This window comes from Aulostomus chinensis, chromosome 4 (assembly GCF_037954235.1).
Source record: "Aulostomus chinensis isolate RoL2024-O1b breed Wild chromosome 4, RoL_Achi_v1.0, whole genome shotgun sequence".
Lineage (NCBI taxonomy): Eukaryota > Metazoa > Chordata > Actinopteri > Syngnathiformes > Aulostomidae > Aulostomus > Aulostomus chinensis.
This window is the reverse complement of record NC_141323.1, coordinates 18941705-19013793: the sequence shown is the minus strand read 5'-3', so window position 1 is coordinate 19013793 and position 72089 is coordinate 18941705. Positions and strand designations below refer to the sequence as shown.

Sequence of the window (72089 nt, the reverse complement as noted above, 5' to 3'; positions counted from 1 at the left end):
CGTTTCATTCCAGTTTTAATTCATACACTTCCTTTCCAAAGTACAACAAAAGAATAAGCTGTTAAATTCAGGGATTCTCAAAAGCCCAGTTTTAACTGGAACCTTATTAAGAATATCAAGAATTTTAAACGATGTCAATCTAGAAATTTTCTCCAACAAATATGAAGTAGTCATACTTTACTTATTGCAATGTTATGCTACTTTACACTTCTACAGCTCAACATTTCAGAAGGAAACGTCACACTTTAATTATACTTTAATTCACAACTTTATGTAATTGCACTGAAGATAAAAAAAAATTACACAATTATTATTAAATTAGCTCATAAAATTAAAAAAACATTGTCAAATATCAAACCAGTTTTCAAACCTTGGATTCTGATCTTACAAAAAGTGTCAAAAATGTTGACACTTTTCAGATGTGTAGGAATTATTGACAGCGTTAGCAGCACACCCCTTTACCTAAATATGGTAAAAATGTGACTCACGTCAGTGGTAACGATGTTTGACTACGCCAGTCAGAGGTCACTAAAATAAATATTGAGTCGGTGTGTACATTTGCGAAGACAATGTTGGACTTCGTAGTGTTCTCTGGACCCCTGCCCAATCGCAAACAAAGTTGGCTTCACTGATAAATGGAACGCTTTCCGGGGGGAGTTTGATTAGGAGAGATGGCATTCATCCCACGTTGGATGGAGCTCCTCTCAATTCTAGAAATATGGCCCGGTTTATTAAAGAACCAAAACCCTGACAACCAAGAGTTCAGACCAGGAAACAGAGCAGCTGTCTTACACATTTCTCTGCGCATCCACTTAGGCAGTAACTCACCCAGACCCCCATAGAGACTGTGTCTGTCCCCTGACCACATCAGTTTATTCACCCAAATACTATTAGAAGAGGAATAGATCAGAAAAAAAAAACAATCAAAATGAACACAACCACCAAATTATTTCAAGAGAGTTTAAAAATTAGATTGATTAAAAACAAGGTGGCATGGCTCAACGGTAGAAATGGCGTCCAGCAACCAAAAGGTCACTGGTTCGATCCTCGCTTCAACCGGTGACCATGTGGAAGTGTCCTTGAGCAAGATCCTGAGCTCCTAATTGCTTCTGATAGACCTTCAATCCATCCGCCTCTCACCCAATGTCAGCTGGGATAGGCTCCAGCCACAGTCTGCATTTATCTCTCTTCTAGAGTCAATTGGTTTCCATCAGTCTGTACATGAACCCACTCACTGTCACAACACCACCTTCAACCTCATCCTGACATATGGAATTGCCAAACATCTCGTTATATTTCCACCAAACTCTCTTTTATCTGACATTCAGTTAATCACTTTTGAATTTGTACTAATCGACTACACACACTGAAGAAAACTATGGTTTCCATATGTTTGTCCGATCACGCTGTAGCTAGATTTATGGAAGCGATTCAGTTGGCAATGAATTCAGTGTCATGTCTCATTATAACAGAGGACGCTGTCGTCAACCACAGTCCCTCCCAAATTGGTCATTTTATCAATAGTGCATCCTTAGGAACAACTCTTGACTCTAGTGCCCCGTTACAAAAGAAAACCATGAAACAAAGCAAACAAGCACCGGGGTACAATTCTGAAAACCAGACAGTTTAAACAAAAAACTCAAAACTGGAGAGAATATGGCACCCCACCAAACAGGAATAGTCACGTGCAATTTTGCATAGGAAAGCCCTTCGTAAGATTAGAGCAACCTATTACTCAGCATTAATTGAGGAACACAAGAACAACCCCAGGTTCCTCTTCAGTACTGTAGCCAGACTGACAGAGAGCCACAGCTCTATTGAGCCAAGTATTCCTGTTTCCCTGACCAGCAATGACTTCTTGAACTTTTTAAGCTTCATCACCCTGTGGTACGGCAAGTGCACCGTGTCCTGCCACAAGACTCTGCAGCGCATCATGAGGGCAGCTGAGAGGTTCATTGGTGTCTTGCTCACTCCTCTCCTGGACATCTGCAACACCTGCCTCACCAGCAAGCAAAGCCATCAGGATTGCAGGTGACCCCACGCACCCATCCCACAGCCTCTTCAGCCTCCTGCCATCAGGGAGAAGACTGCGAAGTCCATGGGCCAAAACCAGCCAGGAGGTTCAAGGACAGCTTTTTCCACCAGGTGGTCCAGAGGCTCAAATTCCTCCCTGCTCTGCCCCCCCCCCCCACACACACACACACACAAACTCTGCCCTCACAGACTCTGCCACCCCCCACTCCCACCCTCTTACACGGACACTCAGCGAATTCATAGAACCCAAGGTCTCTGCACATTCCACTTTCCCATTGCACAATTTGCACTACACCGCACTACCTCAGAAAATACAATCAGTGCCTTGAACACTTGAAGATTGTACGTCAAAGGTTGAATGTTTATTTCAAATGTTGTTTATTTTTTTAGACTATTCAATGCCTGTTTTTGCACCGTGAGTCTGAGAGGACTGAAATTTCATCTATGCTGTATGTCATGCACGTTTAGTATACTTGACAATAAAGTTGACTTTGATTTCGATCCTATTACAGAGACTGGAACACATCATTGGCATGAAAGGAACCGCACTAAACTGGTATAGGTCATACTGTATTTACCAGGGTGACCTCGGTTTGTTCTTCCAAATGATTATTCCTTTGAAACCACTACAGTCAGTTATGGTGTTCCACAAGGGTCTGTACTTGGACCAGTCCTCCTCACTCTGTGTCTGCTCCTACAAGGTCACATAATAAGAAACACTCAATTAATTTTCACTCTTACGCAGACGACACACAGCTGTACTTACCAATGAATCACTTGAAACCAGCCAGCTGACTAAACAGGAGGCCTGTTTAGTCAGGAAACACAAAAATGGATGACCCACGATTTTTTTTTGTTACTGTAGGTGTAAGAGGCTGTGATCACCTATTAATTTGCTTGACCCAATGATATTAATGCCCAGTAGGGTTGTTTTGGAGTTTGTGTTTCCCATTCCTAATTCTAAGCCTTAGGGGTTAGGATTAGGGTTTAGGTTAGGATTAGGGGTTAGGGTTAGACTTAGAATTAGGAATAGGAAACACAAGCTCCATAACAACCCTACTAGGCCTACTGGGCATTAATAACATTGGGTCAAGCAAATTAATAGGTGATCACATCCCTGTCTGTCAATCATTCTTTTCCCCTCTCTGTCCCTCTCTTTCCTTCTGTATATCTGTCTTTCTCCATCATCCGTCTTTGTCTCTTCCCTGGTCTCCCGCTCTCTTTCCCCCCTAACCGGTCAAAGCAGATGGCCACTCCCATTGAGCCTGGATCTGCTTGACGTTCCTGCTTGTTAAAAGGAAGGTTTTCGTTGCCTCTGTTGCAGGATGTGTTTGCTCATGGAGAATTGTTGTTTGTCGATACACTGAAGGAGTGCGGTACCAGACCTGCTCTACTTTTGAAGTGTCATGAGATAACTTTTGTTGGGATTTGGCGCTATAAAAATAAAACTGACATGACTTGACTTTCCCACAGCAAAAAAGATGTGTATAAATCAAGTTCATTTATATGGCACATTTCATGTGAGTGCAAACTCAATGCACTGTAATAGTTTATGTCAAACATGACTAAATCATCCATCCATCCATTTTCTTCCTCTTAAGGGTCGCGGGGGGGGGGGGGGGGGCTGGAGCCTATCCCAGCAGCTACGGGTGAGAGGCGGGGTTCACCCTGGACGGGTCACCAGTCCATCACAGGGCCAACACATAGAGACAGACAACCATTCACACTCACAGTCACTTTAGAGTATCAATCAGCCTCGTCCCCTTTTGATGTCTTTGGACGGTGGGAAGAAGCTGGAGTACCAGAGAGAACCCACACAGGAACAGGGAGAACATGGAGACTCACACAGAAAGATCCTGAGCCGGGACTCGAACCCAGAACCTTCCTTCTGTGAGGCAGCAGTGCTGACCATTGCACCACCGTGCAGCCATATGACTAAATCATTTACAATAAAACATATAAGATACTACATAAAACAAAAACTAAAACTAAAAACGTATAAATAGACCTCTATTTTTCCTCCTTGCCGTCTTTTATAAAACCATGTAAACAGGTACATTATGTCAAAGTACAGATAGACCAAGACAATTTTGCTGTTTTATGTAATTTCACTGTGGACTTTTAATGTAGGACTTATAATACCTATAATGGATTTTTTTCACATTGCCTTGTGTTTTTCCATTTTCTGTGGAGGTAAAAGTGTTTTAAAGAGTTAATGTGTTATGACTTTAATTGAGACGGATGCATTTTTAATGACCAGTCTTAACTCAAAGCGAGAGACATTAAATTATGCTAAGTAAGTGAAAAATGCTAATGGCCTGGCCAGGTTCTGGGTTGCTATTGAAAGACAAACTTTGCAGTTTTTTTTATATCCTCTCCCTATGGAGAAATCCTTAAACCCTCACTTGTTTTATTCCTGAAAAGCTGGAACGAGTCATATGTAATTTAGTGGATCTTGGCACAGTGTTAGTACAGCTGTAAAGCTAAGATGATGTTTTTTGCGCTTCTAATTAATCAGTCTGCTCCCTGTTACAGTTTGCTCCTTAAAAGAAATGATTCGGGAAATACAATTCACAGCTGTCTGTTTTCCTCCATTTTAAAAAATAATTATATATTTTTAACCTCTAGCTAAAGTTCTGACAACGCTCCCGAGGAGACATTTTGAACTCTGTTGTGACACCGGGAGGGAATCAGTCAAATATCAAAGAGAAACTACCATATGCAAACAACAATGCTCATATTTATTTGCACATTTATGGAAGCAGCGAAAATAAATAAACTGACACAACTGATTTCCTCCGCTGTCATGTTTGGTTGAAGAAGCCTCGGGGGATTTCGGATAGGCTGCAGAGTCTAGCTGCTGAAACGAACAGCAGCAGATGTTTGGGTTTCTTTGTCGATACCATGTGCACAAGAAGACTGTCACATAAGGACACATCATGTCACTATTTCAATAACACCCACACAAAATGGCTGAGGAAACATCTGCGTGCAGTTTACACCGTCTTGGTGAGGGAAGAAAGTCAAAAGCTGCAGAGACAAAGGGGGAAAAAAAATTCCACACTGCTACGTATGCACGAGTAAACATTGCGCCGTTCAATAAAGTTGTATATATCTCTTGGTTAAAATCATATCATTTTGTGTGTCATTGCAGAAATGACAACATGTCTACAAATGTGGGTTTCCGTTAAGGACGTAATGTAATCATCCACATTTGTTCATCTCAGAGCAGAAGAAGTCAAAAACACTGCAGTTGGAAATGGAACTGATTTGTCAAAATCACATCGCTTTGCTTAGCATCCAACATAGACTTTTTCCTATGTTGTTAAAACATCAAGCAACAAATTTTGCCGTATTTGTCCCTGAATTTTTTTTGGACTCTGGATTTTGGCAGAAATTAATATCTGTTGCAAGCGAAAGCTCAGAACACCCACGTGATCATTTTCACAACAAAAATGACACTTTCATTATATTCCTGCAATCATTTTAAGTCAAAAGTTAATGCTATATTATAAATTAACTTCAACTTTCCCACTTCACAGTCCTCAGCAGGCCCTGCATTCTCCTATCAGCACTTTAGGAACTGCATTTTGAGGAGAAAATGATGTAAGACAGTAATTATTTGATATTTTTACTGATGTATTTTACGCCGTAGAAGAAAATGTTCAAGGTAGACTGAACCACAGACCTTACCTCGGCCATCAAACCAAACGCGTGACGACGGAACCGGATGTTCATTTCCTGGTTTTAGTTCTCACCCCTACACCACTCTGTATGTCCCAAAAAATGTACCCTTTAACTCTTATTCATGTAATTTCGGACATTTTGGGCGGTTCTCAATAAAACCCATCAAGCTTCTTGAGGAAAGATGCTACAGTTTTGATGTTTTGTTTTGTTTATCACAGCAAAAGCTTTTGAATGGGCTTGCCCCCTCTCTATTGACGACAATACAAAAATGTGAATATTAAATACCAGAGCGTAAACAAGGTGTAACTGTCCATTTGTAGTGTACTGAAATATTTTGTTTTACGTTCCATGGTCCTTTCCTATGAGATGTCCTGTGTGTACTTGTTTTTATTGTACCTGCTGTAGGACTATTTTAACAATGGTGCCAATCCCGTTAAACTTATTGAACATTGATCCAACTGCACTGCATCATAATTTCCCATCCATCCACCCATTTTCTATACCACTCATCCATTAAGGATCACCGGGGGGCAGAGCCTGTCCCAGCTGACATCAGGCGAGAGGCGGGGTTCACCCTGGACGGGTCGCCAGTCTGTCGCAGGGCCATCAGGAGTAGTTCGGGGCTCAGTATCTTGCTCAAGGATACTTTGACATGGTCACCGAGGGCAGTGAGGATCAAAACCTGCAACCCTTTGGTTGCTAGACGGCCACGCTACCTCCAAGCCATGCCGCCCCTCTGTCGTAGTTAAATAAGCTCAATAAATGAAAATAAGATATCCTTACCTCAACAAAACCAACACCAACAGCAGATATTTAATGGCATTGCCATGTATTTGTTTTCCTGACCATCTGAGAAATCTTCATTCAAATTTCCCTCATGTGTTTGCTTCCCTTTGCCTCCAGAGACACCTGAGAGATGTTGCTGTTTAGCAGTTTTAATGCTCCATTATGTTGATCGGATACTCGCCGTGTTGTTTGATAAATGTTTTAATTTAACTAAATGAAACACTCTGTTGGTTTGACTGGATCTTTAACAAATGGTTTATGCTTTGAGTTCAAAATTGCACGACTCTGCCGGTGGCCAATCACTAAGGGGGATGGTGGACAATGGTGTAGGAGAGGTTCTGGCATTCTAAAGAATTCCTCTTGGACTTCCCACAAGAAGTGATTCCGCAGTATTAGTCACTGATGGATGACATAGTGAAGCTCCTCTCCTTATTGTTCCTGAACATTACACAAATTAGCCCAGTCTCTAAGCTGGCTCCCTGCTGATGTCACCACAGCTTTTATGTGAGAGCAGATTAGTTGTTAATAACATCTGTTTGATGAAATAAGCCTCTGGTAAGCCTTTTCTTCGGGGAGTGATACACAAATCTACTTCTGAATCATACTGTTTGGATAAATTATTGCCTGACGCTTGAATTCATCAAAGAGATCTGGAATTTACTTCACTCTGCCACTAAGGCTAGTAGGGATTCAACGACTCTCTCAAGGACACTTTTAAAAGGACACAGTGTTGGTTTTAGGTGAAAATTCGATTGGCTATCAAGTGGTAAAGCATCGTAAACCCAAACTTACGTGTGTTATTTTTTTTTCCTCGAAAATATTTCCTGTACAAATTGATGTCCATGTGGTGTTTTGGAACACACATCTTCAGCAATATCAACTGTTTATGGACCGTCTATCAATATCACGTGAAAGTAAGGTTGTGCGATACGGACAAAATGTCCTTTCACGATCGAGGTAATTCTGTATCCCGATAATGATACGTATCCCCATCTGGTATTTTTCCTTCTAAGTAAATGAAATAACTGGCAATTTTCTTATCTTTTCTTCATTTATTTATAAAACGCGTTTTATATATAAAACAAAATCAAATGTATATCAAAATGAAATAAAAATATTCAAATACTATTTAAAATATCTGAGAGTACCACCCGTTTTAAAGGATTGCATTCGAGAGTTATGTATTAAAATAACAATAACAATAACAAAGTGCTTCAAATAACAATCAAGAACGCCCTTCTTTTAAAAAGCAAAATCGCTAATTTCCGGTTCCCTCTTTTTGGCACCAGCTCCTCTTTTGGTTCCGTTTCCACTCTATTCTACGCTGAGCTCTCCGTGTCAGCCATGTTGAATCCACGCTCCACTTGCAGTGCCGTAAACTGGTACTCGCAGGTGGCGTCAAATTTTGCCGCAAAGCAGTAGCGTTGCTGCAATTACATTCGTTGTTTGTACAGCGTGAGTGTGGCCTCAGAGCTCGACCAATACCCCGCATGTCAAAATAACGATATAAATGACAGTTATTTCATACAGTTGACGTTTTTATATCTGTATATATCGTAATATCGCACTGCACTACATGAAAGAATCCACGAAGCAAAGTCTTTCTGAAGAGGTTCACGTGACACCGTGTCCTCTTGTCCCCCTTTTCATCTCGAACTGATCTGTCTACCTCCAAAAAAAACAAATCCTCAAAAAGCAGAGATCCCCAATCTCTACAAACCATTAACCCCTTACAGAGTGAGGCCTTGCCCATCGATTCCAGGCTTTGTCAGGTTTGATTTCTGAAGCCATTTGTCACTTTCTTGAAAATACTCAGAGGACACCGTGTGGATCAACAGACGACAAATGAGTGGCGCCGTTTCAAAGTGATGGGTGAGTAGGGAGGAACAATAAAGATATACAAAATCAAATAAGGATTTGAAAGAAATAACTTTTCAAGCATAACAAAACAAGTTAAACAAATGTAGGTTAACTATCAGGGCTTAACCAGTACGTGGCTACCTTTTAATCAAGGGTTAGAGTAGTGACAAATGTGGACAGGGGGCGTGACGCTTGTATGTAGGGGAACGTCAGGATAACGTCAAAGGTCGGAGGTGAGAGGCTTCGGGTTCAAGAGGTCAGGCAGTGTGATACATTACTGGAGCCTCCCCCTTCTTATTGTTGGTCTCCAATCAGATTTTGAATGAAATATACCAAAATGTTGTCATTTGTTTCATTAATTGGGTAAATAGTATGACATAATGCTCAAAACAAATGTTCCTCCTCCACTGAAAGCATGGTGTTTGCCTTGTGTCTTAGCCAAAGTGTATATCTATGTTCATTAGCGCCGGCGTTAATCAGTTAATGAGTCCGTCAACTTATGTTTGGTGCACTCCCCTATCGTTTTTTTTTTCTCACATTAATAATATCCTAGCCAACCTCACTACAAACTATATTAGGTGATGATAAAACATCGAAAAGCTGGCTTGTCAACTGCCAATAAACCCAAAAGAAGAAGAGAATGAGAATATTTCAAGTGCTAATCGATCAGATGTACCCGCAGTGGGAAAAACAATGGTAAATAGAAGGTCCTGCCTTTGTTACCGCTTCACCTGGGGTCTCATTTGTCAAACTATGTGTAAGAAATCGGACTGTAGATGACGTCATGGCTGAATGAATGACGCGAGCAGGCTGTTCAAGAGGGCCTTCACAGTGAATCACACGGAGAACGGACCATGCACCATTACCTTCGAATGGCACTGCGGTATTTACATGTTTACAACAATCAGGCCGCGTAACACGATGATCACGCCATAACTGCCACACATCAGTCAGTAGAGGCGATTCATTTTGACATTTAAGCTTCAATGGGATGAACTTGGCTGTATCGAATAATGAGGGTGTGGAGTGTCAATCGAAGGTGATATTACCAGCGATCACTACTATACTGACACAATCCATGCACAGCTGTGCAGGTGAGTTGCCAGTGTATCTGACAGTTTGCTGCAGGGAATTTCTGCCCTAAAATTAGCAATATTAGAGCTTCTGTGGGTGACTGAATACTTTCCAGACGGGTTGTAGTTTTTTATGAACCTAAATTTGCCAGGAAAGTGGTATACAGTATGCCCTCTTTAGTGTGAATGCAGTATTTATAAATGAAGCCTCATGATGACACAGCAGCGGCACCCATTTCTCAAACTCGCAGTGCACTCGCAGTTGGGTTGGACCAAACTCAGATCACGTTCTGCCCAGAAGTGAATTAATCCAGAGTTCATTTGGAAACGTAACAAGACTCTCCAGCAAGGTCTCATCTGCTTGTTTGATGCCCATCAGCGTTTAAGTGCTGTATTCACATCTGCCTAAGCTAATCACACCAAGAAAAGGCTCGGCCACAGTGTGAAATAAACGAGATAAGCGAGAGAATGTTTCTGGTGAGGACACGTTTTTGGATCACTCACAATCTGTAAAAATTGTATTTGAATACATTTTTTAAAAAAAACACACATGCCAATGAGAAAAGAAGCTGCTGAAAGGTTTCTGTCATGCGGTCATGCGGTCATGCAATCATATCTCAAATTACATCTTTTCATTTTCATCTGTCAAGGCTTTCTTCTCCGCCAGAAAAGATTGCGGCTGAAAAGGATGCAACAAGACCAGCAGAGCGTGGAGATTATGTAGTGACTTTTAGAATGTAAGTATGACCCCAATCACAGCTCAGTCTAAGATACACCAAACAATAATGGGTAATTATGGTTATTAGCGTTCGTTAGAGATGGTTAGGAGAGCGAAAGACACCTGGCTGCTGCTCCATCGCTCATCAACAGCGGCGAGGTGGAAAGGTGAAGATGCTTCAGCATGGTAAAACACACAAAGACAGAGATTTCAGCTTGAGCAAACACAATGTATCACACTTCACAATCTGCTTTCTCTTGCATTTTTATGCCCAACACAATGTCACATGTAATTTAGTGATTTTTCTTTGCAGTTAATGAAGCAATCTGCCATATTCAGCTTGCGGAGACTGGCGGTAAAAATCTGACACGGCACGAAGCTGATGGATCATTGGCGTGAAGCTGCTGTCGTGCGTCTGGATCTCTTTTTTTTTTTGAAAAAAATGTCCTAATTAGAAGTAGCATCTGGTCTGACCAGCACAGTAAAAATTAGCTGCCAGGAAGCTACTTTATGACATCTTTTAAAAAGCCTTACATGACTTTTTTTTTGGTGGTGGGGGGGGGGGGGGTACAGCAATGTACAATAACATATTGTTAGAACCACAGTCCCATCTTTCTTTCTGCTTGGGTGAAATTTTGCCTTTAAAGATGTGTTTTGCTGAGAATATTTGCATGTTTATTGAAGACTAAAACAACCCGAGGACCCATTTTAGACTGAACTGAGTTCTGGTGCAGGCAGCCAGACTAACAAACCTGCTCATGAGTACCAGCTCCTCAGAATAAGACTGGTAATTATCTCCACCTCCAGCCAATCAAATTCACCGCAGTGAAGCAAGAACTCGCAATCTCTGATGCTTGTAATGAGAATGATATTTTTGTCTTGCAGTGAAAAGACAATCAGCGCTCGAACGGAAGGGTCAACAGACTCTCTGCACAAGGATGTGGTGAAACAAAATAACACATAGCTCTGTTAGCCACCACGGTCGCACTGCTGAATCATGGAACAAGGTTACCTTCAAACCTGGAGACCTTTAACACAGCCGCAGGCAGCGGTATCGATCTCATTGTGAGTGGATGTGTGTGTGTGTGTGTGTGTGTGTGTGTGTGTGTGTGTGTGTGTGTGTGTGAGTGTGTGTTAGTGTTGGTGTGGTGCAGGGTTTTTTTGAATTAAACCACATTCAAGGACACAAGCCAGGTTTATTATTTGCAAAATGTGCTTCCCGAATAAAATTTCGGGGTCAGTGGGTATGACCAGGGTTAGGTGAGCAGGACATTCGAGAGATTGTTCACAAATGAAATTTCAGTCGTTATCAACTCATCCTCATGTGAGTGGAAGGTCAGGTGAAGTTTTCTCAGTCGAATTCGAAAAATCAAAATGAATGGAAACCAACTTTCTATATACAGGAAACTGATCTAAGAAAAACCTAAAATGTTTCCATCCTGCTCGGCCAAAGCCTCTTGGAGCCTAAACGCGCCAAGTTGGGTTCAAAAAATGTCATTGCTGCCAGGTTGTTAGCCTCACTGCTAGGAGCTACGATTCTAGAGTAAATAAAGAGAATAAAACATGGCGTCAGAGAGGTCTTTCAAAACAACTTGGCACGTCAATGCTTCAGGACACTTGGATTACTTTGGAGGAGCAGTTCGGAGACTTTGGGTAGTTTTATTACTATGTCTTTTTACATTTAAAAAAAAACAAACACGGTCACCAATCGCTTTAACTGGCTGGGGAATTACTGGGAAACCCGTGTTTTTCTGCTGTGTCGAGTGGACTGAAAAACAATACTTTTCAGTCGGCATGAGGATAAATAATGAATGAATCTTCCTTTTTGGGTGCGCTACCCCTTTAAGATAAGACTACGTAGATAATTGTGTTGATTTTAATTGTCAGTACAAGATGAGCATCTTTAGAAATGCATGCTGGTGTTACTCAGGAAAAGGCGGAGGGGGGGGGTCTGAGGGGAGCTGCACATTTTTGTGTTGTGGTAGACTCATTATTTATTTCAGTGCACTTTTAAGTACATTTGCTGTTCTGCTACTTTTACACTTGAGGTCACTATGCTTGCACCCTCAAATACGTAAAGCACATTGTAAGGCTGCTTGAAAGTTTTTGAACCTCTTCAGACCTTTTCAAGGACTTTTTTTTTTGGGAATAAATGTGAACTAAAATGGGATGAGGGTTTCATCAGAGCGCTAACGACAAACGGAGGCAAAGGTTTATTGTAGCGCATTTTCAGGACGGGGAAATCGGCGATTCAAGAATTGCGTACTGAAACAGCAAGACAAACAAATAGAAATTAAAGAAAGATCAAACAGACAACATGTTTCAAAAAAGATTAACTGTTGAAAGAATATTCAGTAAAATGATCAGAAAACTGAATCATTCTGCTTGCAAAAAGAAGGGAAAATGACTTCAAATTAAAAGTGCGTGAGACCCTGCCTTATTCAATAAAAAAAAAAAAGAAAATCAAATTTTGTGTCTCAATATCACTTTCACACTTTCCCTTGATCTGACACAACTCTCCAAAGTGCATTAGGGAGGACAAACTGGGACAAGTCAAAACTCCGTTAAAAAAACAACTTAATTGTTTGACCAGTAGCATGTGACCTTCATAAACGTCTTGCCGACCCAATTATTTGGGGAGGGGGAATTGTGTCGGAGGCTGCACGGTGGTGCAGTGGTCAGCACAGCAAGATGGTTCCGGGTTCGAGTCCCGGCTCGGGCACGGGATCTTTCTGTGTGGAGTCTGCATGTTCTCCCCGTGTCTGCGTGGGTTCTCTCTGGTACTCCGGCTTCCTCCCACAGTCCAAAGACATGCAATTGGGGACGAGGCTGATTGATACTCTAAATTGACCGTAGGTATGAATGTGAGTGTGAATGGTTGTTCGTCTCTCTATGTTGGCCCTGCGATGGACTGGCGACCTGTCCAGGGTGAACCCCGCCTCTCGCCCGTTGACGCTGGGATAGGCTCCAGCCCCCCCGCGACCCTTAATGTGTAGGAATAAGCGGAAGATGACGATGGATGGATGGAATTGTGTCGGTGTCGTCGATGCTCCTGACGTTTCTGCTTCCCCGGCAGAAAGAGTCACAAATCAGTTTTATATTAAAAAGAGCAAGGCATATAGCAGCCTTTGAGGTCACATGACCCCTGACCAATGATCAGTCGAAATAAACTCTCTAGCATAGGTTAATAGAATTCATAAGAATGTCATAATCCAGCATCAGGAGAACTATGTGAATCCTATGGTCTTTCCTATTCCCAATGTTGGCTGGCCCGAATTAAATGATTTAATATAAATGAATGCTGTAATCCATGATTTAACCATTGTGGTTTGGGATGGATTTGCTGCCGCTAGAAGACAATTTGCCGAATATTTATGGAACTGTGAACTCTTGAGTTGTATCAGGAACCATCGGTGAAGTCCACCATAAAGAAGAAAAGCAATTGATCTCGAACTTATTCCAATATAAGAGAAACTCAGGGAAAAGAGTTGAATCGGGCATTAATTCCAGAAAGTCAACCCACATCATAAAGTCATTTCAGGGCGTATAAAACTGGAGAAGAGTGCCAATCCTTACAACCTTTGCCACCTACAAAGATTTAAGATTGAATCATTTTCCTCAAAGCAGGAATTATTTCAACGATTATACACCTCTGCAACCTTACTTCCCTTTTTCAAGATTTAAAAGTGGGTCATGTTAATGCAAAAATGGGAAATTCTAAAGGAGTCACAAACTTTCAGGTACCACCGCGTCTCAGCGGGACCGTGATGAGATTTTATATTCAAAATGGTCTTTCCTCTACCCACAACACAAAGATATTGCAGGTTAACGTGTTAAATCTTGCTTCCATTACCGCTCCTGCTGTGCTTCTTAATAAGCATGCCCTTACTCTGCGCGTTTACATTAGAATTAATTATCCAATTCCTGTGGTTTATCTCTGCACATACTGTATATGTAGGTGGATAGTGTTGTTATGGTTGTTAACGAAGTTTTGTTTTTGTTTTTTTTCCCTTTTAGGCATTGTTTGCAGCCGGAGGTGAAACCAACGTCAGGTGATCGGAATCAGTAATCTGAATTTATGTCGCTACTAAAATTTCTTTCTCCAACTTTTATTTTTGCACTCAAACTGATAAATGGCTGCTCTAATTCTGACAGTAAAAACACTAAATCCTACGCAGAAAAACATGTTAAATAATAGAACAAATCCATTCATTACACACTTGTTTTTTTTTTTATTGGGTGAAAATTCAATATCTCACTCCCTGCTGTGTGGCTTTTGAAGCTTATATGTTTTAATTGTAATTGCGAGGTACTTTAACTGGGTTTTAATGAGTCCTCGGTATGACCGTAGAAGACGTAGGGAGCAATTTCTTTTAATCTACCGACTGTTTGTTTGGTCATTAAAGAAAATTCCCCTCATTTGATGTGGTGAATGGCAGTAACATCTCACTTTTGTGGTACATGCTTGTGGTAGTTACACACAGGCACATATTGGAGCAAACTTAAACTGAGTGTTCCAGGTGACCTCCACGTCCATTTGACCTCTTCCGATTCCCAGTTTATGACCTGTGACACCACCACAAAGGCTTCTGACTGGAGACATAAATCCGTATTAGACGCCGTGTAGAGGATAATTGGACCGAACCTATTATTTATTATTGAACTATTCAGAGATGATACATTTTACATGTGACAGTTACAAAATGGGAGGAACAAATGCCCTTTGTATATTTTTGCATTAGCAGTGGCTGGGGGTTCAGAATCTCAGAAAACAATCTGACCTTCCTTTTGGTATAAACAATGATCACATGATTGCAATTTGGGCAAATATTATTTGTTGCTCTACATGAACAAGTTGAGCGTGAAAAAAAAAATCAGTTTTTTCTCGTATATCTCTGCTGTGTGTGAAGTTGAGGTGGTATACTTGGGGGGGGGGGGGGGGAATTGAGATGATAATCAGAATGTGACATTTGTGGGATCGTCTGCTTCCTTTACAGACTCTCTTCAGAGACTTCCATGTATAAAACACATCCCATAAGTAAACTGGCAGCTACTGGATGGGGTAGATTTTGAACCAGGTTAAACATGTCATTCTTTCCATATCGCAATGAATACATCGCTTTCTTCAGCTTTTATATTTGTAAGCAAAACATGCTTCACATTTTAGTCAATGCATATGTGTGACGATGAATAGATTATTATATTTTCTTTTTACTACACTTGACAAAATCTCGTGTTATTTATCATGATTCTAAAGTCCTGGTTGGATAACACACTTGACACTCTTCCAATGGAGCTGCAAACCTCCAAAGTCAGTTACCTAAGAGACAGAGAGAGACATGAGCTTGTTGAGCTCACGGAGAAAGGCATTGAGTTGCTAAGAGAGGAGAAGAAGAGGAACAGGCTCAATGGGCCGTACTGCTACTCCTCCTGCAAATATGAATCATCAGCTTACTAAGATGAACAAGGTTCAATCTGGAATCTGTTTTTTTTTTTTCCATAAACCAAATTATTATTGAAACAATCTATTAGCTTGGAGTTCATTGATTTTTAATGACAACACCACAGTCATCAAAGTTTGTGCAGCAATACTGGGACAGTGTCATCTTCTGGACCCTTGTTTTTTATTGTTCACACAGTCTGCAGCAGGATAATTGTCATGCATTGGAAGCAGGGGACCATGACAGGCACAGATAGACAAGGAGACAGATCACACACACACACACACACACACACACACACACACACACACACACACACACACACACACATATATATATATATATATATATATATATATATACACTGTTGGGATACAAACCAAGCTGTTGTCATTTGTCTCACTCAGGTCAGGACAAGCCAACCCTTTCCGTTGATCAATGCTTTTTGCATTACACTGTCTCTCACACTTCACTTTCTCTCTGTCCTTCTTTATCAATTTATTTTCCTTTTTTTATAATCTTGCTCCGGCTGGAGCACGGGATCTTTCTGTGTGGAGTCTGCATGTTCTCCCCGTGACTGCGTCGGTTCTCTCTGGTACTCCATCTTCCTCCCACAGTCTAAAGACATGCAAATAGGGACTAAGCTAATTAGACACCCTTAATTGACGTACAGTAGGTGTGACTGTGAGTGTGAATGGTTGTCTGTCTCTATGTGTTGGCCCTGCAATGGACTGGCAACCTGTCCAGGGTGAACACCGCTTCTAACCCGAAAACCACTGGGATAGGCTCCAGCCCCCCCCCCCCCCCCCCCACCCTTAACAGGATAAGCTGAAGAAGATGGATGGATGGATTTTAGATGAGAGATTAAACTTGGACAACGCTGAGTTTGACCTGCTGAAAGAATCAGACCCAGCAAAAGTCTGCGTGCTTTTTGCCATCTGTTTGATTTTATGCGCAGATAATGTGTGTCTTTCTAAAGTTTATTAATCATCTGGGTTTTTGTTTGTTTGTTTTTTGTATATTTACAACCAGTTTGGCTATGTTGATCTATGAAGGTCAAGTGTTGTATTAATCATGGCTTCAGAAGGACTGTTAGATTCAAATACTAAAAAGATTACCATAAAAACAAACAGCTTGTACGATAAGCTGATGCTCATTTGTTTCACGTACTCGTGTGATGCTTTCAAAAAATTCTTGGCAGATGATTGGATGAACCATCTGCCCATCGCTGTCTATCACAAACTAACTTTAACCAAAAAGATACACATATTAATATCGAAGTCAAATCCAGTCAGTAAAGTGAAAAAGAAAAAAAAAACATTAGATGGAGAAAAGCCTTCCTTAGCATATTTACTCTTCTTTTAAAGACGCAAGACTCTGCAGTTGTGACGATGCCTTAGCAGCATCTACACTCGCCTTTTAGTTTAGGTTACATCTAGGGACGCTGAATGAGATATGACAGGCCAGAACAGCTAGAGGACCATCGTGATGTTGTGTGAGTCAAATATGATGAAAGAGAGACCTTTGATTTTGTTTTGCTCTCAAAGTGTACAGTGTGGGAAATGCACAACAGTAGAGATGGACAATTCCTCTCTTGTGCCATTAATAGCTAGCTAGCTCCCCAAAAGCATGGTGACCTAACCAAGATGAGTGGGTGGAGCCCAGTATGTAGGCTGTAAGTGCAGCTGGGTATAACACACAGGTTGTGGTGAATTATATCTGAAAAAGCCACTTCAAGGTTGGTTTTAGAGATTGTTTGATAAGAATTTATAGCACATGCTAATAAAAAAAAAATGACAGGTTTTAGAACCAAAACCATATAAGGCCCTTAACAAAGAGGAAGGTTGGTTGTTTTTTTTTCTTTGCATCTTGTCTTTTTCACTTTTAAAAGTGATCATTCTGACTTCAAGTTCACTTTTTTTCTGGCAACATTCTCAGCCAATAACTTTAACAATCCATTTACACCCACAACCTTCTTAAATCATCCTGCTTCTGAGTTTGTCTTGGCAGGATTAAGATACAACACATCCAAACAAAAATTTGTAAAAAATTATTGGATGAATAACATATATAGAATAAAAGCGTTCTCTTATTTGTACTCCTATCAATCGTGTTTATATTTGGGTCAGTTATTCTTTCTCTCTTTGTATGGTGCCGTACCATTTCCCTGGAAATGGTAAGAGAACGAAAGGGACGGAGGGGTGGGCAGACTGATGGTGACTGAAAAAGGAAAGTAGTGATGAAATTGTTGCAGGGATGCAGGGAGACCTGTCCATAAAAGTGCCTGGTTAATGCACCTAATACATGCTATTACACTGAGCCATGACTATGTTTGGCATGATTGGAAGCTAGGACCTCTAACAGGGCTCTTCATATTTTTATCCTATGTGCTCTAAAAGCTTTGAGTGGTCTTGCTTGGCTCTGCGACACTTGAAGACACTGATGGATGGTGCAAGATTTCCGTTGGATTCATCATAAAGCCCCAACAGGTAATGAGATTGGAATTTAAAGTGCTCTGAATCTTGTGATTCGCTTTCTTAATTGCCTGCAGCTATGTTTCCCCCACCTTCATAAGAGTTCAACTTACAATATGTAGCACCGGAAACCAAATCAGTCAAAAAGCAATTTGTCATGACAGTAAAATATGGTAAGTGAAAAAAAGTTGAGATGATTCCCATTCTCATTCTGTGTGACACATGCATCGTATAAAGTAAACTATGTCTGGAGAGTTCTGGACTCAACTGTGTGCAAAGCATGATAGGGAAAGAAATTGACTGCATTGCACCACTGTTGCTACAACTCAGTAGACTTGTATGAAATAAATATTTAAAAAAAAAAAAACAACAAAAAATCCTGGGGTGAGGTTTGAGTCTGTGCTGCGGAATCAGACCTGTGACTATAAGTTCTTTCACATTCGAGCTTTACCCTTCAGGGCTTCATCACTCTTTCTATTTTCTCTCCTGGTGAGCTTTCTGTCACAGAACTTCACACAAGAAAAAGGAAAACTAAAAAGGAAAGAAATGGTCAAGTGGTTCTGTTTGAACTATGACACTTGGCTGACCTTGTGCCATGGCAGATCGACTGAACAAGCCCTCCTCTCAAGAGATTAAGCCTCTTAAACATTTTGATCTTTTTGACCAAAGAAGACCCCCCCCCCCCCAAAAGGGACACAGGGTGACCCTAAATTGCCCTTATGCACTGCTCTGATGAATTGACCGCTGAAGGTCTTCAAAGAAAGAGAGTAGGTCTCTTTGACAGAAGGGGTGCAGACTTAACCAAAATCTGTGAAAAGCATTTATTCAAACACAACAGATGGGTCAGAAACCCCTCTTAGGTGTTGGATCTAACCTAAAATGCTTCTTTGCATTAGAGCGGCTCGCTATTTAACATGATGTAACCAGGCAAGTCAATATGTGCTATCATACCCCATCTGTGAGGTTTCCAGGATTTCCTTCTTGTGTCTCAAATATGAGATAGCTTTCCCTCATTGGTGTAAGTTCTTTTGTTGTTCCCTTGTTTGCGTTTCTGTCGCAGTTAAGGTTTTTTTTAGGGGGGGGGGCATTGTGGTACTGGGCAGCACGGTGGTGCAGTGGTAAGCACTGTCACCTCACAGCAGGAAGGTTCCGGGTTCGAGTCCTGGCTCAGGATCTCTCTGTGTGGAGTCTCCATGTTCTCCCTGTGTCTGTGTGGGTTCTCTCTGGTACTCCAGCTTCCTCCCACAGTCCAAAGACATCAAGAGGGGACGAGGCTGATTGATACTCTAAATTGACCGTAGGTATGACTGTGAGTGTGAATGGTTGTCTGTCTCTATTTGTTGGCCCTGCGATGGACTGGTGACTTGTCCAAGGTGTACTCTGTGGGATGGATGGATGGATGGATGGATGGATGGGGTGTGGCACTATACCCAACCCCCATATTTCTATTCCAGGGTTCGGACCAGATGGTATCATGGGCTGGTGGAGGTCAAGATCCTACTACTACTATGCTACTATCCATTTAGGGGTGTTTTGCAGACTGGCATCACAGTCTTGTCAAAAAAAAGTTCTCTACAGTCTTAAACACCTGTTTCCCATTTCAAAGTGTGTTCTTTCTTAAAATCCTACACTCCTCCTTGTGCTGACTTTCTCTCTAAATACTGTAATCATCTGCTTTGCTCGGATCATAATTAAAAAAAGAGGAAAAAACATCATGGGACACTGTACAAAAACTTGCAATAACATTTATCAGATTTAGGCAACATGTCCATCTTTAGGTCCTTAAGATCACAACAATACCTTATACATTTTAGGGAAGTATGCATGATTTTTTTTTTCCCCCTTTCAATGTGTCTGAGAGATTTTGGAGAAACTGTGGTCATAATTGCAATGGCCACGCAGGGTCGCTTGTTTAGAAGGCCCCAATGACCCAATATATTTGTAACAGCTTAATAATAATGCCTATTTAATGGCCTGGTAAAAGTAAAATCACTGGGCTATTTTTGTTCCTTTCTCATTTACAACAAAGGGCAACAGTAACCGTGATCAAGAGATCAACAGGGCCAGATATATATTAAGAATGTGCAGCGCAAACGGTGAGTTCGTTCGAGTTTGCAGAAAGTGCGTGCTGTGCCTTTTTCATTAAACTAAACCTTTTGCTAATTATTGCAGTGCCCTCTTACAGTAATTATGGAGCCACCAACTGGCAGTATTATACATGCCAATAACTATTTCTGTCATCAGCACAGTAGCACAAAAGGTACATTTTGCAAACTACCAGAGAAGGCACGTAGAGTGGATACCTGTGACAATCCCAATGGGACCAGTACAGACCTGTCTGTGTGAGGCAGATTAAAGTAAGAAAATGGTTGCCCCAAATTTGCAGAATTCTGGCTCAAAATTGCTTCTATTGTGGAAATGTCTCCTGTTCAAATGAGGCAGAGAAATTTTTATCACATGCAGACATTCCCATTCCTCTAAAGATGTCAGGTAAGTACAACCCCTGGATAGCACGAGGGCAAGAACATCCATAACTTCAGCTCATTCAGCAGATCCAATAGGAGTATGAATTTTCCATCCATTTTCTTCCTCTTATTCCTCTTAAGGGTCGTGGGGGGGCTGGAGCCTATCCCAGCGGCTACGGGCGAGAGGCGGGGTTCACCCTGGACGGGTCGCCAGTCCATCGCAGGGCCAACATAGAGACAGACAACCATTCACACTCACAGTCACACCTACAGTCAATTTAGAGTATCAATCAGCCTCGTCCCCTCTTGATGTCTTTGGACTGTGGGAGGAAGCTGGAGTACCAGAGAGAACCCACACAGGAACAGGGAGAACATGGAGACTCCACACAGAAAGACTGCACCACTGTGCCACCTGCAGTATGAATTACTTTAAAAATAAATACTAAGCTTTATTATATTTTTAAAGCAAAATCTGCACATTACTGTTCTTCTTAATCCTGTCTTTTAAGTACACTCAAACAAAAAAACCTTGTCCTTTTTTGGTCAAACATCAATATGTGACACACATTCCAAACACACCTTTTGTCATTTGAACAGAGAGAGAAGAAGTCCCAGGTCAAATCAAAAAGGATTTCCTGTCAGACGCTGTACCACAGGAAAATACTATGCTACATCCGTGTATCTTGATTCATTTCACACACCACACACACACACACGCACATCAGTATAGCATGGCCCAACGATATGAGGCTATTTCAGTGACAGATCTCCGCTCAGCACGCCTCTGTCATCAGCTCTGTCATATTGGATGGTTGCTATGACAACAATATTGAATGGAGAGGGAGGTAAAAAAAATAAAAATAAATAAATAAAATAAAGTCTTACAGCAGCGCTCTTCCAGGACTGATTTGATTAAAAGCTATGGTGTGCACTTTACATGGGAGTGAGCTGTTTGAAGTCATGAATATGTGACAAGGCCGATCATGTCTGACGGACTCATATGTCCTTAACAAGCAGTTAAGTGCAGTAAAATGCTCTGACAGCATTATGACTTTCACCATTGGTATATACCAATAAAAACCTGCACTGTGACCTTCTGTTCTTTTCCCTGTCTGGGGTAGCTGTAAAAAAAAAAAAAAAAAAGGCTTGATATTGGATCATAAAAACTGACAGGCTGTTGTTGCTGCTGCTGGAATAGAAAAACTGGAGATTTTATAATTCACAAAGAGTTTTGTAAACATCCTGTTGAGATTTTTTTTTTTTTTGTAGTGTAGGCTTGAGAGAATGGATACTTTTGATGACCCTTTTAAGAGTTTAAGCTCATGTTTGCTTAGATTAGGTTTAAAGTAGAGTGGTTAGGGGGTCAAGGAACAGATGAAGTCAACAGAAGATCCTCAAAATTACAAAAACATGTGAAGTGCAATTGGTGGTCTTTTTGAAACGATCCTCATTAGCACTGTAAAGACTGAGGCCATCTGATCTTGAATTGACCTGTGGGGTCATCATAAAACTGGTGCCCAGGCTTTGTGTGAGCAGCAGACCATCTGTGTTTCAACCATGTACCATCAGTCTATAATCTATAAAAGGACCGGTATGTCAATGCTAAACAGATGGTTGGCATCGATACTTTATCAGTTCAAGTCTTGCTCTTTTTTTTCCCCTTCTTGTTGAAAACTGAATTTTACATCATCTTAACTTCAAAAGTTTTACAGGCACGTCAAGCTGTTTCTAGTGTGGTTTGGTAATTTTCAAGATAGAAATGGTTTTCTTGCTATAAATACCGTATCTTGCGGAACGAGATAAAATAATACAGTCGGTCTGTGATGGGTCATCCTCTTCTCATAAAGCTGTTTTTCCTCCTCTTCTGTATAGCCAACGAGGGAACAGTAAATATTTTTATTGGTCACTTTGGGCTGGATTGGGACCACCAGGGCGCTTAAGACACGCCCAGTCAATCAGGCAATCAATCACATTCACTTGTGCGTAGATCATCTCAGAGGGCAAAAAAAAAAAAACCCCAAAAGAACCACAAAACAAAACATGAAAAACTCCACAAATATCTAGCAGTACGAACAAATAAGCACAGCAACAGTTGTTGACCCAGGGGTGCGATGGTTTGACAGCAAGCGTGTATAAATAAAATCAAATACACTTCAGGATGGATCAGTTAATGAGCCAGAACGATGTGGCGCTGACGAATCTATCTCCATAACGATACCGCCAAAAATTCTTGATTTGAGTCCACAGCAAAAAGATCATAGCGCATATTGAGACATTTGTTTCTGCATGAACTTTAATGGGCTGGAAATTCTTTTCAGTTTATTGATTATGATTTCATAGTGTATTGTGCCAGAGAGCTAAACAGTGCTGGAAAATATCCGGCACAATTTTTGACCTACAACCTCCAAACTTGTGTGCAAGCATATTAAATAGTAAGTTTGCCCTGTGAATGTCTGTTATAGAATTTCGCGGCTATTTAAGAATTAGCCAATTGACCTGTGGGCACAAAGAGCAAAAAATATATATTTCAGGCCATCAGAAATATCTCGTTCCCACAATTATTTTATATGGCGGCTCCCAGAAAGAACCTGTTTGCTCAATTTAATTGATTTGTAGCTTACTCCCTAAACTGTCACTACCTCTTTTAAAATATCCAATGTCAATGCAATTTCACACAGTTTTTGGTTGACCCATGTAAACCATGCTAACGTATATGCCTTCCCTAGACTTCCTAAGTCTGTGTATTGTATATTGTTCATCACTTTGTTTTTATATTGCTTTTATATTGCTTTTATATTTTCTCTGCACTGGAAAGCCTGCACCTTACCTTTTCGTTGTACTAGTTACAATGACAATAAAGTGAATCTTAATCTGAATGAAGTCATTTTTGAAAAAGTTAAATCTTGAGGCCAAAAAATAACGGCATTGATGGAGCGAGGTGTTAAGTTATGGTCTATAAATAACCCATTTGGGGGGGAACAGGCCACCCCAGGGGTGAAGGGATAGTAAAAGTTGAGGTTTAAATGATAAATCTACATTGTTATTGTCAAAACTCATACAGTAACTCAATAATTCCTACATTAAATGCTTAAAACAGGCATGTCTGCAATAAATTTTACACCACATAGCTGTCTTTTCCTCCATAAAGAGCCACCACTTTACTCTATGTTGAACAATCTGCACATGTTCATTTCTTACCTGACTGGCAGAACTGAATACATCACCCTGGGTAAAGCACAGTCTCACACCCACAATGTCCCCTGCGGAGTCCCTCAGGGCTCTGTGCTGGGCCCCACCCCCTTCCCCATTTACATGCTCCCCTTTGGAAAAGTCATCAGTAAACACAGTCTTTCATTCCACTGCAATGCCGATGACACTCAGCTTTATCTGAGAACAACCCCAATGTCTTCTACTCCCCTGCCAACATACACACTGACCACCTGCCTGGAGGACATAGTGGCATGGATGAAGCTCAACTTCTTACAACTCAATAGTGCCAAAACGGAAGCCATCCTGGTTGGCACTCCACATTAGCTTCGCACTTCAACCATCACCAGCATCACCTTCTCTGGTCAAAACATCCCCTTCTCCACATCTGTCACAACCTCGGCATAAAAAAGGATCCTCACTTCACATTTGACACCCACAGAGACATCATTCTACCACCTCGAAGAACATCACCAAACTCCGTCCAACACTTTCCCTGGCAGATGCAGAGAAGCTTGTCCATGCTTTTATCTCCTCTAGGCTGGACTAGATCATCAGGATCCCTGACAAGACCATCCTGAGACTGCAAAACATCCAGAACACGCTGCCAGGATTCCGATAAGGGTACCCAAATAAGAACACATCACTCCCATCCTGAAATCCCTTCACTGACTCCCTGTCCCCTTCAGAATTGAATATAAGGTCTACCTTCTCATTCACCAGTGCATCAACGGTCACGCCCCTCTTTACCTACAGGAACTACTCACTCCCCAAACCTCCTCACACACCCTACATTCTGCAACAACTCACAAACTTCAAGCCCCCCGGAACCATACTCCACAGTAAGGGTGACCAAGCCTTCTCTTCTGTAGCCCCAAGGCTGTGAAACGCCCTCCCTGACCATCTGAGGGGCCCACAGTCTGCCGATGTTTTTAAGAAAAACTTTAATATATATATTTTTAAAAAAGCTTTTTTTCTAATTGTTGTCTAATATAGGTTCCCCTTGTTTTAACTATTCTTGATCTTGCTATTCTTAAAATCTTTGCTCTTGATTATGCCATTTTTACTCTGTAGCACTTTGATATTATTGTAATATAAAGTGCATCATCAATAAAATTTGTTATTATTATTCTTATTATTTCCTATTGACTGTAGGTCAAATACTGCTAGTTAACAAGCCACACCCTAAGCCACAAACATCAATACTGTGTGCTTTTTTGTGACCTCTGTTGTTATGGATGCACTGTAATAACAAAGTGGCTCTTTCTGCCATGAAAGGGAATCCATGTCGCACTCTCAAAAAGTGAAGCGTCTCAAGGCGAGAGTTTAACTTTCTCGGTGTTGGTGGGATAACATGAGATGATTTTCTTACTTTTCTTCCAGATGGAACCTTTTGTTCTGCTCCAACCACACCTCAAATGGGCACATTGATGGAAATAATCTACAGGCATAAGGAGGATTAGGAAGACAATGGAGACACCTTCCTTATCTTCCCGACAGGCAGAAGCTTGTACCATCGTTGGGATTAGACAGGAAGGAGCACCAGCAGCTGGAACCAGGAAGTGAGACGGCACGCGACATTACTGGCCCTACTTGGAGCTCAGTGGCGTATGACTAATCTTGTGTCCTCTGACTGAGCACACTGTCTCTTACACTGTTTTATCACAGAGTGGGGGGGGGGGGGCAGATTAAGACCACATTAATTCACAACAGGGAGGCCCTTTTAAACCCAGCCGGAGAAGTGATAAAAAATCAAAAGGGGCAAGGCACTGCCAAGGGAGGGTGTGTACGCAAAAGAAGGCAGAGACAGGGCTCCTAAAGCTTAAAATGAACATTTTTTGCATCATAATTCACTTCATTTATTTCGCTATTACCTTTATGGTGGATGTTTACACCTTAGCCTGAGAGTGGCAAGATTGTTAATTATATTAAATGCATGATGAATCCTTTTAGGCACCAGATCAGGGACTGATGCAGACAAAAATGGCTCTAGGCAAGCAAGACTTCCAGAGCAAAAAAGAAAAGACACAAAAGAGCGAGAGAGGAACGGTTTTGGGATGGGCGCTACCATGTTGGGCTGGCTGTTAATAACAGCTAAAAAAAGGTGAAGATGGGTTTGGAATTGAACCTGATTGACTGATTTAATCCTGTACTGAATCCAGAGTGCTACAAATGGAGTTTAACTTAAATCACTGTAAGCGATGTACTAGGAAATACTAGACTACTTTCCACATTTAGCAAGCTATGTAATAGGTTATTTATGGAAGTATTTACAATGACTTTAAAAAGCAATTTTTGCTTTATGGCTACATTTGATGTTAAATAAACAAAAGCAGCTGATACTATGCAGACAATTGTAATTTTTAGTTGTGAATAGTTCTAAACTGAAGCCTAATCATTTGATCTATGCAGTCAATGAGAATTTAAACTCAAATTTCTGTATTGAGCTTTATTTTTGCATAATTCCTACTTAATTAGCTGAAAACAGAGCAATAGTTTTGGAGGTTGAGCTAAAAATATATAAGCACAGACAAGAAATCAGATCAGAGAACGAGATGTGTAGAAATGTACAAGTGTTGGTACGTGGAGGAGTACCTATGCCGTGGGTTAAAGGGTCCATTAAAGTTTTAAATGTGTGATATGTTGTGTGTTAATGTGACCAAACCAGACACTTCTTTTAACCCAATAGAAGTAATAGGACAGAAACAATAACAAATGCAACACTAGATATATTGTTGTTTACTTATTCACACTATTTCTGAAACACCGAGTATCTTAAGAATACAGTATCTTCACGCTCCACCAAGCGTAACACTATTCTGTTAAGCCGAAGAATGATGTGTCCTTGTCCTTCTGTGTGCCTTTTGAAGTTTTCGGTTAAGTGTATGTGCGTATGTGTATGTGTGTGTATGTGGGTTGTGTATGTGTGTGTATGTGTGTGTGAGAGCCTGGCCTTGTGCCCCCTGTAATCCTGTTAAGCACCTGGACAATGGAGGAACAGCTGGCTTGGCCTTCTTGCTATCATCAATAGTGTGGAGTGGAGAGAAAGATGTGCACAGCATTGAGATACAGACAACAACAGAAAAAAAAAGACGGTTTGCTGTTGCTGTACTACAGCCTTGTTCAAATACCCTGTAACCCTGAACAGACTGAGATATTACCTTGAGAAGCTGTACTGTACGTCAGAACGTAAACGGTCGAATCGGTTGGATAGGACAAAAATGAGAAGTCACAGCAAACCCAATTTCTCATACGACTACAAACATCTGTGAGTGAAAATGGTGAGCTGTTGCTGTAAACAGAACACATCTGATTTTGTCTGTCTTCTCCTTACGACAGTGCCCACTGTATTCTCTGAACATTGATTGGAATTCAGACAGGAAAATGGTTTAATTCTGTTTATGTATTCGCAGCTTTTCTCCTTGTTCCCTCAGGTGACTCTGGTTGTGCCCTCTCGGCCCTGGTGCTGCATCCATCCTACTGCCGCAGATGTTGTGGAAAGTTTAAGAGGCCCACTTGTGCCATTAGTCTGGCAGCAGGGTCTGGGAGCAGCAGGGGAAGACTTCTCTAATCAGTTTTATTGGAGCTGTGCTATTGGGTTAACACAACAGGGTCAGGCCCAGAGCCCAGTGGCACTCCAGTGTAAATGTGTGTGCACAGACAGGGGGTATCTGTGTATGTTTACGCCCCGAGGCTAGAAGCACACATTGTGACGTCCATCTACCTCCACACACAATTGCGAAAGCTGAGACTTAGCTGTGTTAGATGAGTTTGTGTAGATTCTGTATAAATTAGCAAGAGGCAGGAACACTTTACTGCTATCCTCACAGCTCTGTGTGGGTGTGCAAGGCTCAGCTGGGCACCCAGCTAAAGGTTTAGCATTCTAACACCGTAATGTTGAACTTGCCAACGATGGCGGGTGGAGGTTTGGCTGGCGGTGTGTATTAATCAAACTTCAGGTTTTTTTAAAGATAAAGATGAAAGCAAAGATGCCTGACCTAGTAAGGCAGAAGTAAATTAGTGTACAAAAATGAAAGTTTTAGATGCCTTTTACTACTAACGATTTTTTTTAAAAGTACCTTAACTTGTAATTGATTTCTCCTTTCTGTGGGGCAAAATACCATTAACAGACTCATTATGTTTTCATTTTAAGTTTAAAGCTAATGAGCATGTAATAAGCTAATGTTCAACTTTCTAGCAGCACAGGATAAAATTTCAGGAGCTCCAAATTTACGGAGTTTATTCTCTGGGCACTATATGTGTGTGTGTGTGTGTGTGTGTGTGTGTGTGTGTGTGTGTGTGTGTGTGTGTGTGTGTGTGGTGAAGCTGTTAGCATGATTGATTCTTTGACCATTGAGATACATTGCATTAACTTTGGTCCTCACAAGAGATCTTTTTCATGAAACAAAGCTCCTCCATTTTGTGTCAGTGTTGTATGTTCTTACTTCTCAACAATCAAAGTGAGGCTGCAGAGGGGAAATCTGAACCAACGCTGCAGTGCTAGAGGACAACTCCATCCTTACAGGCTACTTGACCCCGCAATGCCAACACGGTGTGAGGTCAGCTGGTCACTGGCCAGTTTGGCTGTTAGCTTATCAAATAAAGAGGCTGTCATGGTCTCATATTGCCGCAACGTGGTGGTAAATTGCCGTGTTGAACAAGGAGGGTGTAACACAGCCTCTTGGTACTTTGTCACAATGGTTCAGATTCAAAAATTTGCTTTGCTAAATAGTCTTGTTCAGTGGAGCAATAAAAAGGAAGGTGCTAGAGAGCGAGCCAACAGTGATTTGACTCGTTTTAATGACTGTACGAGTTCATCTGACGCCAAGCTCTGAATGGCTTCATTAATACACATTGTCCTTTTGTGTGTGTACTTGTCAAATTGTGTATAGGCATCGACTGGGCTTCAAAGAGAACATAACAAAGATTGGACATTAAAGCACACAACTCACTAATGAATGATTTTTGCCCAACTTGCAGTCTGCAAATGATGAACAAAAGGTCTCTCAATGTTTTGTTGAATGAATCTCACTTAATCTGTTTTATCTTTTCTTACTTTTGTTGCCTGTCTTTTTTTCTTGTATAACTGCTCATAATTTGATAATCAAATGATCTCTTTTTACAGAGTTTTGTCTCACCAATCAGGATCACGAGATAATGAGCGGAGGGGAGATAGTCATTATGAGGTTTGGATCCGAAGACTGGTCTCTTGCAAAGTAATTAGACAATAATGAATTGTTACAATGTAATTACTTGAACGAAAACAAGAAAAAAAAGGAGGCCTCTGCTTGTCTGTTACCATCACAAACCATAATTTCCCATCATTCTTTTAGTTTTGTGCTTTAAGTAGTGCTCCAATCATGTTTTTACGCAGATGATTGGTTAAATAATGTATGGGTTATGGCTATTGAGAGCTGTGTATGGGTCGCCCTCAGGCTCTTCTCACGCCTTTGGCTTTGAGATACCCAGCTGTCTACGCTGAATGCTGCTTTGTATTGATTTTTCCGTAGGAGGCATGACACGCATAAGTCACATTTAAGCAAACTTTTATGACCAAACATTTCTCAGATGCTTTTTTTTTTTTTTAAAGACATCAGACATGACATTGCATGAAGGACAAACTCAGATGATTATAACATTTATGAATAGTGGAAGAGTTTTCAGCCCGCTAAGACGTCCATCGTGTCTGAGACGTGATGCACTTCAAAAAGAGAGAGAGAGAGAGAGAGAGAGAGAGAGAGAGAGAGAAAAAGTTTGCACTGGAAACTTATTTTGCTGTTGGTATGCTGCAATGCAGGTCTCCAAGCACAAGACTGAATGCGTGATCGTTGTGTCTGATTAGGTCTGTTTTCTACCCATGACGCACTGCTGCTCCGTCTGTCGTCAAGGATACTGTGGCCTTTGAACATCTCGGTGAAGAACATGCAGCTGTAATTCCTAGCTACACCTGAGAACGGTCTTCATAAATGTTTACACCTAGATCGATATTCAGCGGTTTCAAGCTAACGAGTTTCAACGTGCAAAGGGGAACATTTTTCTTTAAATTGCAGTCATGTAAGACATTATGTAAATGTGGTGTTTCAGACTTCCTTTGAAGTGCAACTCTTTCTCCCTGCGGCAAGCAATTTTGGTTAACATTTGACTGACAGGAAGATCACACTGACGAACATTAACATAAAATATTAAATGACCAGTAAGGCTGTTTGAACCCAACTCAACCTGCTGTATAATTAAGACTGCCACCATCTTGTCCATCCGGTTCTTAAACATCACATGTATAATAAAGTCTGCAATATTACTTATTCAGTTTCTGTTGATAAAATCCCACATTTGTTAAAAGTTATACGAGTCTTTAATTTTGAATGAGAACATCTGTCCAGTGTCTCATGCCTGGCGCGCAAAGGCAATAGACCAGGACGATCAAATGGAGGTGAGAAATTGAAGAGATGATAGAAAGCGGGTGATATGACCAATAAAAAGGATGGTGATAGGCCATAAATGACCACAATAATGATGTCACCTTTCATAGAAACGCCATTCATCTTTGATTTTATGTTCCCTTGAGTGGAAAGCAGAGTGGAAAATGTCAAGCTTTCAATAGCGGTGTATCTGGTTTTGCTGGACACACCAAACTATAACACACTTCTGTGTGTGTGTGTGTGTGTGTGCGCGTGTGTGTGTGTGTGTGTGTGTGTGTGTGTGTTTTCAATCATACTTGCTATGTTGGGAAGAAAGGCGTGCAAGATACATTCTTGTAAAATGAAGAAATTTTGGCCGTCCTCAACTTCAAGGAGCAGTTTGAAGGTCAAGACCTGGTTTTAGGATCGGGGTTAAATTTGATTATGGTTAGGGTCAGGGTCAGGGTTAGGGTCATTGAAGGTCCTCACAAAGATATAGGAAAAGGATGTGTGTGTGTGTGTGTGTGTATGTGTGTGTGTGTGTGTGTGTGTGTGTGTGAGTGTGTGTGTCAGCAAATCTGAGCTTAAATTTGTCACAGTTGCGGATAAACCAGATTTTAGTCATATTGTTAATCCCATATTGTCAAAATCAGCAGTTGGAAAGAGTGCTGACACTGAAAGAAGGGAAAAACAAGCAGTAGTGAATAACCTACGGAAGCGAAGAACCCTTGAGTAATTAGTAGGTGATGTCACCCCCGACATGTCACCTTTCGAGGTCGTCAGAAACAGCGGTGACCTCATCTGAAAGGAACAAGAATGGTCCTAGAAAAAGGGTTAAGTGTTATCTTGGGGGCTGTATCTGGATCTGCTCCGACACCCTCGACTGAACCACTACGGTCCTTGTACCTGCATGACTGTTGATAAGGGGGATGACACATCTGTGCTGTCCCCTTACACTCTCAGCGATGACAACTATTCGTCACGCAGACGCTGCTCAGCCGGGAACTCCAGGTTTCCCTTCAACCAGTTGCCATGTCATTGTAAAAATAAATTATATTCTGTGACGATCCGCACTCGCGTCTGTGTGAGAATAAACTGGAGTTCCAGTTGGGTGTACAGGACACGCAGTTGAGTGCTGCAGCGAAAACTCAAAGTTTTGGCTTTGTCAAATAATCTTCACGAATGAACACGGCTTTTTTTTAATGAATGGAGTTGAGAAGCAATCAGCAGAACGAGAAATTGAAGGAGCTATCAACGAACATCGCGGCATATACATGACTTGTGCATCTACAGTGTGAGGACGCTCAGTTGCATTTAGCCACTTAGCAACCTTTTGTCTTTTTTTAAGACGATACAAATCGAAATGAACAAGTGGGGCGTTCACTAACATGAAAATATCTTAAGCTTATGTTAACTTCAGACCTTAATTAACCGAAAACCCTTAAAAAAAAAAAACAGAGTGCCAACTCGTTTTGGGGTTTTAGGACTCTACTTGCACGACTGTATGTTTTTCAGCACTGAGATGTCCATTGTAACACTAAACCTTGCAAAAACGGGTTGCATTGAATTCTGCTGCGGAAGTGTTGTATTACCCTCTTTCTGTTTCAGTTTATCTCAACCTCTTAACCATCATGAGTCTTTCATCCTTTTCTGTCCTCCTCTTTCCTTCACTTTCTCTTTCCCTCTGCATCCCTCACACCCCCCGTAAGGAAGGAGGCCAGCTAATTTGAGGCCAATCAATATTAGTCTGTGTTTCTTCCTGTGTGTCAGCACAGTCCAGTGCCCTTGTCTAACTGCCGGCACAGAGAGGGAGCATCTGTTTGGTGACTATTGCTCTCTGACTGTAAATCTATGGAAGCCTCTAAACGCCACTCATCCATCCATTGTTCTGAGAGCGAAAGGCTATCTGATTGTATACAAATTAAATTGATTTCCATGGCAAATCCAGTTGTCAAATGGGTGCACTGACAAATGGCCCTCTCAGTGACTTGATTAACAGCAGGGAAGACAGTTTTGTACTGAATTTTATGTATTGAAATGTAAACTATTTTGATTTTTGTGTTGCAAGCAACTAACAAATCCCAGTAGTTTACAAATAAAGATGGATTTCCGAGCAATATCTCACGGACACACACATACACACACAGAGACACACACCTGTCTTTCCCTTTGCCTGTACACAACAACACTGATTGTTTGATACTGAATCTGGCCAAGATAAGACCAGTCCCCACCCTCCTCTTCCAGCCCCCTTTCCTTTAACAGCCAATGAGAATGGTGTCTATTCATGAAGCAGAGTCAGAGCAAGCATGTGTAGGCAGCCTGCCACAGGAGGAGGTGTGTCTGCCTGAGCCAAAAGTGTGTGAACGCACGAGTGTGTGCTCACACTGACAGAGGAGGTGGTGGAGTGGAGAGGCATGCAAGTGAGATTCAGGGAAAGGAGTGATAGGCAAGAGGGAAAGAGAACCCAGGTGCTCATCTTACCCCTGATACACTCCCTACATACGCACACACACACACACACTGAAGGAACTACCTCTACTAAACAGTGACTTGACGTGTGTGTGTATGTTTTGTGCTCGGAGCAACAGAAGGGATCTCAGAGGATACACGGATGAGAAAGAGGTGTGGGGGAGTTGAGTATAAGGAGTGTGTTACACCCCCGGGGAAGCTCTCACACACACCGACAGACAGCACCCACACGCCAGCGGGCACCCTGCACTGTTTCCCTGACAACTAGAATGGGCTGCAATTTGTGCACCTTGCAGAAACGGGAGGAACACTACAAACTGCTGTATGAAATTGCACAGGTAAGTGAGAGGTGATGATGAGCTGATGTTGAGAAAGATTTGACATCTTGAGAGTTTGACTACCATCTAATAAGCAGTGATGGAATAAGAGATGACCACAGTAGCGCAGTAAGTAACAGACAGAAAACGAACCAGAAAAATTGGAGAGAGAAATATATAAATAAATGAGTTACCTCCAAGCAGCTAGGCAGAGAGAAAGCATGTGTGTGTGTGAGAGAGAGAGTGTGTGTGTGAGAGAGAGAGTTTTTCTCTCTCCATCAAAGTGAGAGCAGCTAGTTATTTCTCCTCTGTAGCAGGAGATGTGAGAACAAGTTCAGCTCTTCTTCCTGCGCTGGCTCCAGGGGAATTCATCACATCTCTTCTGCCTACGACTGTCTGGAAGCAAAGCAGTTCAAAGAATAACCCACAGTTGTGTTCTGCAGTCTTCTGCTCCGTTGTTTATCAGAAATGGACTCGTTTTTTGTGAATTCTGACCTGATATGGTGGTTTTTCATCTTGGGGCTGCCATGCAGCAACTTTGATGCTTTCTGTTTCCTCTGATGTATGGAATGAGTTCGCTGACCTTTGGTAGAATTTCTGATAGGAAGCCAGGAAGTGCAGGTCTTATTTTCGTTCGTCGTTACCTGGGCACCATATTTCATAGCATCTGTTTATGGGATGAATTTTATCTTTATTATGTGGTGCGAAATTAGGTCAATGTTAACATGTTATATTGTACCATGCTTGGCTGGAATGGGTTGATTTGAAAAGAAGAATGGATGGATGTAAATAGAGTTGAGTTTAGCAGATGTCAATGGGAACTGATATGGAAGAAGAAAAGAAAAAAAACACTACAGTTGCATATTTTCTAGAGCAACAGTGAGTTTGTGTGGCACTGGATGAGAGAAACTTGGTTCACTCTGTGTGTACAATGCAGTCGAATGCCTGACCAGCAGCAGCGAGGGTTCATTCATTATTTAGTATCTTACGCCGTTACAGACAGCAGGGAAACTGGATACGGCAACATGAGAATTAGCGGTTCAGCTGAATGCTTCTCCAAAGTAATGATAAATATCTTAAATTGTGGTACTGATAAAACTGGGCAAAAAGACAGTTGTTTGTTGTTATGACAAATCGGTGAGACTCTAAAATAATAAGACGTACAAGATTACCACCTGCTAGATGCAACTTTTATGAACCTAAACTCACAGCGCTGCCGTCTCCGATGTATTACTCTCCCAGACTAAATGTCCCCATGCATACATGCGGGGTGTGTTGATTGCCTGGGTGGAGTGCAAGAAAAATTAGCCGTGTCAATTAGAGGAAGCTATAGGCGGCCACTGCTGGCAAATTAATCTGTGGTATCCTCCATTAAAAAAGTAGGGTTTTTTTTTTTTGTATTGTATTGTTGTCTTTTGTGAAGACTCACCCTTCCCTTCCTGTGATTGGACCTCACTTCTCATGTATAAACTAGACACCGGAGTCTTGTTTCTCCTGGGTCGGAACAAATGAACGCACTTAAGTACCCGATATGTTGCTAAACTTGCTCAATCCTGGATAAATGTTAACACGACCTCAACCCACAAACACGGGAGCAGTAGAAACTGTCAGTGGCTGCGAGGCATCAGCTGAAGACCAATTGCCAGAGCTAGCATTAACATTTATATTGTTAGCCTTGACACTGACGGTGCTAGCACAGCTTGTCAACAGGGCTATGAATCCAAATTAGTATGAGGTGACTCATATTGTGCTTGAACTGATGAGCGTCGTCAGGTTGTTGTTGTTGTTTTTTTGATGGAATACGATATGAGATCTCTAAAAATGTTCAATTCTGTGACACCAAACATGACATAACAGCAGTGCTATCATAAAGCTTATGGCTTCATCCTATTTCTGGAACACACTGTAGATGTTCAGGCTTTGTCGAGGCCCAACATATACTGTATATGTGTGTGTGTGCGCGCGTGTGTGTGTACATGTATGTTTGTGCGAGCACAGCCGCTTGCTATTAAACACTCTGTGACAGCCTGCGGACACCAACAGCTCTCATTACCACTTTGAGAGAAAGTGGACAAAAAAAAGAAAAGAAGACAGACAGACAGAAAGAGAGCTCACCCGGCAATAAGTGTGTCAGTGTGACTTTGTCCTGAAACTCAAGGCTGAGAGGATTCTGTAAATCCGGTGAGACTCCTCAACAATCCCCCTGTTCCTTTCTTCTTATATCATTCCAGATTATTTTTTCTCCTTCATTTTTCCTACTTTCTCCTTCCCTAACCTTCATTATTCCGTCTCTCTCGAGTTGTCCCCTCTCTAAGCAATCTGTTTCTCCTCTTTTTCCAGAGTACTTAGGCATTTACATGGTCCCAGATGTGTTTTTGTACTGTTGTTCTTCCAACTGCGCCGCACTGTTGGAAACCACCTGCTCTTTCTATGATAGGAAGGATGCTGATGATGTACAGGAGCTAAAATGGTGTACAAACTGGTGGCACTACACCAGTGATTTGGAGAAACTACCCTCGTTTTTGTCCCTATAGCTCTAGTACAGCAAAGTGAAAACTCTTAAAAACATGTATCACAGTACCACTGCATTGTCAGCTCGGATTCTGACGATTGTACTTCTACTTTAAAGAGCTGCTTGAGTTTATAGGCATTTATTTCACTGTCCAATATCTTAAAAAAAACAAAACAAAACACTTAACATTAATTCATGGTTTACTTCATCTTGTGTGGTCAAGCATGTGAATTTTTTTTTTTTTTAATGTTGATGACCTTTGACCCGCAAATCTATCCACAGTGAGCCACATTGATAGCGCTGACCTTTGGGAGAACAGAGAACTGTGACAACAACAAGCAGTACATTATTAACCGCTGCATTGATTTTATTCAAACCCCATCTCTGTATATACTGACTTACAAATGGTTATGAGGCAGGAGTCAATGGTCCAAATATATGTTTGGGTAAAGTGTGTGAATTTATTGTGTTATTAGAGACTGAGCCAACAGGAAACTGGCGGTATTAAAAATCTTTTATTGGATTACATGTAAGATACTGTAAGCAAAGTACCAGAGGGGAGTAAATGGCTTAATGGAGAGAAAATAGGAGGCCGTTGAGGGAGCTATTGACGGACTGCAGTTAGATCAACAGCAACTCTGCGAATGGTCACAATGTCATTCTACAACAACATACTTTGCTACTATGGCGTTACCAGGCCTTTAGGGTGACTTATTATGATAAAATGGGTTTTTTTTGTGGTTGAAGCAATGGAATTTCTACCACAAAAAAAAAAAGATATCTATACTGACGTGTTTGAAATACACTCTCAGCACCTTTCATTTGCAAAAAAGTAACAGAGCATTTTAGATGTCAATTTGGTTTTCAGCCTGCAGGCCCGCCGTCGTCTCTGCGCACCGCAGCGGCTATCTCTGTTCTCACAGCTGCACAATTTCACCGAGACTGCTGGTTGCCCGACCTCATTGCCCAGCGGCCACTGAGAGATTTATGACTCCCATCAGGCCATTTACATTCAAAGTTTCATTTGTGATTTTTTTTTTTTTTTTTTTTTTTGGTGCACCTATATCTGCACACGTGTGTGACTGCAGGGCTCCAGTCTGGCTGCAGCGATTGCTGTTCTGTGTGATTTGCTTGTGGCTGTGTTAAATTGTCCCAAAGCCTCTGGCCCTCAAGAGTCTCAGCGGACAGGTGTTTTGTCCTATAATTGCACCAAAATCTGCATTGTTACGTTACAAAATACAAACCATGGTCAGTTGTGAAACAGACATTTATTCTACCTCGTACCTGTTGTGTATCTCTATTAAATGGCCAATCGCCCGGGCTGGCAAACATTTTAATATTATATGAAGTATACTTCATTGAGAACAAATTGGGGTGTAGATTCCATGATGGAGACAAAGTGTAAACAGCCTTTGCTGGGTACATTCACATGGACGAGAATAAATTTTATATCAAAACATTTGAGACACAACTCTAAATGAGACACAGCCACGTAAGCTGCATTTCCTTACGACCTTAACCTAAATAAGGTCCTAGTCAGAGCTAGACATGAATATGGCGATCTTTGCGGTATTCTGGTGAGTGTTACCAACTCACCCTTACGCTCTGATTTTTTTAATTAGTCCCAAAGAAACACATGACATGCACCACAACCAACGTGACGGAGATGATCTCCAGTGGAATTTCATAGAGAAACACTGACATAGGGGCATGATGGCTAAGGATTTGAAATGGAATACAGAAGGAATATTGTCAAAGGAACTTCTACAAACCCCTTGACCGAAGTATTGTCAGTGCACTTTTTTTGCTTTGTGCTTCTCCCCTATCATGCATATATGGATGTGCATGTATGGGTTTGTGTAGGTGGAGAACTAGGCCAATCGCTGCAGCTCTTTCCTCCAGAGACAGATGCTTTGCCACATGTCCAGCCTGTTAAACAGCATGACGGGGTCTAGACAGAAACCCCTCTACTGTCCACTGAGTGCAGGGGAAGCTGTGGTCAGACCCACACAGCCGTCACCTCCATATGGCCACCTCGGACCCCAACTTCATCCGGATATGGATGTGAAATAAGTCAGCGTTATCAGTTGCATCAGGTTTACTGTTTTCGTAGCCAGTGAAAGGGCATGCTTCGAAGAAAATGAAGCGTAAAAGCAAAAATCATGGATCCGTTTTCTGCAGTTATCACACAACAACAGAGAAATATTCTTGTGATCCTACTGTAAGCATGCATGAAGCAGCCAGGAATGATGACTATAATCTCCCACTTCCAGATCTCTACTCTGACTGATAGGTTTGAGCAATAAAACGTGCTACAGATTATCAACAGTGGATGAAGGGAGGTGATTCACCAACAGCCCATTTATCAGAGAACACCGGTTCAGAACTCACAGCTTTTCTTACCATTTCCTCTCTGAAGGGATTTGTAGAAACTATTGAATGAACTGACCTTTTCCATTTTTTTTCCCCTTACATTATTCAGTCTAAGTTGTCTGGCTATCTGTGTGGGTCAGTGAGTTTGACCTTTTCACCTGTGAGTGTAATCCCGTTTGACAAGTCTCTTCCTGGCTCTCTCAAACATACTCACACACACGCTGCATCTGGTTTAGATGGGAGTTCTGAATTGACTATGAAGAAACTTCAGTTTTCTATTGCAGTGAGGGCTTTCTGATCTCAAAATGTTATTGATTGATTGGCAACAGACATTTTGGAACCCTTCATTTTGTCTATCTAGTGTTATGCAAATGAACTCTGCTGCAGATCATCTGGGGTCTTCCGTCATCGTTATGTATGCTTTTTTGGCACACAGTATGATCGTAATGCCACATGATTTAGAGGTGCATATGGCCTGGTCACTGGCACTGTGGGTAGCGCGTCTTCTGGTGGATGTCCAAAGGCAGAAACCGGAAAGGGTTGATCATTCAGTGTCAGGCTAATATGGAAACATGCTGGTGCTGTGGTGCGTGCGTGCTTTAAGACTCATAGCTGATCTGACTTCGTGGCTCCGTGTGTCGGTGTGTGTTGGAGGGGTGTGGGGCGGGGGGGGGGGGGTCAAAAAGTCAGGACAAGACAGGTCCAGAATGAAAGCGGGGGGGGGGCAACAAACGCCGTTTCGCTCCACCAGCCAACAATCTCCCCCTGCGTTGGCTCTGATAAGGACAGAATGAAAGCCCTTTCTGTGGGGAGAGTGCTCCCCCATCCTTCCCTCCAGACAAAGCAAAAGATGCAACAGCACACATGACAGATGCACACATGTGCAACGTTATGAGGTAGATATGCATAATTGCACACTCTAATGGACAGATCACACATTCATTCATCAGCATGTTTTCCTTTCTTTTCTTTTCTTTTCTTTACAACTCCGTAAAAATGCCATTCAAGTTTTCAGCGGTCAACAAGAGGATTTATCAGTTGTTATCAGCCTCTTGCTGATTAGTGGCCTGGCCAAGATGATAGGAGGCAGGAGAGAGAAGGGGGAAGAGAGGAGAGTTGAATGAGGGACGGTACTGGAAGGAAAGAAAAGTGAATGGTACAGTCATAAGTGGGAGAGGAAAGAACAAGAGACAAAAGATGAGGTCTTTTTAAATCCTTTTTACATCTTTTATTCCCCCCAAAAATCTCTCTCTCCTCCTCCTTCCATCAGCTATCTCCTGTTTTCAAGTCTGTTCCATTCCACTGACTCTTTCTGTCTTTCTGACTGTTTGTCTCAATCTATCACACTCATTAATACAGTTTGGGGAAACCCCGCCTTCTGAGGTGTCACAGATTTGCTGTGTGTGTTGGAAAGACCCCTCAAAGAGAATGACTGCAATGGAGGCCACGGAGACAGCCTGTCATTCAAGATGCACAAGTGTATACAGTGTGTGTGGGTGATGGTAATTTCATCCAATCTCGTGCGTGCGTGTGTGTTATATTGTTTGAATCCAACCTCATGCCAGAATAACCCAATAATAAACCTTATGGCCATACGCTGGAGGCAATGTTTTGTCAGGTTAGACAGATGTTACAACAAACAATCTGGAGCTGCTATGGATGTGATGTAGGCTCCACGCACCTACCAAAGTGCCTGCATGCACACGCAAGAATTCCCCTCAATATTTTGGCATTGCAGGGGAGAAACAGATCCGAGACATAAAACCTCCGACATCCCTCACATTACCATAAAATCTCTCTCAGTCAGATCTTTGGATGAGCTCTTTGGCAGAGATTCTCATTGGAGACCAAATGACAATTATGCTTTAAAAAGAAATCTTTCACTTTTTTTTCGCCTGCTCTTCTCTCTTTTTGCCAAGAATTTCTCCATCATGTACAATCATTCGGAGGGGGAGGGGAGGGTTATATGTTGCATTTATTTTCATTCATTCTGGATTGTCACCTTACATCGCCGGTTGCTATGAGGTGACATCTGCTCTGTATGTTTTCAAAGCAGCACAATTCTGCAAACGGTATGTGTCTTGATAAAGCTGTTGGCTAAAATGCACAGTCGCATTGTCAAGTGCATTTTGAACCCACAGGGAGGGTCCCGGGTCCAGGTGGTCCAAAGGGAGATTAGGTTACGGCAGGACACTGGTGTTGAATTTCCATTTAACAAAGTTGGGTTAAGAAGTCATTAGGGCCACTCAGTCGAGTATCGAGTCCAGTTACAGATAGAATAACACTAAACCATCTGCATAGTTGAGGGTATGATCACATTAAGTGTGGGGTGTAACTATAAGCCATGTGTTGGTATGGAAAATGCCCTCAGGACAGCGGATGGTACAAGCACTCAGTCTGGTGTTGTTCGTTTGAGGAAGTATATTTTCTGTTTCATTAAATCTGTCGCGCTTCAGCGCCTTTGAGCCGTCGGCTGGTATTATTTTTTTCAGGTTATCCTTCTGTCCATCTGCCCCATTCCCGTTGACGCGATATCTCAGGAATGCCTTGAGGTAATTTGTTCAGGTTTACTTTCAACTACCACTGGTATTCAAGGATGAACCGAAAAGATTTCGGTGGATCAAGTACAGTGTAGGTTGAAAAAAAGAGAAAAAAAGAAAGTAAAATCCGCCTTTCTAAATGCAAGTTTGCTCATTTGTGTGTCACCCTAGCCGCCTCTCCGTTATAGTTTTTCACAAAATAAAAGCGATATTTCAAAAATTTCGACAAAGTACAACTGCGATTTGCAGGTGTTTCCGTTGAATGGTGTTTAGCGCATAAGCCGGGATTCACGAAAAATCTCATCCCGCGAGACTCCCCTTTGAGGAGGATGGAGGACGTGCAAAACTTTTTGCAATTTTGAGCAGCTGTTTCGGTTGCCACCTCTGCTGTTGCCGCTGTTCTCATCAAAAGACGAAGGCAGCGAGTGATAGTTCAAAGGCGGGGTCTGTATGTATGGGATCGGACATGAGTAAGGGACTGAACGTAACTCCCTACGTCTTGACGTGTAAATGCGAAAGAAGTGTTTCCACTGCACATGTTCGATATTCTTCGATACAGACACGTCTGAAAACCCCCCTCATGAGAGTATAAAAACTTTGAGCGATATTTGAGAGGTTTTTCAAAATTTTGGCGTTTCCATTACCCGTTTTTTTTTTTTTTTTTGGTGATATTTAGGTTTTGCGCAATTCTAGGGGTAATGGAAACGCAGTTAACGCCCCACTCTCGTTAACTCGATACGTCAGGAATTCCTTTGGGGGAAAGTCTTCAAATTTAGAATAAACGTCCAATGTGACTCGTGGATGAATTGAACAGCTGTGTTTCAGTTTCTCTCTATCAAGCTGAGAATCCTTTTCTTTTCTTCAGAAACAGTTTATGTGAATGCATCCAGCTGCCTGCTTTCATCATTCATGCTTCACGCTCTTGTAATGTAGGAGTGTGGCCGATTTTGAGAAGCATTGATCTGATTTCATCTGTCAATCAATGATTCATTTTGAAAAGTACTTGAGCTCAGTCACTTATCGTCTGACGAATGATAAATTGGTATGTGATTAGCCATTCACTCAGGAAAATACTAAACTTTGACTTTATTCACAGTCTGAGGCAGCGGAGTGAAGGTCTTGATTGAAGCGGGTCAAATGGGGGGGGGGGGGGGGGATTGATTCAGTGTGTCTTTCACTTAAATAACCAACCACGCTTGGCTGAAGGTATTTTTCATTGCAAGCGGAGCTCTTCTCGCCAGCTTCCAGTTAGCGCCATGTGAGGTCGTTTTTCTTCTTCACCAAAGGAAGAAGCTTCCTGTTATGAATAATGCTAATGGCGTAGGTGCTTCCAGTGAGCATAAACACGCATCACTTTAAAATGAAAGAAATCAAAGGTTTGTCGGGTGGAGGAAAAAATGTTAAGTTCACACTTTAGGCTGCTGCTGTAAAAAAAAAAAAAAAAAAAAGGGAGCAATTTAATTTTATGCACATAAATCTTTTATTTTTCCACTCTCCAATAAAATGTTTTCACTTTCCAAGCTTTAGCATGTTTTGCTAATTATGCCCCTGCATCTAGAGTTCCCTCTTTTGGCCTTAAACCAAATCTCTGGAAGTGTGAATAACAAAGATCATAGAGAGACAGCATTTATTAAGGCTGCCTCCTTTTAAAAAAAAAACAACAACAAAAAAACTCAGATTCCAGCAGTAAAAATAAAGTTTATCCCACTTCCTTATTGAAAGAACACAGTAGAATAACTCATTATTTGTTAAATCATAGCCCCTACATTTCCTATTCTTTATTTCCTGCTTCAGTTCAAGTGGGTTTTTTTTTTTTTTTACCGTCCCATAATTATGGGTATACAGAGTGCCTCAAGCAATCAGAAGCTATGCTAATTTCTTACTGGCAGTGAGTATATAGTCAGTTTCACTTAAATTCTACCTCTTTTTTGAGTTGAAACTGGAATAAAACACTGGAGACTGCAAGTTTGCTTTCATTAGCATGGGAATGCATCAAAACTTTCCATCCGTCCCTTCGTTTTCTAGCACTTATCCTGTTAAGGGTCGGGGGGGGGGGGGCTGGAGCCTATCCCAGCAGCCTTTAGGTGAGAGGCAGGGTTCACCCTGGAGAGGTCACCAGTCCATCGCAGGGCCAACACATAGAGACAGACAACCATTCACACTCACAGTCACACCTACAGTCAATTTAGAGTATCAATCAGCCTCGTCCCCTCTTGATGTCTTTGGACTGTGGGAGGAAGCTGGAGTACCAGAGAGAACCCACACAGGAACAGGGAGAACATGGAGACTCCACACAGAAAGATCTCGTGCTCCAGCCGGACCCGAATGCATCATCATGAACCAAATTTTCCCATTCTACCCAAAACTACACACTGCTGTCCGCTTACAACAATGTGCATGCACTGCAGCGGGACAGCCAGTGAAAGACTGAGGACTGAATTAATCAAATTTTCAATAAGAGTGAGACAGACAGTGACATTTTTGAATTAGGGCATTGATAACTGAAGAATTCCAGAAGGATGAAGAATCAGTGTATTTGAATTCATATTTTAACATTATTACGGAAACTATATTTCATTTAATGAGTATCAAAAATCAAACTCAAAAATCACACTCACTGATGTGGTTTGAATGATTTTTGAGCTCTGTAATAAAGAGAAGTACACTGTGTCAAGCCTCTACTGCAGTTGTTTGTAAGATCAAGTTATTGTCGCTTTTCACTTTTTGTAACGAAATTGTTGACAAGAAAAACACCACTCTCCGTGTTCAAGCTAACCTATACCCTATATACTTGTGGAGATGGAGAATGTATGTTTCCTATATCGGGGGGTAACACGTAACCTCTTTGTGAACTCAGCCATCTGGATGAATTATATGGGTCTAATCGGTGACCCCCGAGAGCCTAATTCAAACGCATTGCTAGTATGTGTCAAGGGGGCTGGAGGAAGGGCCGCTCTATTGTTCCGACCAGCTTACTGGCTGTTGTTTTAATGGCAGATGAGAGATTAATGGTGATCTAATGACTGTGGGGAGGACACAGTGCAGGAGCAGAGTCCTGGTACAGCACAGGCTGAGTGCATTTGTCAGTCAAGACAGATATCTCCATGGATGCATGCATACAAGCATACATGTGGAAAGCCTTACCCTACGTATCCCAGGACACACGCACAAAAAAAAAGCACAAAATTACAGTAGAGTGAAAATGACCTCTCATTGATTTGATTCAAGAAGTTTTGCAGTCATCTGGCACCCTGTCTCATCACGTGCGCACCAAAATGAGCTAATTCTCAGCCCCCCGATGTGACAAAAGAAGGCTAATTTATGCATTGGCAGCATGGTGTGCGAGGAATACTAGTACGGGGCTGGATGCTCACTCGTGGATCGCTGTAATAGTGATTCGGTTGCTAGGATGTTGAGGGTAATGAATGTCTTGTTGATGCAGTTTGTCATAACCCATGCCATCCATGGCTGCTTGAGGATGCAGCCTATTAGTTAAACACAGACACATTGGCCCTACCGTGATGTATGAGCCCAGCAGGCAGAAGGCATTAGTCAATTTATGATTGAAAACAAAGAAATCTTCCAAGCAGCAGTAGATGTTGAATATGACTGTTGATGAAACTAGGTGGTGCGATACTAAATTCTTTCCATTAAGCTTTTAGCCTTTTATTCTGAAATGCCTTTAAATTAAAAATTAAAAGGGGGGAAAAAAATGCTATAATTGAACCTCATGTGCTTGAGATTGGATTATTGTGGCATACAGGGTTTTCTTTGAAAGTATTACACAGTTTTTGCTGTCTTATGAATAGAGGGATGTATTTATGTTGTAATTCATAAACGGGATACAAGAAAAATTTCATTCCGAGGCTCAGCCATTGGGATGTGTCTGTATTCATGAAGCCTAATTGAAAGGAAGCCAGTCTTGCATATGGAAGTGCTACAAAGAGCAGGAAATGAGATGGCTCTTAATATGTTCACTGACAGATGATAACCTTTGATTTCCCCCCACTTACATCAGCAACGGCCGCTTGGAATGACAGTTGTGTGTCTTCTGCAGGTGTTGCTATGCTAGGGTGAGGAAAGATAGACACACGAAGAGTGAGAGAAGAGGAAAAACCCTTGAGACCGACATAAAAACACATACAGGGGAAACACTAGAGAGTCTGTTTTTGTGCTTCAGCGATACTTTCACCTGCTACTGAATCGGGCTGATTTATAGTGAAAATGACAGACAAAAAAAGGGAGGAAAAAAAACCCATCCAGATAACGAGACAAAGAAAACACCCTGTGGAGAAGACAAAGGGATAAATTAAAGCGCTGGATTAGAGATCCATAAAGGCTGCTACATACTATACTCCAGCATTCCAGAGTTCACGGTTACCTTCATACCACAACTGAACTCCTGTTGGGTCGTTCGACATATGTGCAAGCAGATCTACATTCCATTCAAGTTGGGGTGACAGTGTGGCACAATGCTTTTGTCAGCCAATAAAAAATTTTTAAAAATGAGAAGGAGCCTTTCGTCTTAGCTACATAAAAGAAAAGCAGTTAAATGTGGAATGGATTGATGATCTTCTTGTTAGCAAACCACCCGGAGCTCACCTTGCAAGTTAGCTAGATTCATGAGATCAGACTAGAATCAATCTTGCCTGGCTTGAAGTTGCGTGCTTGTTTCCTCAGCAAAAGTGGTCCAGATAATCAGTGTCCCATGAGCAAGCACATCCTGCAACAGCGGCGATGAAAACCTTCCTTTAACAGGCAGGAAGGTCGAGCAGATCCAGGCTCAATGGGGACAGCCTTCTGCTTTGACCGGTTTGGGGGGGAAAGAGATCAATCATCTGCCAAATACTTCTTGAAAGGGTTCTCTGTTTAAAAAAAAAAATTAAAAAAAAATCTATGGAGGAGTCCCAGATGGTTCTATCTGACATGTCAAGTTAACTTTGACCAGCATACATCAGCAACTGGATGGTGGTGTGAACAAATATTTGAAAGTGCATGGACAAGGCCCAGATCTCAACAGACATGTTGACAGGGAAGGTTTCCTTGAAATGGCCATGAGAAAATCAAGACACGTCTTTATTTATCTGACTACATTGTTGAGAGTCACTGCAGCAGGGCCGGCCCAAGCCATTTTGGTGCCCAGGGCGAGACTGGGATTTGGTGCCCCCCGCGAAACATCAGGGACCACAATGGTTTCAAGACAAAATCATATTTTTGCATATTCAAATTACTTAACAAACAAAGGAACATTTTAAAGAATAAATAAATTGCAACATTATAAACAAAGTCACTCAGTCCTCCTAGTGACAGCAAATATTCTTGCTTCAAGAACACGTATTGAAAAGGTGCTGTGTTCAACAGACACGTCTGGACTTCCTCATCTATGATATCATCAAATGATATCTGATTAGAAACCTCACGATTAATGCTAATCAGTGCAAGTCTATTGAGATGCTCTGGGTTCATTGTAGACCTCAGGTAGGTTTTTATTAGCTTCAATTAAGAGAAACTCTTCTCTGCAGCAGCAACTGTCGCTGAAACTGTCACATAACAGTGCTGTCAATTGACTTACACAGAGACCACAAGTGAACTTACGTGAACCGACCTGCTTCAGAGGGTGGTGTAGATGGGAGACCAGATCAGTGTTGCCAACTTGGCGACTTTCTCGCTAAATCTGGCGACTTTCCAACTCTCCGTGGCGACTTTTTTTGTCAAAAGCAACTAGCGACTTCTCCTGGTGTTATTGGAGACTTTTCTGACATTTGGAGACTTACGTAAAAGCACGTATATTTGTTCCGCAATTCATGTTCTCAGCGAGCAGTGGGCTCTCCCTGCTCCGCCCGAAAGTAGTCACACACAGGCGATCACCGCCTCTAGCGGTGCGGTAGTTGGAAGCTGCAGTCAGGAGAGGAGCAGAGACCCTCACCCTTCTGCGTCCAGGTAGCAAATGAATCGCACATGCGCAATGCCGCTGAGGAGATCCTACCCCTCCTAAGAGCGGGATCGGATAGCGGGATGTTAAATAAATGTAAAGGTTCACTCATTTCATTCGCTGTCACCAAATCACTGCATTATACAGTATGATATATATGTATATTATATAATATTATATACATTATATAAACATATCATAAAACATATTTAGGTTTTTTAAACACTTTTTGTCTCTACTGCGAAGTCTCTCCTACAGCATCCATTGTGATCACGTGCACATTATGCAAATTAGGTGATGACGTCATTTGGCGACTTTTAGGACAGCCAATAGCGACTTTCCTGACTGAGGAGTTGGCAACACTGGACCAGATGTTTCTTCTCCAGCAGCTAGGGGCTTCTGCAGATGTTTCCTCAGTGCATCTGGACATTTATAGAGTAGATATTAGCCTATTAAAAGCAAAAACATGTAGCTATAGAGTATAACAAATAACCTAATTGCAACCCCTTACTCCAATGTAGACTTCATTTATTGATTTATTTCAATATCAATCTAGTTTACAAAATTGTGCTATGATGCCAAGTGGCGCTCACATCTCTGGTGCAAGCCAGTGAGTGCAGAAATCTGTTTTTGTGGATAAGTTAGCGCCAGCCATTATCACCGATGTTTGTCAGTGGAATTTCAGCACACGAAGGAGCAGTTATCCAGACAGCTAGCTATTGGCTAACCGTTCAGTCTCATATCCTTCAGTCTGAAATGTTATCTGAGTCCAACAGCTATTGTTCTTATGCATTATTATTTAGCATTAACTTTATAGCTACTTAGCTAGCTAGCTGCTACGAATGAAATGGCTAATGATGTTACACACAGATGACATTTTAAAGATAACCTAAGATGACATACCTCTCTAACCGACTTTCTTTCCCACCTCTTCTTTCCTCCCATGCGCACCTGAATGCTTGGACCTTTTCATTTTTATGAAATGCAGGTAAAATTTAAATACCTGCCTATCATGACCAAAACATAGACTTGGGTTGTCCCAGATGCGCATCAAACGGTGACCCATCCCCCACTCTCAGTGCGCACAGTACAGGTGCAGAAGCAGGGCAGGGGCAGGGTGCAAAGTGTATGTCGTTCTTTCTGGCTTGCTTGGTTGCTTTCTGTCTTTTTTTTTCTGTACTTGTTCATTTGTTATCTCCGGCTGTCTCCTAGATCGCCTATGCCATAAGCCGGCCCAGCACTGTAGGTAACGTAGGAGATCATCTTTTGTTTTAGCCCTCCACCATGCAGATGTTTCACGAGGAGGGGCTTGAATGTGATAACACAGAAGCCTGCAAATTCAGCAGGCACCCTTGAATGTAGACGTGCCTTCTGTTGCTGCTGCAGAGACTTCAAAACAACATTTCAACCATCATACATTTTAACTTTTAATGCATTCTCTGAAGCTAACCTCTAAAAGCTAAAACAAGCCAGTGCTGCATGGTGTGGTCCAATCTGCTGCACACAGATATTGTGTGATGTGGGAGGGACTGACCTGAGCGGGCTACTTAACTTCCGCCTCGACAGCAGCTATTTAATCCACGTTTCATGTTGTCATGCAGTCTGCTTCATGCAGAACTAATTGGCTGTTTTTGTCATGTTGTGCAGGAGTCCGTGTCTGAAAAACTGTGAAGGACACTCATTACAGCTTGTACGCACATTCGCAGGCGTGGTCGTAGATGCTATCACAGGTGCAGACGAGCATATAAACACAGTCAGGATGAGCTGAACTCAGTTTGACGAACAAGAGTCTAATAAGAGCATTGAATATCCTTGAACCTTTGCCATAGTTCATAACACTCATACACACACCCCAAGCTGCTGCTACGCTTCTCCCACTCTCTCCCCATCTGATTTGCATTTGGGTTAACACTCTAATTGCCTCTCATTAAATACCTTGTCACTTTGATTAATTGGTGCGATACTGAAATGTAAAACAGCAGAGTATTACAATGCACAGTGAGCAATCGCTGATTGGAACAGGAGAAGAGGCACAGCTAAAAATGTAAAATAGAGGTGAAAACTCCTCACGCGCTTTGAAAAGTGAAGTCATGAGAAGTAAATAGCACCGAGGAGATTGATTAGCCGTGATCCCAGGTAGAAATGTGCAAATTGACTAAAGATACAGGAGTCGTAAGATAACCCACAAGTGGACAGAAATTTAAGCCATGATCGTTCTCTTTTCAGAGAGTGAAGGAAGCCGATATGTTAATGTATGTAAAACATGCTCGGTTTACATCATCCCCCTTACTATAGTGTCCACAAGTAAGCCCCTGGAGCTCGAACACAGCTGTTCCAGCCAAGTCAGTGTCAGAGAGTGTCATGTCACTAAGATGTGACTGACACGCTCAGCAAAATCCTCCCCTGGCTATAAAAGGGCTGTAATTGTAGGGAACTGTGTATATTTTAGCCTCTTACCCACATCTTACAAAAAGGTGCAGGGTCCTTTATCTCCTCTAAAATTGCAGGTGTTATAATTGTATAGTAGGAGACAGATAATAGCAAAGTTGGGCTTTTTCACTTCTTCGCATTCAGGATGTATATCGTAGTATTTTTTTTTTTTTTTTTGCCATAAAGACAGCTGGTGTTTCAAAGAATCCTGTAATCATAATTGCGTTTCAGTGCCATTAAGTCTGCTTCCAAAGAAATGCACTACCATCTTATCTGGTTATACCAGTTTGTACCTCATGACAGTAGGTGATGATATAAATGTAAACTCACAAGTAAATTTAGAGCTTAATCTAAGTGCTAAGGAAGTTATCGTTTTCCTTGTTGCTTACGATGGCGTTGCACAACATAGCGATGTATATTTTTGAAGTTTGCATGACTGAGCAATTCATTCAAAAGGTGAACCCTTCACTTCATAGCTTTTCAAGCTAATTAGATCACCGTGTGATGTTACTGACAGGATTGCTATTCTTTTCAAAGAAGGATGTCTTTCTTTATATATGTATCTAGTGTATATATGAGACCCCCAGTAAGTATAACTTTGACAGTGTTTCGCATCTCTCTTAAAGCCTTTTCTAAAAAGAAAAGATATTTTCTTGCAATTGTAAGAGGTCAGTAAAATATTAACAAGAGAGAGGAAATGCTAATTCCAGCAACATAATGTGTGGTGAGCAGCACAAGCCTGAGAAATCCATCCAAATAAATCAATAAATCCAGATTCTTGCCTCTGAGTCGATCTAAGAAATTAACCTCTTGAGTAGCTGTATAAGCAATTACACCGGCTGATTAGCAATTTTTTTTAAACTCCATAACTCAGCATTTGCAAGCAGTTTTATGGCACTTATACAATTTTAAATGCTAATTCTTGGTACATTAGAAAGTTTTGGGATACAAAATCATTTAAGAACCCTCCATTCTGTCTTGATAGTCATCCTTCGTGCTTGTCACGTGCTTCAGTAGCATCATGGTATTCCTATCCCATGCAAGACAAAGGGTCCCATACATTCAGCTCACCACATATGGCCCATCAGTCACAGACCCGACCGCTCGCATTTATGAAACGCTCATCGTCGTCCTGTGCTGCGATTTATTTCACGTCAGATACTTTTATTATTAAAATGAGACATTTATGACAGTAGCGCCATTGTTTGTTACATGAGTGGCCAACTGAATCACCTCACTACTGCTAAAGGAGGAAGAAAATGAGATTTTGCAGATTATCGGAGCACACAGCAAGCGCTCCTTCAGTTGTCACAATATGCCAGTTTCCATGAATGTGAAAACAATCTTCCTTTTATTGAAGTGTAGAAAAAGGCTAGGGTCGCTGTTGAATAGCAAAGGGTCCCTCCTCTGCCGCGTTGTGGGCCATTGTGAGTGTATTCAGTGATGCTAGCTTTATCAAACACGGTTAATGCAAAGAAAAGCATTGTAGTGCTTTTTTAAGTCTGTCGGGAGCCGATGTGTTTATGTGCGTGTGTGTGTGTGTTTGCTTTCACTTACTCACAATGACAACATATCTGGCAGATTTAGCCCTGAGGTTGTGTGGTTTCCATCATATCCTTATCTCTGCGTAACAAACACACACGCTCATGCGCGTACGAGCACACACAGATACACACAAACACTCAGTCTTATCTGTGGACTGTCCTTATCGCTCCTGTTTGTATTCAAAAGTGGAAACAACATTTAGCCATCTTAGTGGTTCTAAGTGAAAAATCTCATTTAAAGGCTGACATGAGCTTTTACACTTTGATGCGTATGGAAAGCCTCAAGCCCGCCACTGATTGGCTGTCACTGTGCTACTTTTGAACTGTATCACAACACATAACAACGCGGACGCCGTCAACCTTCACGGTTATTGACGTGCATAATTTGAGTTTCGCAGACAAATGTTCCATTCGCGGCTCGTAACAAAGACCGTGTTTGCCAACTGTATGATCAAACAATGTTGTTATGCAAATAACAAAAGCGTGCCAAATACAGTTTACTGGCTCAGCAATCTTGGGGCCGTAGAACACGAGAGGACGAACGTTATGGTGCTCACAATAACAACCGCGAGATAACTGCTCCTGGAACAGTGGAAGAACTTAAAGGCTAGAAGTTATTTGACTACAAGAAAGTGATTAGGATCAAATACGAGCCAAACGCTTGAAGGTCGCTTGCCTAGCTTAGCAGAATGAAACCTCCATGATGTGATTTTATTTTTAATTTTTTTTTTGGCAAATTGGTGGCAGCTTAGTTGCAACACACGAATTTGGAGTTTTGTTCAATGACATTAGATGTATTTAACAAAATAAAAACGGCATAAAAATAAGCTTCACGTGAAGGCAGTCATATGCGTCCGATTTTGTTGAGGATTTAAACAAAGCAAAGGTTTATTTCCATTGTGGCTTCTGCCCACCTTGTGAATGTTTGTCTTATTGTCAGTGTCATTTAGTTTGGTGTTCGGTCTTTACCTCCTCTGGGGAAATATCTGACTATTAATTTGCAAACGGCACCACAACGTTCTTAGCTGACCGCTGAGTCCGTCTGTTTGCTGACACCCAAAAAACACTCATCAGATTTTTTTTTGTCTTTTAATATGTAAGGAATCTGCGCTATTAAAAGCAACATTGACTTGCTAGGATTGATTTTATTGTCTTAAAAAAAAAATCCCTTTTGTTGTACTTAGGTGCTTCTTGTCAGTTGTATCTATCATATCAAATGTAACAAGATTTTTTGGGGGGGGGGGACTAAAATTACACAAATACACCTGAAAAAAAACTGATACTCGTAGTGAGCTGATAATAAGTCAATAACATTTTAAGTAAAGGCTGTAGATCAATTAATTGCACAGATATAAGGACAACACGCAACAAAGCCACAGCAGTCATCTCAAACCGTGGCGCTTTGAACTTTGACCTTTTAGGAAGAGGTGTTTGACAAGAACAGAAGCTTAGGTTTAGGGCTGCTGGGAACCAGTTTTATTGGCAATGATAACCTTTAACTTACGAGGTATATGAAGGTTGTGTGAGATGGCTGATTCATTACAGTCGTCCCTATGGACCGTCACAACATTGGACTTTTTTTTTTGTGTGTTCTCGCTGAACTTTGGCGAGTTGCATCTCTGCCAGCTTGATCACGCAAAACTCAGTTGAGTAATGAGAAGAGGGATCTTGTAATCAAAATGGAATTACTGTTGGATATTGATGGAATCTGCACACCCGCACAACCCTGAGAAAAAGCTACAGCGCATGCACATATAGTGCAGGTACCGGCTGAAAGAGGGTTCTCATGCAACAATAAAATGAAAGTACAATCCCCGTGGACATGATTTCATTGCAGAGTAAACAACAGCAACAATAACAATTGTCCAAGGAGGAACGGTAATGACAAAGATTGAGCTACTGTGCTTGATGATGGAATGACACAGTATGTCGTTAAAAAAATGTACTGACTCTCCTTTTTAAAAAATTTTTCAGGACACCATTATCTAGGAGATTTATAGCTTTTTCTCTGATCAGTCTACTTCTCTTTATCTCCTCTTTTGGGGTTTAATTACCCCTATCGCTTTGTAATTTCAGTGTATATGATGTACACAATGCCTGCAGCAAAAAAAAAAACAAAAAAAAAAAGGAAAAAGAAAGAAAAAGTAGCACATAAACGCACCTAAAATGTGCACATTGTGAGCCATTATCCCCGGTCTTTGTCACATCTGCTGACTATTAATCAGCTTCCAGTTAGCTCATCAACAGGCAGATTGAATAGAGGAGCAACAGCAGGTAAACACACTGGCAGGTGTAGCCAAACAATCCCTTCCTGCCTTCCACTGCATTCTTCCCGATTGGAGCCTAATGTGTCCATCTGGACATGATTGCAACTTAAAAAAATAAATAAATAAATAAATAAATGGAAGTTTGTCTTTACTTTTTCACGGATACATATCGGCTCAGACAGGATGAGTTAGTGAATATTGGAGGACAATTAAACGCAAAAGATTGGATACAGCCATCATCAGCTGCAGGTGGCGTTAGGTTACCTACCGATTTGCAAGCTGTTGCAACATATTCTATGCATAAATATGTCACGAAATAGTTAATGTATGCTTCCAAAATGACGCTTATTTACTCATATAAGCGGGCCTAACTGGCGTCATGAAAGGAAGACCAGCTCTCCCAGCAGGAAGCGTTTAATAATGTGTAGCTCCCCCAATATTGATGCAGAAATTAGGTACATTCTTCCACGTCGAGCGCTTGACGAACACACCGACCCTCTTCAACATCAAAAAATCAATTGAAGAAATCAATTCCAGGTTGGCTGAAAATGAACTTGAGCGCGCGGGCTTGTCATAGGTTCGTGTTGTAATTGGGTTAAATACATTCGGGAGTGTGCGTTGTCACATTTACATGAAGGTTAGTTGACAGCTGTCAGACATTCAGATGAGCACGCGTGTACTGAATCCCGGGTGGCACAACCTCTTCTGATCTTGCAAGTTAAATAAGTAACTGCCGTTCACTGAAAAACTGATGTTCCCTACGGAGCTGCTCCTTCCCACTATGTTTCACATTTGCCTAAATCAGTATTATCTTTTTTTTTTTTATTTATTTAATGGGCTTACTGACATTATGCAGAGATGTAAATAATACACCTGATAATATGGAAGCCCAATATGCAATGATATGAAATTACACCATTAAAGCTTTTCTCCTTCAGGATATGCTGCAATTAAATACATTATACAGTCTCCATAAACATAGCAGTAGCCTAAAGGTAAGAGGGGTACATTTGTGAATTGCTGGTCAGTAGTAAAAAATGTTGGAAGCAGCTGGGAAAATGTTCTGTTCGGTTGAAAAAGGAGGAGAATATGTAATGCGCTGCCTCCATCAAGAATTACAGCCAAAGTGCCCTTTATAGAAGCACTTAACTTGTGGTTGCTTTAGTGGAAGCTACTTTCTGCCATTAGAAATGGACTGTGAGGCTGGCAGGTGTGACTGTGAACAGGTTGTCGCAGAGAAGAGCGTGCACGTCTGCCACATTGTCCTTGGATAAATGAAGGTTTACAACAAGGTGGTGTGATCTTTAATAATAAGCCTTTTCCGCTTCTCTCCTTCTTCCCTTTTCATTCCTTATGCCTTTTTTTTTTTTCCTCTCTCAGACACGGATTCAGTTGTACAGTCAATTAAGAATTAGGTTTTGCTGTCTTCTGTAATGCATATCAAGGAAAACGGGGTGTGTTGTACGTGACAAGGTTCAAAATGAACACGCAGTTTAATAAATTATCTGCTTTCCCCACAGGTAAATGGACGTGAGTTTTCCAAGGTGGAGCATGATGAAGCGGTGGTGGAGGCCATCAGGCGAGATCCCATTGTTGTCCAGGTTATCCGACGAACCCCCACCAGAGCCATGGCTGCTGTTGCACATAACCACAGTGGCACACCACAGGAAGTATGTGTGGTGGACGTGTGCACGCAAACAGACATCACCTTTGAGCATATCATGGCACTGGCAAAGCTTCGGCCTGCTACCCCACCTGTCCCTGACATCTGTCCCTTCCTTTTGTCTGACAGGTGAGAGCTCTCACTAGAATATTACAAAGTATTAACAGACCGCACAAGACAAAAGTGTATTCAAGATATGAAAGATACTTTCAAGTTTACAGTTTATTTTGGTACTCTCAGTTAATGTAACCTTAGGCATTCCTGCTCAGGAACCAAACTGTATCATAGCGCGAAAACTCAGCGTGGCTAACCGCTGTGTCTGTGTGATGTCATCACGCAGAGCCAAATGCATGCGCAGTACAGCGATCGCTTGTGTGCACCACATCCATTTTCTTTCATGGGAGCTTTTGCTGGACAATTAAAAGCTGTTAAAAGGCTGACAGGGCAGGCATTCTGGCGCTGTGTCCATTCTGTGGCAATTTAATCTTTAGGTCTTTACTGGGCTGCAAATGAAATCAGTTTGTCCCATAAAATTACAATCTTCTAGCTTTGCCCAATGATTACAGAAGGAAGGATATAATGACATAATATAAAATTCAATATAATTTACACAGGTTGTGGTTTTTATGATGAAAGTGCAATGGTTTCTTGTTCAGACTTTTGCAGCAAAACGAGATGAGTAAATTAAACATTGTGGTAAATACGCAGCCCTTCAGCTTTAAAAAAGTAACACAACATATCCATACGCATTTATTATTTGTTATTGAAACAACTGATATGCTAGGATAACCGTCAGTCAAAGTGAGCAGGTGAATTTTAAGGCACACAGAAAACATGCTTAATCAACCATACCATATGGCCACAGTGCAATTAAACTGCCTCGTTTTTTCTTCTTGTCTTGGTAGCTGTCACTCCATCCAGACCATGGAGCATGAATTTTATGAATGTCCAGAGTACCTGTCCAATACCCCAGCTGAAGTGGAGAGGACTGAAGAATATGAGTATGAGGTATGGTATTTGAAATCATCTGGTATTATAATTTTATACCCTTTTTTTCATTTCCTTTTCCCTTTGGAGCAGAGGTACGGACGAGCATCAGAAATAGTCTGTAAGTCTATTTGTTTTATCCAAGCAGGAATGTACGGAAGAGCATCAGGGCCACCAAAGAAAAGAAAAAAAATTCTGAGAAAAAAAGTCCGAATTCTGACTTTAATCTCAGAATTCTGACTTTTTTCTGAAACCTAAATTTTTTTTTTAATTTTTTTTTAAATTCTGTTTCTGAAAAAAGTCCGAATTCTGACTTTCGGAAAAAGTCTGAATTCTGAGATTAAAGTCAGAATTCTGACTTTTTTCTCAGAATTTTTTTTTTTTTCTTTAGTGGCCCTAATACTCTTCCGTAGGAATGATTGCATTTCTGTTTTGTTTTTTTGTGAAGGTCAAAATGATTCACTACCAAGAAATCCAATATAACTGGCATACTTTAAAAAGCACCAAAATATAAACATACTGGGGACTGAGGACAGAATAGAATGTGACAAAAAAAAAAAAAATACCCATCATTGATGGCTCTTCAAAGCTCATTCCCGTATCAAAAATAATGTGCGTGTAAACGTATACTTCAATACCCTAAATCAGAATTTGCCTCAAGCTGTTGCATCCTCTGTCTTTAGACCCTCAACCCTGGTGAGGAAAAACTTTCAAAAACAAACAAAAACCTTTCCTTACCTTATATTAATGACCTCGGTGTCTTCCTGCCCTTCCTGGCATGCTGCTGATAACAAACAAAGAAACCCTTCAGGAATTTGGTGCGATAATGACATGCACAAGTATTCTGAAGAATCAGTAATTATTAGACGACTATGGAGCCCAAGGCAGAGATATAATCGTTTGCAAAAGAAATCTGTGGCTTTAAATTCGTAAGGGATTGTTTCTACACCGAATAAGCTTACATTTCTCTATTGAGGTAGAGGGACACAATATGTCAGCAATACGCTGGACAATTCCAGCGGATAATCCGAGGCTAGCCTGATGCATGACGTTCATAATTCCCACAACAATACAAGAAAAATTGCCTGCCGTAATATACAAGAAAATTGGCTGCCCCTTGTGAAGCAGCATCTCCTCTTTACATTGTTCAGTGTAGCATAGCAAGTTCTCAGGGAAGGCCATTCTTTATATCACGCCCAAAGAAAATCCCTCTCTGAAAGGCCTCCTTGTTGAATTACGAGGATGTTCCATTCACATATGGTTAGTTTTCCTTTCATCAGGCACAGTTCCTCAGTGGGCCCATTCAGACAGCCACTTCAAGCTAAAAAGAAACTGTGAATATGTGGTAAAAGCATTCACTGAATCACTGGAGGTCATTTTAACTGTCATCTGTGGCATCTTAAATAGTAACACGGTGATGACATCAGGACGGCTGAGACGCCAATTCGAGTGACGGTAACAATAGGGCTGTTAACAGCCCCTCCACTCTCTCTGTAAGGTTACTTTGTGCAAATGTCAATCCGAGCAAGCAAACTTTCTCAAACTGAGTATACGACATGTTGTCTAACGACATTTACCATTATTCACTAGTCATTTTGAAGTATTGCAGAAATTTCCAGATTTCTTTTTCAAAAACAGAGTAAATGTGCAACATCAAAAAATGGAAATCCCTTTTGTGACTAAGATCTGACGTGACTGACCAGCTGTTTCCGCTACAGGATATTCCCTATGGATATTCCCTACATTTTTGTCATCTTCTCTAGACAGCATGCCGCATGTTGAATACTAGCTGGTGCCAAAGAACAATCACAACTTCCCCAACAGAAAGTAATCCCTCTAAATAATGGAAGTATTTCATGACAACGTAGTTCTTGAGACACGAAACCAATTGCGCCTTCACTGAAATGCCACCGAATTTCTAAAATCAGCCGGAATGATTAAAGATCCAACTAAAATTTCACAACTAACTTCTGCTTAATTCGGGCAATTAATCAAAAGAAAGCTGAACGTTTTTGTCATTCTCTTTGATGTTCACATGCGACATCATTCAAACATGACCTGATCGCCAAAGAGGATTTCCAGTGTTGCTGAAAGTGTAATGTGTGTATCGACAAGTGCCTCCATGGCAACTGACGCATTATCCCAGTCGGACCCTGGACCTCAAGGTCATCGTAGGTGACACTGATGGGTGATGTTCACCACTGTACACTGGCTTAATAAGCACTTCCTGGTTCAGTGAACTGCTTTGTAGGTCATTAGGATCCCTCCACTGCCAGCTGTGGCCTAACTTGCGGTGTCGTTTGGATGAAAGGGTCTCTAGCTGTCAAGGGGTTGGGGTGGGGGATAATAACTGAGGTATCAGAGTAAGGTCAGCTTTACAACATGGACACCGAATCAACTCCCACCCCCCCCACCTGCTAGGCACCAAACCTCACTTACCTCTGTCCATTCATGTGTATCTAACTGAAACATGAATGCCTTTCCTCTCGGACGAAACAAAAAAGGACTTCTGACTGACAGTGTCAAACTGACAGCGCTGCTACTTTCCAAATCTGTGCCTTTCAAATTACATAGAACAACACATGTTAAAGCCATTCCAGTCCCAAAAACTATTCTTATAACTTTAGATTTTTAACTGCTTTCAAATATTGATATCTACGGTAGAAAAGATATGGTTAAATAAGATCAGCTTTTAATTAACACTCTTTACAGTAAAGCTAATAATTTGGTACCAGACCACTGGAAAGCTGCTAGTCTTCTGTTCACCGAATCAGTCAAAAATAATCACGTTTTAATTGTGGATTCTCAACAAGTGCTCAACATTAACATTTGGATTTTTTTTTTTTTTTTTAAATCATCAAATACAAAACGGGAAAAATTGTTGTTATGCAAAGGATGGGACAAGAATATAGAGCCTTGGGATTTGTTTGCGCAAGCATAAAAGGAGATAAAGATCATGAAACTAATTTTTCTATCATGAATGCCAATACAAGCAGCCATGCATCCATAATGTACTCAGAAATTAGCGGGCATACAGAGACGCAGTAATTCCCAAGTCGATGTGCTTGAGTCCGACAATCCAGTGGTGAGTAAGAGGTCACAATAATATGGATGTGTCTCATTAAGGTTGAAACAAAGAAAATATAACTGTACCATATGCTGTACATTAAAATATGACGAAAAAGAACACAAATTTGGATGATAAATTGGTGTGGTACTGATCATCAGCATGTTCATTCCAATTTGGTTGATTGTAATCTGTTCCAACCACAACCCTTCTCCACTGCCTTCCGTGTATATGCATCGGATTTTAAAACCAAGCTCAACCCTCCAAAAAAGCAGTTTTCTTTCCGATTGTAAGCGGAGCAGTTTGAATGTTTTCAGATGTGTCTGGTTCATGAATATACGGTACTGTAACTTGCGCTTAAATGTAGACAGGATCAATTTTAAGCAGAAATGACCAAAAAACAAAACAAAAAACAAATCGGGTTAAAAATATCACATTCTTGTGTATTTTGTCTATGCATCAATGAAAATCAGCGCCAAAGCCGATGAAACCGTATTTCAGGCAGGAATTTGGGTGTCCTTGGCGTTTCTGGCTTGTGCAAAATGGACATAGTGTAAGCGCTGAATGTTAGAATTCATGAACATTAAGTTGCATAAATCCATGTTGGTATAATTGACTGGTTGGATGCACATATACCCATTTTAAGAATAAAAATGCATTTTTGTTAGGCCCAGATAGATGTTACTCTGATGCAATACTATCCCATTTTAACTTCCATCCGTTTTCTTCCACTTATCCTGTTAAGGGTCAAGGGGGCTGGAGCCTATCCCAGCAGCCTTCGGGCGTGAGGCGGGGTTCACCCTGGACAGGTCACCGGTCCATCGCAGGGCCAACACATAGAGACAAACAACCATTCACACTCACAGTCACACCTACAGTCAATTTAGAGTATCAATCAGCCTCGTCCCCTCTTGATGTCTTTGGACTGTGGGAGGAAGCTGGAGTACCAGAGAGAACCCACACAGGAACAGGGAGAACATGGAGACTCTATACAGAGGCGAGGCTAGACCCTGGAACCTTCTTACTGTGAGGCAACAGTGTGAACCGCTGCACCACCGGGCCGCCCCCTCATTTTAACCTCTACAGCTTAAACCTATCTGATAGCATTGGGGAGTTAGTTGCTTCCCCCCCCCCCCTCCAAAAAAAAAAAAAAATCTAAAAGAAAACTTATTGAAATGCAGTACATTGCAGTATCTATGGGAGGTGAGTGAGTAGTGAAAACCGAGAGGATGTCATCATCGTCCTTATCTGCAATGTGGAAACAATGAGCCAGTGATCATTAGGCACGGCAGTCACTTCTTTTGAATGGAACAGTTAAGTGCATAATAGACAGAAATGTTACCAACAGATGTTTAATGTGGCTCTAAAAGACAGTTTGCCACCTATAGTCAGTATGTCTTTATTGCCCATAAACTGTGGTAACATGTGGTAAATGTGATCTCTCCCATTTGAAATTTGTTACCACATAATGTAAATTAAGATGATATATCCCACTTATACTCATAACACATTCCGAGCCAGATGAAATGAGTTTTGACGTCACTGCTGTGCTGAAATTTAAACTCCGCAGTGGCGCAAAATTACGATCCAATCATCTCTAATCGAAAACTCTTTACAGTTTCAGCCCCCATAGCTGCACGCGCCTGGAATCTATTCAGTCCTGGGTTTCACACACCACGAAAGCTGACTCCAGTAATCCACTCAAAGACAGCGTACAACCCAATGTGCTCTGACATTAATGCATTAGTGCTGTCTGATCCGACTGCATGCAGCTGTTATCTCAGTGTCAGGGTTAGTATAAATCAGCCCGAGTATTAAACTGGTGAGAAGTGAGTTGTCAAACCTAGGGTTCGCCTGGTGCTACAATATTAGAAACTCAAAGCTTTGAAGGGCAGGGGCTAGCTTGCACAGGGGGTTAAATGCCACAGAAATTAATTACTTCCCTTGTCAATCTGCGCAATCCTGGTTTCCCATGACAGACAAAAAAGGGGGCTTAATTCTTACCCTCCCCACCCTCATCCCTATTTTACCCCACATCCTTTTTGTCACAACTTCACAGCGCTGAAATGAATTTGGCAGCATGGGGTAATAATAAAGATTACCCCCGCAGTTATCTTTATGTGATTACCTTCGTACACAGCAGAGATCAAAGAGAGCCAGTAGCAAGTCAGGCTAAATATAGAGGAATTTCCTGTGGGAAGTTACCAGCGAGTAAAATATCACCACCATATAGCCATTAAAGACTTGCTCTGTAGGTTGGCATGTTGGGAGTTTCATTTCATTGATGTACAAAACCTTTTTTCAATGCAATATTTTCTTTCGATGCCACAAATGGGGGGGTGGGGGTGGGGGGGGTGTTGTGTTTTGTTATTGTGCTTTGACTGCAACTCCATGTCTCATTCTAGGTTTCTTATTCCGAAAGATTGGTTCACAGGAGATTTTATTCGGGTCAAAATAAAATGCAGTATTTCCTCTGTTGTTTTTTTTTTTTATTTTACCGATTTTCTGTCTGCGGTACAGCCTTGGACAAACATGAAGGAGCTGATTTGTTTTTTCCAAAACATAATTCCACAAGATTCAACAGCCAGCAGCAAAAAAATACGACGCTGATCTAAAAACCCCACCCAAGCTAATGCCTCACGTATAAAGGATCGTCTTATGGATTAGAAGAAGTAAGAAACGAGAGCTTGTTTTAAGTCTGAAGTGAAAGACACACCTGAGACACTCTACAGCAGGGCAATTAAAGGGAGCTGGAAAATCAACACGTTGATAGGACGGTCCAGAAGAACAGTGACATCAAACCCATTTCCGGCCCCAGCGGGCAGCTGTTTTCAGTGTTCAAAAAAAAAAGCTCTAATTAAGCAACTGTGCTCCTCCTGCGAAGAACAAAACACCACACATCATTGTTAGCAGCTAGCTGGTGAAAAACAATAGAAGCGACAAGAAATGAACACAGAAGTAAAACAGGGAAATTGGACGGTGGGGCTATTTAAAGCTATTTCTCTAACATGAATTAAAAGCTGCCGCATTGAAAAAAAGCTGTGATAAATGTGTTCAAAAGCAAATGAGCCAGGCAAGAAAGAAAATGTAGTTCAAGATATCTGCAAAAAAAACCAAATAATTGCAAAAGAAAAATGTCTTCCCACAAGGATGGTGCTGCTTGAACCATCTGGTTTATTTACCTTTTGAATATCTATGCCAGGACAGAGAAAATTTCAGAATAGAAGGGAAAGACTAAATATTTGGCCGTGTTTTACTTTGGTAGAGGCTTGAGAATGACAATAATGTCCGTACATAGAAAATAGAAAGAGGCTTATATCTGGGAGGGTTCCTTGATAGTTTGTATCATTAAAGTGTTCCATTAGTTGTGAGTAGGGACAAATAAAATACTGTCAAAGTAACAGAAATTTAAAGCACACAAATCAAATTAACTATTGCCAACACTGGCATTAATTTTACTTCTTTGTAAGGCAAAGAACTACATGTCTGAAGTAAATAAAGTACGATGATGATATTCCAAAACTGTAAAAATAAAGTTGACTGATATTTACATTTTTGACACACACTGAAAACACATGTAAGCGTTTGAAAAAAATAAATACATAAAAAGGCCGATGAATCATTTATTTACCACAACAGACGATGAGCCAAGAAGAGACTTGTTCAGTAAGTCATTGGAAACATTACTGGTTGTATCAAATATTTTTGTGTGTGTTTAACAGGAAGTGGAGCTGTGTCGGCAGAACAGTCAGGAGAAACTTGGCTTAACGCTGTGCTACAGGACAGATGATGAAGAGGACACCGCCATTTATGTAAGCCAGGTATGGGCAGCTGTTTCTTTTACACTTTAGTTAAACAAAATAGTGCTGTTAATCAACTGTTTACATTTTACAGTTTGATGACAATTGCCTCTACCTCTCACTCGTTCACAGAACAAACACATTATGTAGTGTAAAATTAAATCATATGCATTGGAGAAGCAGTGGAGTATAAACACTGCTCCCTGATGAGGTCTGAGAGGAAGCGCCCTGTTTGTTAAACCAATTTCATGATCAGTTACCTCCGGAGTTATTAAAAGATGACATGAAACCTCATTCGAATCTTTAGATACTAAAACCGAGAGCACATGAAACTGCATTATGGAGGAAAACGGGAGAGGGAAAAAAAGAAAAAAAAGCTCACCAATTTGAGTATCAACTATCAATTGAGAATGAGGTACGCATGGCCAAAGAGGAAGTCAGGTTTGAAATGTGATTCGCATCCTGCCATTCCCATTACTCCTCCTTTAACATGTTTTAATGAGAGGTTTTAATTAGCTCCATGCGACCTTCTCCTTCCCTCCACAGTTTGTGGAATTACACATTCTTGAATATACTGTGCCCCCTATGAATACCAAACACAGAAAAAAAAGAGGGAGAGTATAGCAGAGTCTTTTTAAAATACACATTTGTCACTCAGAAGAATAAAATAAAAAAAGACCAACTCCTTCTTGCGCAACTGTAGGTAAGAGAAAATTAAAGCAAATCATCGCACTTAGTAAAACACACCTCAATGAAAAATGGAATAAGGAGACCTTTAAACACTGCAAAATGAATCAGAAAAATATAGAATCTGGTTCTAAGTGCTGTTTCTTTTCCATCAAGAACAGAGCTATGAGAATATAAAAAGCGTAATTATACAAATTTGATACATTTGGTTCCTTTATGACATTCTTTGAATCTAAAACTCTGCCAGTATTCCTCTTGTTTTCCACCTGTTCTTTTTGAACCACGCAAAGAATCTATGTCTCAATGCAAAAGCACAAACAATTCAGGCACCTGCTGAACCTCAACAGCTTGAGAAACCCAGACTTAACACATCTATATTTATATCGCTGATAAAAGAATGAAAATGCAAATTCGCCTCATTAAAATGTATGTATGGATAATATCGGTGCGACTTCGGGAAGTGCGTTCTCTGTTTCCCTCAAAGGTTGTTGTTTTTTTCCCACATGTAACTATGTCTCCTGATTCTCAGTGTAACAACACCAAAGTTCATGAAATGATTGTTGCGCAGCTTGTAATTTATATGCATATTTATCCACTGGGATGCATTTCAAAAAATGTGATACAACCTTTTATTAAACTAAAATAGAATCATATCTGCACCATCAAGCAACATATTCTCGAAAGCTGTGCAACTCGCACGTCACATTTTGACAGGTACTTCGAATGTAAACCTCCTCAAATCAATCCGAGACTCACATTCATTCGACTTTGCAGCGAGAGATGCGAGTTCTAGTCGTGTTTCTGACTTTAGCTGCTCATTTGCAACAGCTAGCAGGCAAGCAGGACTTCTGCTCTTCAAATGATTTACAACAGCTTTGTACACGTCTGTTTTAAAAAGTCCATCCATCCATCCTTATCCTGTTAAGGGTCGTGGGGGGGCTAGAGCCTATCCAGAGACATGGGGTTCACCCTGGACGGGTCGCCAGTCCATCACAGGGCCAACACATAAAGACAGACAACCATTCACACTCACAGTCACACCTACAGTCAATTTAGAGTATCAATCAGCCTCTTCCCCTCTTGATGTCTTTGGACTGTGGGAGGAAGCTGGAGTGCCAGAGAGAACCCACGCAGGAACAGGGAGAACATGGAGACTCACACAGAAAGATCCCGTGCTGGAGCCGGGACTCGAACCCTGAACCTTCTTGGTGTGAGGCGACAGTGCTGACCACTGCACCACCGTGACGCCCCATGTTTTAGAAAGGATTAACACGTAACAAACAAAATTGGTTTGAACTTTGTGAGGTAGTGAATGATGTAACAAGATCACATGATAGATAGATAGATAGATAGATGACAGACAGACAGACAGACAGATCATCCAATTGCCTGACAAGTGTCAATTGAAATTGTCTGTTCTCCTGTGAAACAAACCACCTAATGTCTCAGGTAGTTATGGTTCTAACTCATCATAGAGCTTGTAAATAACACACTGTATTAATTAGACAGGATGAGAGACAGAGTATGATTGTGAGTGGTACTATTTCTTGTTTGTGAGAGTAGGGAGATACGTACTTCCTAGTTTTCCTCAATGATTCTTACGTATTTTTGTGCAGGTTGAACCAAACAGCATAGCGGCCAGAGATGGACGCATCAAGGAAGGAGATCGTATTCTACAGGTGAGGTAGATTCTCTTAGGAGGCCATTATAATTTGAAAGGTCTGCTTTGTAAACAGGATGTTAAATTTTCAATGAGCCTTATTTCCTCTTGTTATTCCAGTGAGGGACACAGGTCTGTGTATATATATATATATATATATATATATAAAATGGCAGACTTGTTGGAGACTGTTAAACTGCTGATGTCCCCAGACTGAGCAAGCATATGTATATTTAATTACCACATTTTACCAGGGAAATTAAAGTCCTCAGTCACAATTACACAAGGCACTACATCATCTCAAACACTGCTCTCTGTCTCCGTCTGCTCTGTTTCTAATTATGTTGGAGATTGCCAGAGATTGAGGATCGCTGTTTAGCTGATTGAGGATTGCTTACAATCTACAAAGCAGAAAACTATCAGTGAATGGAGGTTACTAAGTACTGCATGGTAAATTGCGCTGACGACTAACAGACCTTTATGTATCCAAACAACATGTTCTAGTTGTTGTTGTTTTTTTAATTGTTTTTTATATCCGGTCTATATTTTTCAATGCGATGGTGCCGATGGAACAGGATTTAGAATTGTCGCACCATGTTGAGCTGCCATGCTGGAATTGTCTCTTTTGTTTTGCTACATCCAGTGTTTCATCCACTCTAGCAGTTGTGTGTATTTTACTTTTACCTGCTGTATCTATTGTGTAATCTGCAGATATTGTTAATTGTGAGAAGATTTTGTTGTGCAGCAAAATGCAGCAGCGTTTCACTTGACCAACAGAAACAGACAACAGACTTGCAAACCATACACGTAACAAAGACGATGAGCTGAGAGCTGCATCTATTATCATCTCTCCATCAACCATTGTCTAATTCTCTTCCTAAATTAAATTAATAACACCGTAGCTGAACTAGACTAAGAATACAGATGGCAAAAAACAGATCTGACTCCATATACAGTACATATGTTCAAGTGGATGGTGTTACCACTGTTTGTTGGCTTGATAATTTGCAGCTCATGTACACGTCCATTTTTAAACTGAACATGCAACAGTAATGACTCATATTTTTTGAACTGCTCAACCGTAGAAGAAGTCACACCATTCACAAGGATAAAAAAAAAAACAACTCAGAAGAACCAGGTCAGAATCATCTGTCTACTGATTTGAGTGCAGTAGGGCTGACGAATTTCTCCAGTTCGTGTCGCCTCAAGTTCCCCAGACCAAAAGCCTAAGGGATTTTTTTTTTTTTACATTGGATCTTGGATTATTGCAGAAAATGCACTCTGTAGCTGACAAAAAAAAAAAATGTCTGAAACTTGCACATTTTGCCAAGCAAAATAATCCTCACAGTTTAACATCACTTCTATTATTTCTGAAGTCTAAATGGAATTGTTATAAGTCCAAGGTTGATATGAGGCCAGAGACAAATTACACCACAGACGCAGACTAAATATTATTTTGAAATTTGAAGGAAGCACTTTTTTAGGACAGATTGATGTTTTGAAATTTGCGAGTGAGGGATTTCCTGATGCATTAAAAAAAAAAAATCTTAAACTAGTTCAAACAATAACAACAAAAAGCACCAACTTTGAGACAGGGGAAAAGATTTTCAAGTATAGTAACTAACATGTATTTTTGGGGCTAATTCCTGCACCACTCTGTAAAGATTTGTGGAATTGGGGCCCGTTCATTGCATTCAACTACACTCCCATTGTTTTTGTATGGTAATAATGAAACACACGCTTAATGATTCCATTAATTTCCAACAAATTAAGAATTTTCAGTGATCAAGTAGAGGAAAGAACAAAACTGCAAAATAATTGAAGAGGTATCTGCTTAAAATTGGTGTATGTCACCCGTGTCAAGTTGGTGTCATCCCATATTTAGATAGACAAGATCCAACCATCCATCCTTCCATTTTCTATACCGCTTATCTATTAAGGGTCGGAGGGGGGGAGCCTTGAGCCTATCCCAGATGACTTTGGACGAGAGGCGGGGTACACCCTGGTCAGATCACCAGTAGACAGACCTGATAAACAATAGTAGTATGAATTACTTGTCATGTTAATGTTAAAAGACATACAAGGAAACCATTGCGCTCTGGTATAATTTACTCCGTAACATGCTTCCAGTCTGGATGAACAAGCATGTGCCAACCTTACTCTACCATATTTATTGTGTAACAATTTGAGTATATCCATTCTCTCGCTGTAGCGTTTCTGTCTCCAAGTACTGTGAATGATTGTAAGGAGCAAGGTCTGCTGTACTCCTGGCCTTATTATCTCCCTCTGACAGCCCCATTACTCTAGTGAGGAAAAGATGAACGCCACCTGTCAAAGAACAGTTAATTGTGTGTCTGGATGTGTGGTGAGAGCAGACTCTCATGAGGTCGGACGTTGCACATGCAATTGACTCCCCTCGTCGAGCATGTGTTCCACGGCTGCCTTTCCTACAGAACCTTGGAGAGAGAGAGAGAGAGAGAGAGAGAGAGAGAGTGATGGTTGAAAAGTGCAGAGAAAAACAGGAGAGCAAACAGATGGAGAGATCTGAGAGGAATGTGAAAATGAGTGTAATGGGGAGAGAAAGGTGTCTGTACACAAGATGTACTTTCCAAAAAAAAATCCCTTGCCCAGTCTCATGTGGTCATCTCTTTAGTTTTTTCAATCTATGCAAACTTTGATTTTCTAAACATTTGTTCTTGCTTTTCATTGATAGATAAATGGATTTGAAGTGCAAGACAGAGAGAAGGCGGTTGCCTTGCTGTCGTGTGAAGATACAAGGAGCATCATACTGCTGGTGACGAGGCCAGAAACCCAGGTAAACACACCAACTCAGCCTGCCTTATCTTGACAACCTGTCAAATAACAGCTGCCTGCTAAGTGCCTTTCCTTTCAACCATCAGCGGGATTGTCTGGAGTTTCTACACACAAACACACAAGTTCACATACAAGGAGACAGGTTTCTGACGAGATGTTGTGATTTCAGATGGAGGAGGAAGTATGGCTTGATGATGAGCAACAAGAGCTCGAGGAGGAACTGAAGATGGAGATCCTGGAGGAGAGGAGGAAGCAGATGGAACATAACTTTAACAGGGGAGAGGAGGTGAGTGTGAGTAAACTAAGGGAATGAAATCTAAAGGAGAGACAAAGATCCGCTAATCAAGGCAGCGAGATGAAGGACAGACAGGTAGTATGTTAGGAAATAGAGACTAGAGATAAGAAGCTGGCAGAACAAAGGGAAGTATAAAAGAGAATGTGAACATGACACCACAATGTAAGCTTACCACTATTATTCAACTCAATGCAAAAGCAAACACATAAAGCCCCAGCAAGGGAATGAAACTGACCATGTGAAGGACTGACTGTGCTTTTGCTCCTCATATACCAGCATCAAGCCGAAGAGGAGGTAACAACTGACACAGCTACTTTTTCCTCCAACAATCAAGACAAAGACAGCGGGATAGGACGCAGTACAGACAGTCCAGAACACCAATCCCTGCTGGCCAGACTTCACAGGAGGAGTCCAGCCCATTGCCTGAGGGAACAGTGGCGAGCAGAGCACCCACACAACAGACGAGGGGCTAGGATGCCACAGGACACCCCGAGTCAAAGAATACTTTCCAAAAACCAAGGGCATGAAGGTGTTGTGGGTATTCGCAATGGTGGAGCCGGGATGTTGGGTTTAGAGAATCACTTCCAGCAACTTCTGGAGCTGAAGTGTCAAATCCGGAATGGAGGTGAATGTGGTGTGTACTCTATTCGACACAGTATAGAGTGCAGTCTCACAGAGCAGGGAGGAGGAGATGGAGATGATGTTGATGATGTAGGTGGAGGGGTGGAGCAGGAACTGAGGATGTTAAATGAAGAGCTACGAAGCATTGAGCTTGAGTGCCAGAGCATCATGCAGGCCCATCAGCTCCGCCAAAGCCACCAGATGGATCCCTCACAGCCCCTGCCATGCTCACCAGATCGGAGGCCCAAGGATGGACACAAAAGGCATGGCAGGCTGGCCGACATTCATGAACACCCAGAGAGAACAGACAGCGATAAGGTCCGAGAGAAGGACAGTTCTAGTGCCTACAACACAGCGGAGAGTGCACGGTCAACACCGCTAGGTATGGAGAGATCTCCTGACCACTCCCTGCAGAGACACATCAGCATCACCAACCAGAAAAACCTCAGAATTGCCTCATCTGCTCCCTCCAGCCCCATCCCTATCCCCAAGCCACCTGGAGCACCTAGCTGCAGTAGACCAGCAGACCAAGGCACTGTCTTTTCTAGCAGTCCAGACCAGAGTAACCCCTCTCGATCTGAGTCAGACCCCGCCCTGCCTGCAGATGATGAGAGGTGTGAGAAAAAGGGGAGGACCAGAGAATCAAGAAGAGAGCGGCCCTACGGCTCATACCAAACAAGTCCCTATCAAGGCCAGGCAGGATCCAGGCAACTACAGGTCAGCATAAGTAAGAAACAACCTATCTTAAACCACCGTCAAAGTCTGTGTTAACAATGTTGTGTGTGTGTGTGTGTGTGTGTGCGTGTTACAGAGCTACATGCAGCTGCTACAACAGCACTCATCGCTGGAGTATTCCCAGAGCCAGCTGAGTCTGCTCAGTCTCTGTCGAGACCCTCTGCATCGTAATGGACGCCCTGGGGAACCCCGTCTAGAATGGAAGGTCAAAGTCCGTGCTGACGGCACACGCTATGTGGCTCGGAGGCCTGCCCGTGACCGTATCCTCAGGGAGCGAGCCATAAGAATCAGAGAGGAGAGGAGTGGAGGCATGACCACTGACGATGATGCTATGAGCGAGATGAAGATGGGCCGTTACTGGAGCAAAGAGGAGAGAAAGCAACACTTGGCCCGGGCCAGGGAGCAAAGGAAGAGGAGAGAGTTCATGCAGAAGAGCCGCCTTGAATGTCTCAAGGAAGGGCCAGCTAGTGGAGCTGAAGGCAGGAAGGAGATCAATATCTTGGAGCTTAGTCACAAAAAGATGATGAAGAAGCGTAACAAAAAGATTCTGGACAACTGGATGACGATCCAAGAGTTGATGAGCCACGGAGCCAGAGTACCGGAGGGCTCCAAAGTACATAACGCCTTCCTTTCTGTCACAACTGTCTAGCGGCTGTGGTCAGAACATTTTTAATTTCACATCAGGCAGCCTGTTTCCAGGAACTTCTACTTTATTTAAGTCACTTTGTGAAATTCAATTTAAAAATGTCACTTCTGAGGACTTGTAGCATTCCCTCTCTTTTTTCAGTATTTTGCAACTATTGTAACGAGACCGCGACAATTCAAAATAGGACTTTTTACTGTGTTTAAAACTGGCTTTTGGTAGAGCGTTGGATTCTTATCGCAGACGCGTTTGGTAGCATGTTGGTTCAGACAGATTCATTAAAAAAGAAGTAAGTAACCAACCCCTTATATACTGTGTATTGCGTCTCCATACTCTCTCGTTTCATTGCATATGAAGCTACTTCACTTGCCTCGTTGAAGGTGGCGTTTTTATATAATGGGGGAAATACAGTATTTTTCACAATTTGTAATCTCAGTAACTTTTTGTAAGGACTTTTTTTACACTGAATGTCAATGTACTGTAAACATATTATTGTAATTTATTATTTATGTTTGTACCACCAAGGTCTAAGACACTATTTGATTGTACTGTTTTATAGGCCGCACTATATGGCACAACAACACAGGCAGAGTAAGAAACTGCATTCTGTGGAGGGAAACACATCCTCCATTTCATAAAATGCTCTCTTTCTATCTTTCAGATAATATCACTCCACTAAGAGTTGTCTGGAAAACTCAACAGCACTGAAATTACCAATATGCCTTCTCAACAGCTCATATTATTCATGAGCTGGGAAGGTTTTACAGTTTTACCTCAATCCACAGTAAATACTCATCCATCAAGTGTTCAAATGTTTGGCTAATACACTGACTCCGAGGATCCCTTAAGTCAACCCATAAAACCATGAAATCATATGTGTGTGAATTATTTTAATGTTAAATAGATTCATATTTATATTGTTTACTGTTATTTCTATTTATTGTGCATTTGTAGCGGGGATCTGATACATGTTTCCAATTATGTGGCTACCCTCTCAAGCATTTTAAGGTGTCAATAAAATGTATCATATTTGCAGCCTGTCAAATCAAAACTGCTTTTCACTGTAATGTTCATTGAAGAGGCCTTCAGTTCAGTATTTGTTGGTGATATTTGTTAAAAAAAACAACAACAACAACAACATCAAAACAATAGTAATAAAAAAGATTGAAGATGTTTCTCCTCATCGGTACTTTCATCATAAGTGCATTCACTCATAATGTTTTTTGGAAAACCTGTTCTGAAGAAAATGAGTGTTGATGGAACAAGGGGAGTATAAATTGGGAGCAGGACCTGGCTTACTGCCTTTAAACAGTGTTCCAGTGTTGAGGGGGTCATGCAAAAAGGATGTAGGAGGAGCCTTCCCTCCCCTATAGGTTAGCCTATGGGTTGGGTATTGATCGTCAACAGTGACGCTAGGGTTTAGTGTCGATATTTGACATGGATCAGAAATCAAACATGGACATGTCAAAACTAGGGTTGGGTACTGAACTTCAACACCAGCAATTCCATAGTGGGGTATCAAAATTCAACACTCGTGAAATTAGGATTGCAAAAAAATTGAACATCAGAAGCACTAGGGTTGGATATTGCAAATCAATACTATTAACACAAGAGGGTTAGAAAATGACATTCAGCACTCGCGATGCTGTTGTCGGTATCAAACTTCAGCAGTCGCAATACTACAATTGGTATCAAAATTTGGCAGTAAGGTGGTCATCAAACTTGAAAAACTAGGGTTGGGTACTGAACTTTGACAGTAGTGACACGAGGGTGTTATAATGAAATTTAACACTGGCCAAATCGCCTCAGTACCGTAGAGTATCAAAAGATGCCTTTTCATTCAATACATAAGACTAAAGAGTTAAACATTTGCAGCGTCAGAAATTTTCCTTTGGTTCAAGTGGATTGGAATCTCTATCGAAAAAAAGATATTTTCATCAAACTGGTGTTGAAGTCAAGGTATTGGTATTGGTACCAGTGTCCATTTTTTGAGTAATACACAGAAGTACCACCAAACAAACCAACCTGCAAGCATTCCCCTCAGGAGATGTCATTGCAGTCTCTTGTTCATGGACATCCATAGAATTTAAGGGGTTCTCTACTGTCTAATATATAAGCAAGCATGAAATCTGTAGTGATTTTAATTATTTGTGGCTTGACAATGCACAGTAATGTATAGTGTCACGACAGATAGCAGTATTCATGTATTCATAGAAGGATGACTGACTGAAAGTGAATGTGGGAGGGGGGAAGATGCAGATTCAGGGAGAGGGAATGCAGCATGTCCATTTAGCGATAGGAAGCATCAAAGCTCAACTTCGTTTCAAAGCATGAAGGAGACGCCGGGGAAGTCTCCTCATCCCCTGTCAATCTGCTGCGTCTGTCCACAGCCCACTGAACTGAAGAATTAATGAGACACATCAGACTGGCATCCCCGTCGTCAGGGTCTTTTTGCATAATATTAAATCAGGTAAGCACTGCTCTCTTTCCTCAATGCTACCCTTCTCCCTGTAAATGATATATCTGTATGAAATAAGTGGGATGGGACCTGGGAAATAATTTGTTGCAGTCGGCCCCATATTATAAA

General features: G+C 41.4%; 1 protein-coding gene across 2 annotated transcripts; it reads left to right on the top strand.

The window, feature by feature from the left end:
• The first annotated feature begins 32544 nt into the window (after positions 1-32544).
• On the top strand, positions 32545-70528 carry pdzrn4 (PDZ domain containing ring finger 4). Of its 2 annotated transcripts, XM_086202477.1 has the most exons (10): positions 32545-32614; positions 32735-32953; positions 54051-54322; positions 55099-55201; positions 61970-62068; positions 64351-64413; positions 67108-67209; positions 67378-67494; positions 67780-68841; positions 68936-70528. In XM_086202477.1, the coding sequence occupies exons 2-10, from the start codon at positions 32885-32887 to the stop codon at positions 69506-69508; spliced, it is 2460 nt and encodes an 819-aa protein (XP_086058603.1). In that variant the 5' UTR covers positions 32545-32614; positions 32735-32884; the 3' UTR covers positions 69509-70528. The 2 variants fall into 2 exon arrangements, with proteins under 2 accessions (XP_086058603.1, XP_086058602.1); XM_086202476.1 differs by having other exon boundaries at positions 32557-32953.
• Positions 70529-72089: the final 1561 nt, after the last annotated feature.

What these genes read in the sequence shown, in the direction of transcription:
- pdzrn4 (XM_086202477.1), top strand. Translation starts at nt 32,885, where the DNA reads ATGGGCTGCAATTTGTGCACCTTGCAGAAACGGGAGGAACACTACAAA. An exon ending in ACTTTAACAGGGGAGAGGAG is followed by an intron (nt 67,495 to 67,779) that starts GTGAGTGTGAGT and finishes CTCATATACCAG; the next exon opens with CATCAAGCCGAAGAGGAGGT. An exon ending in CAGGATCCAGGCAACTACAG is followed by an intron (nt 68,842 to 68,935) that starts GTCAGCATAAGT and finishes TGCGTGTTACAG; the next exon opens with AGCTACATGCAGCTGCTACA.